General features: G+C 40.5%; 6 protein-coding genes and 1 pseudogene across 7 annotated transcripts; 3 read left to right on the forward strand and 4 right to left on the reverse strand.

Moving 5' to 3' along the window:
* The first annotated feature begins 8,165 nt into the window (after window positions 1–8,165).
* Window positions 8,166–11,076, forward strand: LOC124506228 (olfactory receptor 4D5). 2 transcript variants are annotated; one of them, XM_047072248.1, is made up of 2 exons: window positions 8,166–9,067; window positions 11,058–11,076. In XM_047072248.1, exons 1-2 carry the CDS (start codon window positions 8,166–8,168, stop codon window positions 11,074–11,076), a joined length of 921 nt encoding a protein of 306 aa, XP_046928204.1. The 2 variants fall into 2 exon arrangements, with proteins under 2 accessions (XP_046928204.1, XP_046928203.1); XM_047072247.1 differs by lacking the exon at window positions 11,058–11,076 and having other exon boundaries at window positions 8,166–9,110.
* A 911-nt stretch (window positions 11,077–11,987) lies between these two features.
* LOC124505875 (olfactory receptor 6T1) lies at window positions 11,988–13,083 on the reverse strand. Its single transcript, XM_047071940.1, is given in 2 exon segments — window positions 11,988–12,140; window positions 12,142–13,083. Coding segments are annotated over 2 exon segments (1,095 nt in total).
* A 13,427-nt stretch (window positions 13,084–26,510) lies between these two features.
* Window positions 26,511–27,443, forward strand: LOC124505702 (olfactory receptor 147-like). Its single transcript, XM_047071715.1, has one exon. The coding sequence runs from the start codon at window positions 26,511–26,513 to the stop codon at window positions 27,441–27,443; it is 933 nt and encodes a 310-aa protein (XP_046927671.1).
* A 9,334-nt stretch (window positions 27,444–36,777) lies between these two features.
* LOC124505876 (olfactory receptor 10S1) lies at window positions 36,778–37,983 on the reverse strand. Its single transcript, XM_047071942.1, is given in 3 exon segments — window positions 36,778–37,280; window positions 37,283–37,505; window positions 37,507–37,983. Coding segments are annotated over 3 exon segments (1,203 nt in total).
* A 12,082-nt stretch (window positions 37,984–50,065) lies between these two features.
* Window positions 50,066–51,055, reverse strand: LOC124506369 (olfactory receptor 10G6). The gene has a single exon (XM_047072415.1). The coding sequence runs from the start codon at window positions 50,999–51,001 to the stop codon at window positions 50,066–50,068; it is 936 nt and encodes a 311-aa protein (XP_046928371.1). The 5' UTR covers window positions 51,002–51,055.
* Window positions 51,056–64,167: 13,112 nt separating this feature from the next.
* On the reverse strand, window positions 64,168–64,328 carry LOC124506615 (uncharacterized; annotated as a pseudogene).
* A 1,944-nt stretch (window positions 64,329–66,272) lies between these two features.
* On the forward strand, window positions 66,273–67,193 carry LOC124506373 (olfactory receptor 10G9). The gene has a single exon (XM_047072420.1). The coding sequence runs from the start codon at window positions 66,273–66,275 to the stop codon at window positions 67,191–67,193; it is 921 nt and encodes a 306-aa protein (XP_046928376.1).
* Window positions 67,194–72,089: the final 4,896 nt, after the last annotated feature.

A 72,089-nucleotide genomic window follows, 5' to 3' on the forward strand; every position in this document is an offset into this window, starting at 1 on the left:
TGGGGCTTGAACTCATGAACTGTGTGATCATGACCAGAGCCAAAGCCGGCTCAACCAGGTGCCTCTCCCCTACAGTGATTTAAAAAAAACATTTGCATACATTAAAAAATATTCACATACATTAAGGTTCAATTTTTGTAATGTGAAAGTCTATGGGTTTTAACAAATGCAGAGTGTCCTGTATCCATCCTTACAGTATGAAACAGTGGTTTCACTGCCCTAAATACCCACCTTGTGTTTTACCTATTGAACATTCTTTTTCCATAAACATGATAACCACTGAGCATTTTATCATCTCTATTTACATTTCTACCTTTTCCAGAATATCATATAATTGGAATCATATTCTCTGGCTTTTTCAGACTAACTTTTTTCACTTAATAATACGCACTTAAGATTCATCCATGTTTTTTGTTTGTGTTTCATTTTTGTGTGTGTGGTTTGACAGCTCATTTCATTTTATCACTGAATAATATTCCATCACACAGATGTACCCCCGTGTGTTTATCTATTCATCTATTGAAGGACATCTCGTTTGCTTCCAGATTTTGGTGATGATGAATACATCTGCTATAGACATTTACGCAAAGGTTTTTGTGTGGGCGTAAGTTTTCTAACCAGTTTGATAAATACCTAAGAGTGCGACCCTTGAATTGAATGGCAAGACAATGTTTGGCTTGGGAAGAAAATGCCAAACCGTCTTCCAAAGTAGCTGTATCCTTTTTGCATTCCCACCAGCAATGAATGAGAGTTCCTGTGGCTGTCATAACCAGCAACTGATATTGTCAGCTTAAAAAAAAAAAATTGTAGTCATTTTAACAGGTGTATTAGGTATATTTTTTCATTGCTGTTTTAGTTTGTAATTTCCTAATGACAAATGATGTTTAGCATCTTTTAATATGCTTATTTGCCATCCAGAGATCTTCTTTGGTGAGATATCTGTTCAGATCTTTTACTCATGTAATTGGATTGTTTGCTTTCTTGCTGTTGAGGTGTGAGGTCTTTGTATATTTTGGGTTAGAATCTTTTACCAGATATATTTTGCAAATATTTTAACCCAGTTGGAGCTTACCTTTTGATTTTCTTCATAGTGTCTTTTGCAGAACAGAGCCTTTGTTTTTAATTTTGTATTAAAAATTTTTTTTCATGTTTGTTTGTTTGTTTATTTATTTATTTAGAGCATGAGCAAGGGAGGGGCAGAGAGAGAGGGAAAGAAAGAATCCTAAGCAGGCTCCATACTGTTGGTGCTGAGCCTGACGGGGGACTCGATCTCACAAACCTTGAGATGATGACCTGAGCCAAAATCAAGAGTCAGATGCTTAACCAACTGAGCCACCCATGTGCCCCAGAAGTCTTTAATTTTAAGAAAGTCCAGTTTATAATTTTTTTCTTTTCTGGATTATGCTTTTGCTGTTGCATATAAAAACTGATCACCACACCCCAAATTATATAAACTTTCTCCTATTTTTTTGTAGAAATATTATAGCTTGAAATTTACATTTAGGTCTAGGTTTCATTTTGAGTTAATTTTCATGAACGGTATAAAATCTATACAGTTTCTTTTTTGTATACGGATGTCCAATGGTTCCAGCACATTTGTGGAAGAGACAATCTTTTCCCCATTGAATTTCCTTTGCTTCTTTGGCAAATATCAGTTGTTCATATTTGTGCATGTTTTTTTTTTTTTTCTGGACTGTCTATTATATTCCATTGGTCTATGTTTCTATTTTTCTCTATTTAGTGTCATGCTGCTTTGATTATGGTAACTTTATAGCAAGTGATGAGATCACTTAGTGTGAGTCACCCAAGATTGTTTGTCTTCACTATTGTGTTAGCTGTTTTGGTTTTTTGCTTTTTCATATAAATTTTAGAATCAGCTTACTGACATCTACAATATAGCTTGCTGGGATGTTGATTGAGATTTTGTTACATTTATAGGTCAGAGTGATGTGGGGCTGCTGAGTGAACAGTCAATAAAGAATGTTCCTGAGACATTTTTGGTGCAAAAAGACGTTTTGATTAAACTACAGGGGCAGGACTCATGGGCAGAAAAAGCTGCACTGTGATCGTGGGCAGTGATTGTTTATACACTTTTAAGTTGGGGGGTGGTAGAGATAAAGGAAGTCTCTAAAGAGATTTTCCTACATTAAAGAACACTTACAGGATCCTGGAGGTCTGGCTCTCATTAAGCTAAGGTGGCCTTTTGCCTCTAGCAAATCATTAAGGTAGCTAGTGAGTTCCTTGAGAAATAGCCACTCTCTGCCTCAGGTATTTATCAGTGGGCTGCAAGTTGTAAGGAAATTTAATTGTATCTACATTTCCTTTGCCTTTGTTCTCCAGATCAAGAGTCTTCTCATTTCCTCCCTCTCTGACTGGATTGAATTTTGTACCCTCCCCCCATTCATATGTTAAAGTTCTACCCCTAGTGTCTCAGAATGTGACTCTATTTAAAAAAAATTTTTTTTCAACGTTTTTATTTATTTTTGGGACAGAGAGAGACAGAGCATGAACGGGGGAGGGGCAGAGAGAGAGGGAGACACAGAATTGGAAACAGGCTCCAGGCTCCGAGCCATCAGCCCAGAGCCTGACGCGGGGCTCGAACTCCCGGACCGCGAGATCGTGACCTGGCTGAAGTCGGACGCTCAACCGACTGCGCCACCCAGGCGCCCCAAAATGTGACTCTATTTTAAGACATCTCCTTTACAGTGGTAATTGAGCTAAAATGAGGTCCTTAGAATTGGCGTTAATGCAATGTGACTGGTGTCCTTACAAAAGGGAATATTTGAAGTCACAGGCCATGTGAAGATGAAGGCGCAGATGTAGGTGATGCTTTTACAAGCTAAGGAATGCCAAGCATTGCCAGCAAACCACCAGAAGGGGGCCCAGAAACAAGAAAGAGAGTCACTCACAGCTCCCAGAAAGAACCAGTTCTGACAACAACTTGAGCTTGAACCTTTACCCTCCAGAACTGGGACAATACATTTTTGCTGCTAGATCACTTAATTCGGGGTGCTTTGTTATGGCAGCCCTAGCAAACGAATGCACTCCCGTCCCTATGACATTGCTGTCATCCTTTCACTTACTCATAACTTATTTATTTATCCGTAACCTAATGTATTGTTAGTTTTCTTTTAAGAATAAGAAAAAGTTAAAAAGCTATCTTCTCTTCATTTATTCTTTCTCTGACACTCTTCTTTTCTTTATGTCCGTGAGGAATAAGCCCTCTGACCCGGATAAAGGAGGGACACAGAGCCTGGGAGCGCAGTGAAGTGAGGCTGTCGTCAAGGTTCTCACACAAGCGGGTGTCTGATGGACAGGCACACTCAGGGTGTTAGGCAGACAATTTATCTCCTAGCGTGCAAATCCCTCCCCCGATTCCTCATTGGCTGAGTGCTACAGAGGCTACAGCCTTACCCGGAAGTCTCCTATGCTCACGTAAGGCCAAAAATATTCTGATTGGATCAAAGGAACATTTCCTGGGGTGAGGTAGAGGCTTTCAGTCCCTCCTTTGTTCTTTGGCGCATGCTCATTGCAAAGCTTGGGATAATAAGCCTGAGAAACAGAGAGGGGAAGGAGAACCAGGAAGTGAAGTGTCCAAGGGCTTGGGACTCCGTAATGGGGAGCAGTTTCATATCTGTTTCCAATAGGCTGTAAACCTACTGTTAGTCAACACAGCTTTTCTTTGTTTTTTTTAAATTTTTAAATGTTTATTTATTTTTGCAAGAGAGAGTGTGTGCAAACTCGCACCTGCAGAAGAGGGGCAGAGGACGGGCAGAGAGAGGGTGACAGAGGTTCTAAACGGGCTTCACGCTGTGGGACAGCAGAGAGCCCAATGTAGGGACTGAACTCAGGAACAGTGGAATCATGACCTGAGCTGAAGTTGGAAGCTTTAACGGACTGAACCACCCAGGCGCCCTTGGTATGTCTGAAAATGAATCATCTCCCTTACTTCTCACAATGTAATCCAACTTTCTGATCTATATCATTTTCTTTCTGTCTATAATAACTCCTTTTTTTTTTAATTTTTTTTCAACGTTTTTATTTATTTTTGAGACAGAGAGAGACAGAGCATGGGGGAGGGGCAGAGAGAGAGGGGGACACAGAATCGGAAACAGGCTCCAGGCTCCGAGCCATCAGCCCAGAGCCTGACGCGGGGCTCGAACTCACAGACCGCGAGATCGTGACCTGGCTGAAGTCGGACGCTTAACCGACTGCGCCACCCAGGCGCCCCTATAATAACTCCTTTTTAACATTTCTTGCAGGGCAAGTCTGCTAGCGATGAATTCTTTCAGCTGTTATTTGCCTGAGAAATTCTTTATTTCCCTTTAATGCTTAGAAAATAATTTTGCTGGATTTAGACTTCTAGACTGGTGTTCTTTTTTTTTTTTTTTTAAGTTTATTTATTTATTTGAGAGAGATGGACACAGCATGAGCAGGATTGGGGCAGAGAGAGAATCTGAAGCGGGCTCTGTGCTCTCAGCACAGCCTCCAGGATGGGGGGCTCGAAGTCAGGAACTGTGAGATCATGACCTGAGCCAAAACCAAGAGTTGGACGTTTAACCAACTGAACTACCCAAGCGCCCCTAGGCTGGTGTTCTTTTTCTCTCTTTCAACACTTGAAATGTATCAGTCCACTTATTTCCTGTTTTCTTGGTTTCTGACAAGACTTGCCTTGTAATTCTTATTTTTGTTCCTCTATTGTTGACAGTTTTTTTCCTCTAACTTCTTTCAAGATTTTTCTCCTTGTCTTTGGTTTTCTGTTGTTGAATATGACATACCTAGGTGTATATTATATATATTTCTTTATTTTTGGTATTCTGTTTGGTGTGCTTTGGCCTTCCTGGATCTGTGGTTTCATGTATATCATTATTTTCGGAACATTGTCAGTGATTATTATTTCAGGTACTTCTTTTACTTCATTCTGTTGTTCCTTCTGGTCTTCCGATTACATTATGTTGCATCTTTTAAAACTATCCCAGGGGCGCCTGGGCGGCTCAGCTCAGTTGGTTCAGCTTAGGACTCTTGGTTTTGGTTCAGGTCATGATCTCTGAGGTTTTGTGAGTTACAACCCCACGTCGGTCTCCGTGCTCACAGCATGGAGTCTGCTTGGGATTTCCTCTCCTTTGCCCCTCCTTCACTCCCGCTGTCTCTGTCTCTCTCAAAATAAATAAATAAAAACTTAAAAAAAAAAACTATCCCCAAATTCTTGGATGCTTTATTCTGTTTTTCTTTTCCGTTTCTAGCCTTTGCATTTCAGTTTGGGAGTTTAAGCTTACTTATTCTTTCCTTGGCTGTGTCCAGCCTACTGAGGACCCCATCAAAGCATTCTTTATTTCTGTTACAGTGTTTTGGACTTCTAGTATTTCATTTTGATACGTTCATAAAATTTCCATCGCTCTCCTTACAGTACCAATGCAAGTTGCTCACTTTCTCTGTGGGAATCCTTAACACAGTAATGAAAGCTGTCTCAACTTCCTTGCTTGATAATCCTAACATCTGTATGATACAGGAGTTTAGTTCTCTTGTTTACTTTGTCTCTTCAGACTGTGTTTCTGCTTGCCTTTTAGCACGACTCGTGATGTTTTTGTTGAATAGCCCAACATAAAATAATAGGAACCGTCAGGTCACGGGAACTGAGGTGAAGAAACTTTAGCATGAGAATTGTTGTGAATCCGCCTGGGCCTGGTAGTTGCCGTAGTTGGAGAAGGCACCTCTTGCATTGCCTTCAGGCATCCTTAAGTACTTGTCCTTAGAGTCTGTGTCTTGTGGTTGTTTCAGCTGTAACCCACTGTTTGCACACTGGAGCCCTGCTGGTGTGGAGAGAAGGTCCCTGAAGGAGAGAAGCTTTCTACAGTCTTGTGATTAAACTTCAGTCTTTAGTCAGTCTGCCTCCCTACACTCACCCCCATAGGTGATACCACAAGGCTATAGGGCGCTGAAGGGGGGAAAATGTCCTTCTCCCAGGTGGGATACGGCTCTAGCAAAGCTTTTCGTTCTAGACAATAGATATTTTACTTCTCCTCACACTCTTCCAGTGCTAGGAGAGTATCTTTCGTCATTCTTCACTGTGGAGATCTAACCGTTGAAAGTGTAGGGTTTCCCTAAGATGGCAGCCCCCAGGAGTTTCCCACCGGCATGCTAGTCCACACTCAGCCTCCAGCAATTTGTCAGAATTGCTAGTTAGGTGCTCCTCTCTGTGTATGACTCCAGTGTTCTGTGCCAGGTAAGCGGATCTCCACTACGACTTCCTCTTGCCTCCCTTGTCCCTCCAGGGTTTGAGGTAGCGTTTTGCCCTGTAACCTTCAGTCTCTGATGGCTCCGAGAAAAGTCATTGCCTGTCACGCTGTTTAGCTTTTTCTTATTTCAAAGATGAAAGTCTTGACTTCCAAGTTCTTCCCACTGGAAACTGACTGGAAAGCCCAACGTTGTGTATTCGAAACATTTCCTTGAAATGAAGATGAAATAGGAGTGCCTGGGTGGCTCAGGTGGTTTAAGCGCCCAGCTCTTGACCTTGGCTCAGGTCATCTCACGGTTCATGGGATCAAGCCCCACATTGGGCTCTGAGCTGACAGGGCAGAGTCTGCTTGGGATTCTCTATCCCTCTCTCTCTCTCTTTCTCTGCCCCTCCCCTGTTCACTCTCTTTGTCTGTCTCTCTCTCAAAATAAATAAATAAAATTTTAAAATTAAGATGGAGGGTGCCTGGGTGGCTCAGTCAGTTGAGCGTCTGACTTCAGCTCAGGTCATGATCTCGTGGTCCATGAGTTTGAGCCCTGCGTTGGGCTCCGTGCTGACAGCTCAGAGCTGGAGCTTGCCTCGGATTCTGTCTCCCCTTTCTCCGCCCCTCCCCCGCCCACACTCTGTCTCTCTCTGTCTCAAAAATAAACATTAAAAAAATTAAAATAAAATAAAATAAAATTAAGATGAAATAAATACATAGAGATTAATAAAGAAAACCGGGGAAGCATGGGCTGAGCATGGCAAGTTCAAGGAACTTCGGGTAGCTCTGTATATATCATTGTGTATGTGTGAGGAGACTATGCATAAAATGATGAAGCTGGAGGGGTGGATAGGTGTCAGAAGGTGAAAGTTCTATGCAAAATGTGTCATGGGTCTTATTTTCGAAAATTTCTCAGTGTTTAATATAGTGCTTAGTAAATAGAAGATGCTTAGTACATGTTTATCGAATAAAGAAAGAACAAAGGCAGGAAAATATAATTGAAAAGTCATAATTAAAATTAAGGGCGGAATGACACGTCACACTTCCATTGAAGAGTATGAAGACATTAATTCTAGAAGTCTCACCAGTAGCCAGCTTTTGAACATACTTAAATATACAAAACACCCTTTTTATTTTTAAGGGTTTCAAATGTTGAGGCAGCTTTGCACGTAGATAGTGATTTTTTACCTTCAGATAATATTTGTGGCCTTCTCTTGCTGCTTCTCATATGAAAAAGCAATTAATTCTTTGGATGATGTCCCTGAAATTAACACTGACACACACATTTTTGGGGGGCAGTTCAGTATTCTAGTTGCTTTTCCCTGTGTTTCCCCGGGGACTATAGTTTCTCTGGGTTTCCCAGAGCCACTGGACAGGAAGCTTCTTCTTCCACATGTTTTCTTATCTAACTTTAAGAAGACAGCAGTTCACGACCTTTATAGGTCTAAATATTTGGCCTGGGGGAATTTTTCGGGTTTTCTAAATAAAGGCTATCTATAGCTATGAGATATTAGACTGCAGGAGAGCGTGCAGGTATTTTGGCTAATTGACATCATGGATGAGGGGAGTGAGACAGAATTTTGGCAGATCGTTCCTGTTTTAGACCGCTAGGTACTGGGAGAAGTGACATTTACTTCCGGGGTTGCGGTTTTTTCTCTGTGTATCACTTCTCAAGTTTTGAAGGCTGATTATTTTTGATTTTCATGAACTATAAATAGTAGCAGTGTTACCCTGAGTTTTACGCTCCTGTGCTTGATTATACCAATATGGGATGTTCCAATGCCTGGTTTCCTATAGAACTTCTTAGGATAGTCGTCTTACAGTAAATGAGACAGGGGAGGATTCCCCAGAGAGGGCAGAGGAAATGATCACAGAGAAGCTGGTGGATCCCGTGACGAGTACGTGCGTTTTCTTCAGCAGGTTCGCTTACCAGGTTATACCGAACGGATGAATCCAGCAAATCATTCCCAGGTGACAGGCTTTGTCCTCCTGGGGCTCTCTCAGGTATGGGGGCTTCGGTTCCTCTTCTTTATTATCTTCTCTGTTGTGTATCTTATGACCGTAGCTGGAAATCTCCTTATTGTGGCCATAGTGACCTGTGACTCACGCCTCCACACAACCATGTACTTTCTCTTAGGCAACCTTTCTTTCCTAGACCTTTGCTACTCTTCCATCACAGCACCTAGGATGCTGTTTGACTTGCTCTCAGACAACCCCATCATTTCCTTCGGCAGCTGCCTGACTCAGCTCTTCTTCTTCCACTTCATTGGAGGCATCAAGATCTTCCTGCTGACGGTGATGGCATATGACCGCTATGTTGCCATCTCCCAGCCATTGCGCTACATGCTTGTGATGAACCGCACAGTCTGTGGGCTCCTCATGGTAGCCTCCTGGGTGGGGGGCTTCATCCACTCCATTGTGCAGATTGGACTGACTATCCAGCTGCCATTCTGTGGGCCTGACAAGCTGGACAACTTTTACTGTGACGTGCCTCAGCTGATCAAATTAGCCTGCACGGATACCTTTGTCTTAGAGCTTCTGATGGTGTCTAACAATGGCCTGGTGACTTTGATGTGTTTTCTGGTGCTCCTGGGATCCTACACGGCACTGCTAGTCATGCTCCGAGGCCACTCATGGGAGGGCCGGAGCAAAGCCCTATCCACTTGTGCCTCTCACATTGCTGTGGTGACCTTAATTTTTGTGCCTTGTGTCTACATCTATGCGAGGCCATTTCAGACATTCCCTATGGACAAGGCGGTCTCTGTTCTGTACACAATGGTCACTCCCATGCTGAATCCTGCCATCTATACCCTGAGAAACAAGGAAGTGATCGTGGCCATGAAGAAACTGTGGAGGAGTCAGAAAGACCTTCTGGGTCCCCTGGAGCACTGACCACCCCCCCCCCCCCCCAGATTAGCAGAAGCAGAGACCTGAGAATCTGAGAGCTGTTTCTCTGGGGCAGCCTGTTCAAGAAGACCTACAGAGTAGCTAAAACCACTTGTCTACTCTATTACTTACCTGGATTACTACTTACTTCTGTGCTGTTCTCAACCTCAGTCAAGTTCTGGTGACCTGAACTTTTAACACAGCTAGAAAATGGAATGAGTACCCTAGAACTTCTCCCAAGTGCCTCCTAGAGAAAAAGTCTCAGCTGCTATGCAGGCTTGATGTTTGGGTCAGATGGCACTTGCTCCTATGATGATGTTGGCCCTGTTGAGAAAGTTCCAGCTGAAGTAGGCATGAAGGTCGTACATCTGGTGTTTCTTTTCTGGCATTTCTTCTTGGACACAAAATATATCCGAGGAGCTCAAAACAATTCTTTTTTAACAAGTTTTTATTTATTTATTTATTTATTTATTTATTTATTTATTTAGAGAGAAACAGAGAGAGAGAGAGAATGCATAAGCAGGGGAGGGGCCAAGAGAGAGGGAGAGAGAATCCCACTGCCTGTTGTAAAGTCATAACTAGCACATCTGTCTCCAAATCCATGCAATAGCTTCCTACTCAATTCTCTAAAATCCACTTTGTTTCTCTCTAACCTGTTGTCCCCACAGCAGCCAATTGATTTTTTAAAATATGATTTGATCACTTCCTTGCTTAAAACCCTTCAAAGGCTTTACATTGCTTTATGAAGGAAGAAAGATCCCCATAAACCTTATAGATAAGGTCCTATCTGAACGGACCTCAGCCCACCTCTCCTTCTCCAGTCCTCATGTGCATTTGTTTCTCTTATTCCCTCATCTGACTCTGGGTCCTTGCAAATACTACTCATTCTCTCCGGAATGCTGCTCCCCTACTTTCTCCCTGGATAATTGCTGCTCAGTCTGAGGCCTCAGTATAGAGCTCATTTCCTCGGAGGTATGTTCCCTGGTCTTTAATCCAGATTAATTTTCCTTACTAGTCCCTCTAACAAAACTCGGCTCTTTTCTCAAAAGCATTTGTCACAAATTGCAACTACATAGTAATGTGTGTATTTAGGTTTTCTTGTTTGTTTGTCTGTATGTTTTTTCTTTTCTTGCCAGCCATCCCAATTACACTCTAAATTGTATAAAAGTGAGGGCTTTGTCTCTCTTGTTTACTACTACATACTCAAGGTCTAGCGTTGCAGACTTTGAGTCTGGAGTTCTCTCTTGTCCAGCAAGAAAGTGGATGCAGAATTGAATATGAGAGAGGCTAATGTCTGGGAAGAGACAAGAACCCTGAGTAAAGATCCTTGCTCCGTATTTATTAGGATCAGAAGGCTTATAAATGTGATACACGTGCAGAAAGAGACAGTAAAACAGTGGCCATTAACTCATGTGTGTGAGAGAAAGGGGGTTTCGAAGGTATGCAGTGTTAGGGGTTAGGGTAAATACAAATCAAAGTCCTGGCGCTGAGCAGATGGCTGTTTACTGCAGGCACCAGGCACCAGGTCTGTTTATCTTAACTTTTCTAGGGGCTAAGACAGATAGAGCATGCTATCTCAGGGTTAAAAAGGCATTTTTCTTGCTAATTAGCTCTGGGCGTGTTGGCCCTGTAGCGGCTTTCCACTCTATGCTTGTTTTACTTAATGATAAATCCTGGGCGTTTTCACCCTGCTGTGGCGGCTTTCTGCCTCTACCTGTTCTTGGACGCTTTTGTCCTGTGGAAGCGGCTTTCTGCTCTATGCTTTGTTCTATGCTGGGTGCTTTCACCCTGTGGTGGCTTTCCGCCCTGAGTCTTGTTAACCCATTGGTGCAAGCTCAGGAAGCTCTTTTTATTTATTTCTTTATTTATTTTATTAAAAAAATTTCTTTTAATGTTATTTATTTTTGAGACAGAGAGAAACAGAGCATGAGCAAGGGAGGGGCAGAGAGAGAGAGGGAGACACAGAATCTGAAGCAGGCTCCAGGCTCTGAGCTGTCAGCACAGAGCCTGACGCGGGGCTCGAACTCATGGACTGTGAGATGATGACCTGAGCCGAAGTTGGACGCCCAAGCGACTGAGCCACCCAGGCGCCCCATGGAAGCTCTTAAACTTATTCCCTACAGTCTAGCTCCACAGCCCAGATTCAAGAGCAGCAACGGAGGGGCCTTGATGCAGCACCAAGGAAGCATATGCTCTCAGGATTGTGCACAACCACGTGGGTGTGTGTCTCTTTAAAATTTGTGCCCTAGACCTCTCCCTTGGCCCTAGACGTCACCCTAGTCCCAACCCTGCCTAGCTCAGTGCCTTAATCCTACTGGGTATTTAATAATATTTCTTAAATAAGTGATTGGATGATTGGCTTTGTGTTTAGAGTCTATCAGGTAGAAGTTGACTTGGGAATTTGGGATATCTAAATATTTCACTGGCCGCAGTGTTTTTCCTTCGGGAGATTCCTATAGGAGCTGCTAGTCACCTAAACAGAAATGGCAAGTGAAGATCAAAGTAACAGTTATTACCGCAGCCAAAATGGAATTTCCCAATGTTTGGGTTCTGGTTAATCTTGTTTGTAATAGTCTAGATGGAAGTCATCAGAACCCTTCTTCTTACTCCCCTCTAAGCTCCAGATCTGAGTCTCCGTATTTTTAGCATTCTCTGATTGGCTCTGCATTACAGGACCCTGAAGCAGTAGTAAGTATGCTTGAGCATACACCTACGGAAGAAGAGGAATGGCCTCCCTGAAGGAAGTCCACACGCTTACCTGCCCCAAGGGAAATGTGTCCTAACCAGAATTCTGAAGTGTGGCCAACTGGATCAGCCTTCTCTATGGGGAGGGGAGGGCATCAGGAAGAGAGGAGAGAGGAAAACGAAGGCTCTCTCTCTCTTTCATGATGCGTCATTCTGGAGGCTAGTTTTTAATTGTCTGAGAAAAGTGCAGGGTATTGTTGGACTGATTTGAACTTCAAATACATTTTTACAAATTGCATACATTTTTAACCTCTTAATCCAATATTTCCTTTTACTTGTGACCCTCATAGTCTCTCGAAGCCATGGTTCTGTGCCACATCAGGGCATCTCTTAGGGCCTGCTTCACCTTATCGTTGCGGAGACTGAAGATGAATGGGTTCAGGAGGGGTGTGATGATACAGCTCAGGACGGAGGCCCCTTTGTGGAGCAGCGTGGACTGAGCCTCTGACATACGGATGTAGAGAAAAATGGAGCCGCCATAGACAATGATGACCACTGTAAGGTGTGAGGCACAAGTGGAGAATGCTTTTTTTCGCTCCACAGGTGTGGGGGCCCTGAAAACAGTGGCAAGAATGCAGGCGTAGGAAACCGAGGTCAGTGCCAGCGAGCCCAGTAACACTGACGTGGAGAGCACGAAAGCCACCAGCTCCAGTAAGCGGGTGTCTCCGCAAGAGAGCCTCAGCAAGGGCCAACTGTCACAGAAAAAGTGGTCAATACCATTGGGGCCACAGAAAGGTAAGTTGGCCACGAGGATGGTGGGGCACAGGACCCAGAGGAATCCAGCTAACCAGGAGGCCAGAACCAGGTGGGAACAGACACGGCCATTCATTAGAGTCTCATAGTGGAGAGGTCGGCAGATTGCCAAGTAACGATCTAGAGACATGACAGCCAAGAGGAAGAAGTCGGTGGTGCCTAGGAGGAAGTAGAAGTAAGACTGGATGATACAGGTGGCGAATGAGATGGAGTGGTCCCCCGTAAGAATGATGACAAGCATCTTGGGAACCACAACAGACACGAGCAACAGCTCCAGGAAGGACAGATGCCTCAGGAAGAAGTACATCTGTGTGTGCAGGTGTCGATCCGTCCAACTGAGCCCAATGATGAGCAGGTTGCCTGTGGCCGTTACAGCGTAGGCTGCCATCAAAGCCAGGAACAGCAGGAACTGCAGGATGTGGCTTCTGGGGAAACCCAGAAGGACAAACCCTGTCACGTGAGTCCAGTTTTCAGGACTCATCTCTGGTCATCGGCAGGAGGAACGAAGCAGAACTTTATAACTGGATCTACAGCCACAAGTCATCAATTAATCAATCAGTAAAATAATAGGCACCTAGCACTTGATTACATTCTGAGAATATATTAATCTGTCTGCTTACTGGTGACTTACACAAAATTATGATAGCAAGAGCATACTAATAATAACACAGATGATATTGAACACTAAGTATGTATTGGGAAATTTTGGATGCAGTATCTCCTCTCATGGCAGCTCTCAGAGATAGATATAACTGTTCTCATCTTACAGATAAGGGAAGGAAGACTGAAGAAGTTTAGGGAAATTTTCTATGATCAAATAGCAGTAGAGGCAGAATTTCCTGCCAACTTTCTGTGTCTCTCACGCACATACTGCTTTCCCTGTTTCACTTAGGCTGGGTACCACTTGAGTAGTGTGAACTTAGAAGAATCCAGAAGAAGGAAGGGGTCAGAGAACAAATGTACTATGAAAAAATCTTACTGGGATCAAGAACTCTGAATGTTTGTGGTCCTTCTGTTTCCTGGCTTAGCATAAAACAACAATAAAAGTCAGGGCTTTCAGTGACTTTAGAGATCTTAGTTTCCTTAATCAGCCAGAGAGCCACAGGGCATGAAAACATGCAGAGCCCCAGTTCTGATTGTGTGTGTGTGTGTGTGTGTGTGTGTGTGTTTTACCAAGACTTCCTTCTGTAGGTTACAGGAAACCCCTCTTCCTGGGTTAACATTGACCAGTCTTCCCTCCTCCTCAGCTCTCCCAACATGTTCATGGCATAAGGTGAGAAGGGAGAGGGAACCTTACCAAAGGGCATAGTATGTATCAACTTGCCTTTTCAACTTTTGCTTTGCTTTGGAGACAACTTCATCTTGTCCTCGGAGCTTTGGGTGCCACGTGAAATTTATCCATAGATTTTGAAGGGTTGGGTTTCCCTAGAAATCTTGGTTCTAGGCTCCTTTTCTCACATCCAGCATCAAATACTCTGAACTTCACAGCTCCTGCCTGTGAGTTCAGGAAAATGTTGAAAACATTCTAAGACAGAAAGAATACAAGTTACCATCAAATTACTTTAGTTAATTGACAAGGAATGAAGCGTTGAGAGTTTTGGCATAGTTTAATCCCAGATCATCCATTAGTCTAGACTTCCAGCATTAAAGATGGGGAGCATAAGTATTTTCTGTATTCTGTCTGAAGCAGCCTTAAGAAAAATGGTCAGCCAAGGCAGGGAATCTTAGTTACAAGGCCGAAAGAGAAAGGCACTCAGGGCAAGTTCTGGTTGTGTCAATAAGGAATAGTCCTGGGGTTGAGTAGCTAGCTGATAATAAAGCTTTATTCTGTTAGCCTAGAGATTATATCTCCTAAATCAATGAAATACCTCAATACAACCCAGTGTAGCAGACTAGAGCACTATTTCAGGATGACATAGTCATTTCAGATAAGGAAAATGTGCTAACTGTGGCTTTTTCCAAAGGATCAGGTAAATATTATGATTAAAAATAGCTTATAAAGCCTAGCTGTCAAATGTTTAATATTATCTTTTATCTACTATTATAAAACACATACACTACATACACACATTTCCCATTTGCTCTGCACCATGACTTAACCCACACAATTACATAGCTACTCTTGCTGTCCACTTTACAACTGAGCAAACTGGAACAGAGCAGGTTTAAAAAACCTCAGAGGTAGAGCTAAGATGAACATTTAAGGTTATCCAACCCTGATGTCAGACGGTGGCACTAGTAAGTATGGCTATTTTGACTTGAAACTTGAACCTGCCAGAGGGAAAAAGGGCATTGATTTGGAATAGCACAATATAATAATGCCTCATAATATAACAACAGGTAGCATTTACTCAGTAGCTATTATGTGTCAGGAAAGGAACTTTTCATTCATTTCATTTTTAAATCTCTCAGAAACTGCAAGATAAGCATTACTTAAGCATTACTTCCACCCTACAGGCAAGGGAATTAGTTAGAAATTAAGGTCCCATATCTACTGAGTTAGGGATTGGAATTTTAGAAAGTCTGACTTTGGAGGCTTCACTTGTAACTGCTCAGCCATCATATCTTAGGTGAGAGAGAGTTTGTGACTATGAATTTGATTTGATGTCAGCTTCCAATTGTTATCCTGCTTCCTTTGTGGGCTAATGATAAGAATTCTACGTATAGAAATTAGTTAATGTAGTTTAAAGCTTTGATCTTGAAAAAATGAAAATACTCTTCAGAATGCGTGCTAGACTGAGCCTTATCTCAGAGGATTTCAGCTCCCCTTACAGAGCAATAACAGGTAGGTGTTTGGACCCCAATCACTCCTGAAGAAGATGGCCTCCCTTACCTGAGTACATTGCAGAAATTTGTGCTCCTTGTCTTTCAAGTTCTATCACAGGATATTCTAGATCTCTCTCATGTAGAAAGTGGAGCATTCTGCTTGGAGTTTATAGATCTAGAATCACACACAGGTACCTACCTACTTTATCATTCCCAATAGGTACTCCCTCATGGCATTACACATTGGGCTTCTTATCCTAAATCTGGTTGGAATCATCAAAGCCCTCCCATCTCCTTTTTGAAAGATAGGACCTTCCTGCCAGGACTTACCGTAAACCTATGCTTATGAGACTCCTCTCTCAGTGTCTTCACCCACATGGACCATTTGGTCTTGTAAATTTCCAGTTTCCATGATGTATGTCCACGTGTCCGTTTAGTCCTCCAAGCTCCTTATCTTCCACCCAGTGCTCCTCATGCTTCCCTTCTCCATTTTCTCTTTTCTCCTCTTTAGGTATGATCTTGGCATCTTGAAGTTTGAGTAATTTTTAAATTTTTATTTATTATTATTATTATTATTAAGAGAGAGCACACAAGCAGGAGAGGAGCAGAGGGAGGAGAGGATTTCAAGCAGGCTCCACACCCAGTGCAGAGCCCAATGTGGGGCTTGAGCGCACAACCGTGAGATCATGACCTGAGCCAAAATCAAGAGTCAGGTGCCTAATTGAGCCACCCAGGCACCCCTTGAACAAATTTTATGCCTTATTAACCAAGGGTGAATCTAGGTTTATTGAATATTTCCTAAGAGCATGGAGAACCTGCATCAGAAGTTTAGTTTGTCTATTAAAAAGACAGTTTGGGGGCGCCCGGGTGGCGCAGTCGGTTAAGCATCTGACTTCAGCCAAGTCACGATCTCATGGTCTGTGAGTTCGAGCCCCGCGTCAGGCTCTGGGCTGATGGCTCAGAGCCTGGAGCCTGTTTTCGATTCTGTGTCTCCCTCTCTCTCTGCCCCTCCCCCGTTCATGCTCTGTCTCTCTCTGTCCCAAAAAAAATAAATAAAACGTTGAAAAAAAAATTAAAAAAAAAAAGACAGTTTGTCTATTAAAAATGCTGACTTCTAGTCTCTACCTATAAAAATGCAATAATTCTCTGGGGTTAGGGCCCAAGAATACAAGTTTTTGACAATTTCTCTGGGTTAATCTTATTTACCTTAAAGTTTGAGAAATACTGGGTTTAGAGAGAAAGAAGACAGTGAGAGTCGGGCAGTTTGAATGTGATTAGGAAATAGGGACTGAGGTATAAGAGAAGGCTAAGTGGAAGGTTGGATACAGAAGAGTCCACAAATGGGAAGCCTAGTTTTCTAAACTAAAACCATCACCAACTTTGTAATGTGGTAGTACAGCTAACTTTACAGACGACCAGAGAAGCAATAAATCCACACTTGTAATTCTCACAACATTCCAGATGGCTGGCTCATGCCCCAGTGTGCCTGTGAATAGGGAATGGGCCAGCTAAGTACTCCCCATACATACAAGATCAGATACAATCTTGAACACTTCGTGCCAGGAGTTCTCCCCGATACTGGAGACACAAAGTTGTGTAAATTACTAAGGAGCCATAGTGTTGTAAGGGTTAGATATATTGATTGCAAGTGATAAGTTCCATTAGAATTCATTGAAGGCTCTGGTAAATGTAAAATCAAAGTCGTGTGGGGGCAGAGAAGAGAAAGGTACGTTTGTTTGGGGGCAGCATGGAATACTTCGTAAGGTTGATAGCATTTAACTGAGCCATTAAGGATGAATATTTGCAGATCAAGAAGGGATAGGAGACTTTCAGGTTTTAAGTAACCCAAAGTATCAAAACTTTTGAGCTTTTCAATAGGAAAATGAGATGATAAAGATTACTCGTTTCTTATTATCAAACTACTGCATAAAATACTCATAATTATTATGTAAGTATATTCCTCTTTAAAGATAGCCAAGACAAGCACATACTATTTGTTGGATGAAGAATGATTCAAACCTGATGGGGCTTAAAGGCTCGTAGGAACAAAAACTGGATTGGCTCTTGAGACAGATGGAACTTAATTTTTACTTTTGGATCCTTCCCATTTCTGCTAGCAGTGTCTTTGTATACCTATTACATGGATTTTTGCTTTTAGGTTTGTCGAATAATCATTCGAATTGTCGAATAATCATTAATGTGTTAATTTAAAAAGAGATGCGACTATTTTGACTTATTTACTTCTTATTAAAAATAATTTAGTTCTTAAAGGCTTGAAGTTGGGATGATTAACACAGTAACTGTAGAATAAAAATTTTCCCCGAAATTGTATTATCTGGGGCAGCGTACTTTGGGCTCTTTCAAATACAGTAGGTTACCAGTTACTTCTATACATGCAGCACATGATTCTCACATGAAACGTTAGTGAGAAGAATAAGGACAAAGTTTTCCAAAAGCTGGAGATGCGGTGCTTGAGCCCTTAATGAAAGAGAAATTTGTTAGTCTCATTATCTGGGTATTCAGAACATAAAAATCAGAGCTTCCTGTAGTGAGCACGATATTGGCTCAAGTATCGATCTATGTGTGTAGAACTCAACGGCCAAAAGTAGGAATGAAGAGTTCTCATTCCTATCTTCCTTTAGAAAAACAGAAATTGTATTACAATATGCAATGAAATATACCGTATTTTTAGTACTCTAAAACTAGAAGCCTTAATGAGACTTAATTCCACCAAGTTCCTTTCTAATTCAGGAGTAAGAATAAATTGTGAGCATACAAAGTTGTCTGAGATTGGAAGCTGATAGAAATTGGCTTGTACCTGTTCTAATACTGCATTCCTGAGGCTTCTTCCCCTGGCCAATTTGAAGAATGTGCAGTCAGAGGACTTATGACTCCTGTTTATGGTCAATGAAGCACACAGAAGGCTTCTTGTTATCAATACCTGTGTGCTTCAAGTGATACCAAGAAAAACCCCTCTGTGGTGTTGAAAGAAAAGTTCTTATAACTTGCATGATTATTTCTTCCTATACCCAATCAATTAACATTTACCTTAACTTGCTTTGAACTTGCTTTGAAATCCCAAAAGGGAACAACTATGGCCCAACTTTATTGAAAATAAACAATGTAATTAGTCCTTTGAGGTTATAGGAAGTACAGTATTTGAGATTTGTCATAGACTGGCAGCCATACTCTTTTAATAAAAAAAAAAAATAGAGCTATTTCTTGAGTAGAGGGTAGAAGAAAATTTGCTACTATATCCAACCTTTGGGAAATTCTTCTAAACTTGGTAGTGACTCAGTGAGACTTTGGGGATCTTGATAGTGTAATAAAATTACACAAATTAAATCTATATATTCACAGCACTAATAAGAAAATAAATCCTATTTTAAAAATACTGGATATTGAATTACATACTAGTTATGACACAACTAGCTGCATGAACTTGAATATATTACTTAAATTCTCTGAGCTTCAGAGAATATACTTACATCGGCAAAATGTGTTTCATAGGGCTTTTAAGAGAATGGGTTGTGTATAGTTTGCACTAAGATAATCAATAAAGATTAGAAAAATCATTTAAGGGGTGCCTGGGTGGCATCAGTTAAGCATCCGACTCTTGATTTTGGCTCAGGTCATGAGCTCCTGGTTTGTGGGATGGAGCCCCGCCCATGGGGGGGGGGGAATCCTGCTTGGGATTCTCTCTTGCCTTCTCTCTCTGCCCCTCCCCCCGCACACTCTCTCTGTCTCAAAATAAGTAAATATACTTAAAAAAAAAGAAAAATTATTTAAATGTTCATTGTCAAGCAGAATAAAAATTCTCTTCTCACATACATGAATTCCACAAGCTCAGAGTGTCCATTTTTTTTCTCTGTTTCCTCCACCTCCCATCCCCTGAATAAATATTGAACTTACAGTCCTTTAAGGCAACACTGTGAACTGTTAGGAGCCTGAACTTTGTTAGATGCCACTCTACTAAAAAATTCTGCACACTCTGGAGCATGAAGTGGATTGTGAATGCTATTGGCTTAGCAGAGATACAATAAAATCAAAAGAACAATTTTAAAAGTTCCATTGATGGTTGTCCAAACTTAGAATTAGGAAATACAGTCATGTCAGACCGTGTATTGGCGATTTTTATTTGTAGCTAATTATGTCTTTTCCCCCTCCTCGAAAATGAGAAGATAGTCTATGATATACTCTTAGGGCTCATAGGCTAAATAAATTACGGTTTGAAATACACAATAGTTAAAAGATAATTTTGCACTGATTAGAATTATTGGTCTAGTGAAAAGTTACTGAGGGTGAGTTCTGCCCACTTTGATTCTCACCTCTCCAGTGGGTCAGATTTGCAGAGGACGAGGAGTCAATCCTGGAGTTCCAGTCTAGAATCCATTTCCTAAGTGCAGCTGGTGATTTTCTAAGCACTTAATTCCCTGTAATCCTCTTTGCTTAAAATTCCTAGAATAGTTTGTTTCCTTCACTGAAATCTAACTGATATAAATTCCAATTAGAGTGAGACTTCTATAAAGTGTGCCAGATAATCACCTTACCCTGAGGATGTTTTGGTGCTATACTTGACCCCAAAGCTTTCTCTCATAGGAACAGGCCAAGAAACAAGAAATGAGTCTAAATGGGTTGTTCAATACGCACCTTGTGATATCTACATTCATTCTCCTATCCAAGTACTAAGCAGGCCTGCCCCTACTTAGCTTCCAAGATCAGATGAGATGGGGTGCATTCAGGGTGGTATGGCCATAGACAATTCTGAGAAAATTTCACCTTAGACTAAAGAAGGAATGTCAGTCTGAGGGGAGATTGGTATTATTGTTATCTTTTCCAAGACATTTCCCCCCTTCTCTTTTCTTCTTTTTTCTTTATGCCTGTTTGCTTTGGATAATCAATGAAAATGTTAGGGAAAATGGAACTCTCTACTGGCTGAGTTAGCTCAGAAAGTACTCTATAATAACATTAAATTATCATATGGGATGCTGTCCAGGTTGAGAATATGTGTTGAAGTATGTGAACGTTGTCCTCGATGCCTTCTAGATCCTTTTCTGGAATCTGATCATCTTCTTCCTAAACAAGATCATTTATTGGCTATTTAAATACTCATGGCAAGTACTTCTTATTCTTTGTCCCTCGCCATCAAAATTTACCCTCACTTGTCATCCAAGTTGGGTATATACAAGAAAGGGGTGGATTACTGACTGTGCCATAACACTCCCAAAGGCACTAGCATAAAAAAATTCATAGTTTAGCAAAGAAGAGTACCAGATTGGTAAAATTTCAGGCAGGCAGTTCCAAAAATGAATGAAAAAATATCTTTCAGTGTGGGGACATCTTTGTGATGGTAGGGTTCTCCCTCAACACCAACAACTCAGGTAATATGTATTTTATCTGAAGTTATTAACAAAACTTCAGTTTGATTCCAAGTAGAAACTGAGAGAGACTGAATTTGAATTATGGTAGAACATGTCATCTAGAGATGAATTATTGAATTGAGCTTTTATATTTTGAGGAAAACATGAAGGTGATGCATAGAATAGTAATTTAGTAACCACGATAACATTGGGAACATTGGTATTATTAATATAATAGTAATAACATTATTATTACACCAGTGCATATTTATTTGGCTATTTCAGTTAATATGCTACATTCTTTACATTCATTAGCATACTCAGATCTCACAACAGCTCAATATGGTGATAATGACACTTGACAATGAGTGCTTTCTTTGTATACCAAGTACTTTGCAAGCAGAATCTTATTTAATCTTCAACAATGCTATGAAGCAGGAACCATTTTGTCCCTATTCTAAAGATTAGGAAATTGAGTTTTAGAGAAAACAGCTTGCCTAAGATCAGGCAGCTAACAAGAAGATGATGTAAAATTTAAAAACAGCCATTTTAAAGAATATGTGGTATATACACACACACACACACACACACACACACACAGACACACTGGAATATTACTCAGCCGTCAAAAAGAATGAAATCTTGCCATTTGCAATGATACGGATGCAGCTAGAGTGTATTATGCTAAGCAAAAGAAAGCAGTCAGAAAAAAGACAAATACCATACGATTTCACTCACGTGGAATTTAGGAAACAATAGAGATGAATATATGGGAAGGGAAAAAGAGAGAGGGAAACAAACCATAAGAGACTCCTAACAATAGAGAACTAACTGAGGGTTGATGGAGGGAGGTGGGTGGGGGGATGGGCTAGATGGGGGATGGGCATTAAGGAGGGCACTTGTTATGATGAGCACTGGGTGTTGTGTGTAAGTGATGAATGAACCACTGAATTCTACTCCTGAGACCAATATTGCATGGTATGATAACTAACTAGAATTTAAATAAAAATTTGAAAAAAAAATGGTCATTTGCCTTAGGAGCTAGGCTATTACCCACTTCCCATTTTATTACACTGTTTTCCTCATATGTGTGATTATTTCACAAATATAATCTGATGGCAGCATCTATTCTTTGTCCCTCGCCATCATTGACATCATTTGCCATCAAATGACAAACATTTATTGAGCACCTGGTCTGTGCCAGATCCTGTTTCCTAGCATTTCAGAAATATTTATTCTTTCCTCTCACATTTCCATGGAGGAAAGGACTTCCTTTCTTCTCCACATACTGGAAATTTGGGCTTTTTCTACCTTTTACCCGATTTCGTAAGAGAAGAGAAATAGCTAATATGAAGGGTCTAAAATTCTTTGAGCCATACCTTTACCACTAGGTGGAGCTATTGTGCTTCAAAAGCAAGAAGACCGCGCCCTCCTCCTCTTTGGACCAGTTCATTTATAAACAGAAAAATGACACTTTTTGGCACTATCTCACCACCCTTACTCCTGCAACGTAATTGATACATGGAATCCCTTTTCTGTCTGTAGGGAATGTCCACAATTTCCTTTTGTTTACAGTGGATCAGACAAGAGGGAATAGGCAAGAGGCTTCATTTGGCTTTAAGATGAAGGTGTAGTTTTCCAGTCCAATATTTACTAGAGAGTTCTGCTTTCTACAGATAATGGTCCACCTGCCCATTGCTTCAGCTGATTCATTTATCTTATTTGACTACAGGCCTTCGTGTATTTCTTTACTGATTAGATTTTAGAGAAGAATTAATCTTAGGATGAGCTAACTTAAAAAAATGCTTATGATTTATTCATCCTTAAAAAAAAAGAAAGAAATTCTGTATCCATTCATCAGTTGATGAACATTAGGGCTCTTTCCATAATTTGGCCATTGTTGATAGCACTGCTATAAACATTGGGGTGCATGTGCCCCTTCGAATCAGCATTTTTGCCTCCTTTGGATAAATACCTAGTAGTGCAATTGCTGGGTCATAAGGTAGTTGTAATTTTAACTCTTTGAAAAACCTCCATACTGTTTTTCCAGACTGGCTGCTTTTGAAACAATATAGATGGACCTGGAGGACATTATGCTCCGTGAAGTAAGGCAGCTATGAAAAGACAAATATTGCATGATTTCACATATATATGTAGTCTAAACATGTCAAACTTATGAAAGCAGAGAGTAGAATGATGGTTGTCAGGGGCTGGGGAGTGGCCAAAAGGGGTCGCTTCTCTTCAAAGGGGACAAAGTTTCAGTTACGCTGATTATGGAGATCTAATGTACAACCTTGCAACTATAGTTAACAATACTGTATTATATACTTGAAATTTGCTAAGAGAGTTGACCTTAAGTGTTCTCACTGCAAAAAATTCGTAATTACATGAGGTAATGAATATGTTACATGGCTTGGTTGTGATTATCATTTTATAATGTATACATATATCAAAACATCATGCTCAATGTTAAGATACATGGTTTCATATTCTGCATCCTTAGAAAATATAGCATCACATAAAGGTTTAATTGCCCCTGACTTTGACAGGTTAGAACATATCGGGCTTGCGTTACTTAAAAAGGAGTCAGGCAAGGGCAAGAGGTGCTATGATACATTTCAGGGAAAAGATGACCATTTAGCATTGTTATAACTGAATTAGGCTAAGGTGACCATTATGCAGGTGGGAGAAAGGAAGGGAGGAAATGAGAGTTTTGTGACATAAGGCTAAGCCCAGAATCTTCTATAATCACTCCACACTTGCCCAGAATCTCCTATAATCACTCCACACTTGCCCATATTTACATGGTGTGTATTAAACATGAAAAAATACTTTCAGCTCTAGCTTAGAACCTTAGCCCTAGATTTTTCTTATTAATGTGATTTGATAGAGTTTGGAGGGAGCATTTCTGGTTATTGTATCAGTTAAAAAAGAGTTTGTAACTTTCCATAGAAAATGCATTTTTACCAGGTGCCTGGGTGGCTCAGTCAATTAAGCGTCTGATTCTTGGTTTCCGCTCAGGTCATAATCTCATGGTTCATGAGTTCAAGTCCTGGCAGCGCGGAGCCTGCTCGACATTCTCTCTCTCTCCCCTTCTCTCTGCCCCTCCCCTGCTTGCACACTCTCTCTCTCAAGATAAAAAAAAAAAAAAACTTTAAAAAACAACTTAAAAAAAAAAAAGAAGAAGTTTTTCTTCATCACTGCTGCAGTCCAAGGTATGTCTGTCCAGTGAGACACTGTTCAAGTTTGGTCTGAGGAATATTTAGTCCCCTAGTAATTTTGAGGGGTCTGAGAATGATAATTGGGACTCATTTCAGTCACTGTTTGGTTTTAAATTATCCTAAGCATAAAACCCACAATTGGAGGATTTCTCAAATTTTCTTCTTGCCCGGGGCGCCTGGGTGGCGCAGTCGGTTAAGCGTCCGACTTCAGCCAGGTCACGATCTCGCGGTCCGTGAGTTCGAGCCCCGCGTCGGGCTCTGGGCTGATGGCTCAGAGCCTGGAGCCTGTTTCCGATTCTGTGTCTCCCTCTCTCTCTGCCCCTCCCCCGTTCATGCTCTGTCTCTCTCTGTCCCAAAAATGAATAAACGTTGAAAAAAAAAAATTAAAAAAAAAAAAAAGAAAAAAAAATTTTCTTCTTGCCCTTCTAATCTTTTTCTCTTTATTTTCTCTCACTGGGTTTACCTGATCCCATGGCGTTAGCCTCCAGGGAAACCATCCCCAAATCTTCTTCTCATGTACCAACCTTCCTCCTTTTCCTTCTTACATTTATTTGACCTTAGTTGGGCATTTTCCTAACATGCGCTTATGTTTGGATGTCCTGTTAGCAGCTGGCACTCATCATGTTCAACACTGAATGTATGATTGTTATAAATATCTCCAATATTTTTGAGTTATTTTTGTTTGCAGGATAATAGCATAGTTTATCCAAACACCTAAGCTAGTATCTTTTGGAATTTTTTTTTTTGTCTATTTCTACTTTCTTTGTAAGAAGTCCTAATGGATCTTCCTTTGCAACATCTCTAAGAGTATGTTTGTTTCTTGGAATTACTCACAGTAGCACTATTAACTCAGGGCACTTAAAAATCATTCACTGGTTATTGTGATTGCCCCCCAAAGCTGACCCTGCCTCTTGCTTTCCTTATACCAGTCCCTCTTGCTGGTGCACACTGTGTTAATCTTCTCGAGTCTGCATTTTGATTATTTCAATCCTGTGCCAAAAAAGAAATAAAAATCCTAATGCCCTCCCATCATGAGCTGACCTGGATTTTGGCATTTTAGAGCTTCGTATACTAATCCAAATCTGTCTTTTGATCTGAGTGTATGCTGTAGTCCCTGGGGAGAGACATCGGGACCTCTCTGAGAGCCTGTGGAAGTCCTCTATGTGACATTCAGAGAGGAGGAAGATTATATTCTTTCTTTGAGTTCAATACTTTTGATCTGAAGTGCTCCTACATGACCACTAAGAGTTCCGCAGTGGCCTTCACTTACCATACTAGTGTTTTTCCTGTTCTACACTTGGGTGTGCAAAGAAAAGGGTTGACACCACATTAGCCTTTGCCTGTGGGGCAAGAATTCTGTTGTAGTGTCCAGGAAGGATGGAAAAAAGGGATTCTCATTCATTCATTTAATTAAACAAATATTTATTCAGTACCTACTATATATGCTTGGTAATACTTTAAGTTGCTACGGAAAGAGTACTGAAGAAAACAGACAAAAGCCTGCCCCCTTTGAAACTTAAATTGACGTGGATGTGAGTATATGAAGGTATGTGTGTATCGATTGTGAAAAGACACAACAAACCAACAAATAATGTATAGTATTTCATGTAGCAAGAGGTGCTGTGGATGCAGGAAAGATCATCTGCTTTTCTACTTGGGGATATGCCCTATTTGGCAACAGACCAAAATGTATGTAAAAGGGTAAATTCCAATAATGTAGTGTTATTATAATGAACTAGGCTACAAATGCAGAGTAGGTAATTTTGCTACAAAGCCTGATCTCTGGGGAAAACACTGGGAGAAATGTCTTCCAATATTTAATCAGGTCTCTAGGATTTCCTATCTCATGAAAACCCTTGAGGTCATATTAGCAGGGGGCTCTCTGGGCATGAGTAGATACTATTTACTACCCGCTAGCCTGGAGAAAAATACTCTGGGCAAAGCCACCATTAGATATCATGATCTATAACTCACGGCTTCTCAGAAGTCTGTGCTCTGGTTCCTTTCATACAAAATTCGCTCAGAACAAACCCAGTAACAAAGAAGAATTTCCGTTTTGGGCTGCTTGCCTGGAAAATTCATCAGAGCCACTTGTGCCCCCTTGAAAATAAGGGAGAAGGGTTAGCACAGCCCAACAGTGAAATTCCGATGCAGAAGGGTGAGTGATGAATTTTATGTATCCCCTTATTTTTCCAAACCTCAGCTATGAGGCTGAAGATCTGAAATGCCATGATCTCCTGTCTGCTAAGACAGCCATTGAGCATTAGGTGGGGCTGAGGGACTGTGAAAGCTGAAGTAGAGCAGAGATGATGGAGTCCTGAACCCTCACAGGGGTACTCAGTCTTACCCCTACAGCACTTGCCTGCTGGTGTTTTTGATAGACATCTTTAAACACTCTCAGCCTTTATCCAATCGAGACAGCAAAGGCACACAGGAGGGTGGGTGTGAGTTAATTCTAATTCTGGGACTCTGTCTCATTATGGAGGGATTGGGGGAAGAGGGCTGGGTGCTCATTTTAATGTTACCCTCTGTCCTGTTCTCACAGATACGCCCTAGGGAACATGGCAGCAGGCAATGACTCTTCAGTGACCCAGTTTATCCTGCTGGGTTTAACACAACAGCCAGAACTCCAGCTGCCTCTCTTCTTCATTTTCTTAGGAATCTACGTGGTCGCCGTGATGGGGAACATGGGCTTGATTATTCTGATTGGTCTGAAGCCTCACCTGCACACTCCCATGTACTACTTTCTCTTCAACCTTTCCTTCATTGATCTCTGCTACTCGTCTGTCATAATGCCTAGAATACTGATAGGTTTTGTAAAGCAAAACACCATCTCTTACGCAGAGTGCGTGGCTCAGCTCTGTTTCTTCTCCTTCTTTGTCATTGATGAGTGCTATATTTTGACATCGATGGCCTATGACCGGTATGTGGCCATCTGTAAGCCCCTGCTTTACAAGGCCATCATGTCCCACCAGGTCTGCCTCATGCTGATGGCAGGAACATATGCAATGGGGTTTGTGGGTGCCATGGCGCACACCGGGTGCATGCTGAGGCTCACGTTCTGTGATGGCAACATCATTCATCATTACATGTGTGACATACCTCCTCTCCTTCAGCTCTCCTGCACAAGCACCTACGTCAACGAGCTGGTGGTTTTCATTGTGGTGGGAATCAATGTAATAATGCCCAGTCTCACCATCACCATTTCTTACACCTTGATAGTCTCCAACATCCTCCGTATCCGTTCTACAGGGGGCAGGTCCAAAGCCTTCAGTACCTGCACCTCCCACATAGTTACTGTTTCTCTCTTCTTTGGAGCATCGGCATTCATGTATCTAAGGCCTTTTTCTACTGGGTATTTGGATCAAGATAAGGTATCCACACTTTTTTATACCATTGTGGGGCCAATGATGAATCCTTTTATCTATAGTCTGAGGAACAAAGATGTCAAAATTGCACTGAGTAAGACTTTTAAGAAAAGGGTGTTCTCTTGAATAGAAACGGTGTTAGTTACAGATGCCAACTCCTAGTAAAGGCAGACCGTGTATGAAGCTATGGAGAAGAACAGTAAGAAATCAAAGTAGAAATGCAAATGATTCAAATATAGGGTAAATTAAGCTAATTATTTATAAGTTATTTCACAAAGACAATATAAGGAGGAGGAGGATCAGTCCTTTATCTTTTCATAGGAAGTAAAAAAACAGTTCATTTGCCATTCTCCAGCTTATTTTTAGAAGTTATAAAGTTTTAAGTATAAAAGGTTGAATGATGGTAAATCCAAAAATGGTAACATTTGGATTTTTGACTGAGGCATGTCTGGAATTCCTGTGAAGCTTTGTCTTGGATATGTGGACTTTGGTGGACTTTAGATTTGGCCTTGTATTCATTTGTTCAATAAACCTGTATGGAAAGATTATGGTGGCCATGAGAGTCGTCTATTTGAGTGCTGTAGGGCATTTTGTTCGGGGAGACTCCTTCATTTCCCAAATGAAGATAAAAATAGGAAGATGTTCTTCTGCATCTGGTCTCTGGTCTCAAAGGACTGTGGTAAATGGAGATTTCCTCCTGATGCTGGATCCTAAGGACAAGAAACTGAGGTAACTTTATAGAGCCATCAGGAATAAAGGGAACCTATACTGGGTTTTACCTCTTGGGACTTCAGGGCAGGAAATATAGGTACTAGGAGAGGCTATATTAATTTTACTAGAAACATTTACCAATTATTGGTAGTAGAATGTTTGTCCTTTTCTCAAATAGACCTAATAATCTCTAATCCCATAGCAATCAGCATTTTCCCTTTATTATTTTCACTCCGCCTGTTTTTTTACTACCTGTGCCAGAGGTTTACTGGCACAAACGATGTAGTTATTTAATGAGTAAACAGAGGGGCGCCTGGGTGGCGCAGTCGGTTAGGCGTCCGACTTCAGCCAGGTCACGATCTCGCGGTCCGTGAGTTCGAGCCCCGCGTCAGGCTCTGGGCTGATGGCTCAGAGCCTGGAGCCTGTTTCCGATTCTGTGTCTCCCTCTCTCTCTGCCCCTTCCCCGTTCATGCTCTGTCTCTCTCTGTCCCAAAAATAAATAAATGTTGAAAAAAAAAAAAAAATTTATAATGAGTAAACAGATACTGAGCACCTATCCTATACCACCCTCTGTTTTTAAACATCGCAGACACAGAAGTAAAAGACACACAGTGTCTGTGCTCTCATAGGGCACATAGGGTTGTTTTCGTAGTCTTGAGACTTGGGATTTTTTATGTCTTCTGAATGCAAATTGTATCAGACATATGATTCATAAATATTTTCCACTAATCCACCTTCTCTTTTCATTCTCTTGATAGTGTCTCTCAAAGAGCAGAAAATATTAATTTTAATGAATTCTAATGTCTCAAGTTTTTAATAATGGATTGAACTTTTGGTGTCATATTTGCTTATCCCAAAGTCCCAAGGATTTTTTGCTTATGTTTTCTTTTCTATGTATCATGATGTTTAAACCCATGATCATTTTGAACTACTTTTTCTATATGGTGTGGGCTGTTGATCTGAGTAAATGTTTTTGCATATGGATATCTAATTATTCCGCAACCCTTTGTTGAAAAGTAGTTCAGACTCAAGATAGGTCAGCAAAGATATCCGGACCCAGAGGTAGTCGTCGAGGAGGAGGGGAGATGTGTGGATCTGGCAGTGCTGGTCACTGATGAATGCCCCTGTGCTTCTCAGGGGGTTATATGAAAGTGTGGGGAGGAGAATTGCTGGGTAAATTGAAAGTCTATGTTTAGCTTTTTATGAACCTGCCCTACTGCTTTCAAAAGAGGCTCTACTGGGTGGATCAGTCAGTTAAGCCTCTGACTTCAGCTCAGGTCATGATCTCGCAGTTCACAGGTTCGAGTCACATGTCGGGCTCTGTGCTGACAGTTCAGAGTCTGGAGCCTGCTTCAGATTCTGTTTCTCCCTCTCTCTGTCTGCCCCTCCCCTACTCATGCTGTCTCTCTCTGTCTCAAAAATAAATAAACGTTAAAAAAATTCAAAACAAAACAAAAACAAAGAGGCCTTACTATTATTATATTCCCACCGGCAATACATGACAATTTTTCCTGCATGTTTTTGCCAACACTTAGTAATGTCTTTCTTTTTAATCATAGCCATTCTGGTGGGTGTGCAGTGGTATCTCATTTTGGTTTTAATTTGCACATTCTTTTTTTTTTTTTTTCAACGTTTATTTATTTTTGGGACAGAGAGAGACAGAGCATGAACGGGGGAGGGGCAGAGAGAGAGGGAGACACAGAATCGGAAGCAAGCTCCAGGCTCTGAGTCATCAGCCCAGAGCCTGACGCGAGGCTCGAACTCACGGACCGCGAGATCGTGACCTGGCTGAAGTCGGACGCTTAACCGACTGCGCCACCCAGGCGCCCCTTAATTTGCACATTCTTAATGCATACTGATACTGAACATTTTTTCATATGCTTATTAGCCAATTGTATATCTTCTTTGAAATACCTGTTTGAAAAGTGTACCTACTTTCTTTTTTCTAATTGAAGTATAGGGGACATACATTATTATATTAGTTTTAGGTGTACATCATAGTGAATTGACAATTCTATGCATGATGCGATGATCATCATGATAAATGTAATTACCATCTGCAAGCATACAATGCTGTTACAATATTATTGACTATATTCCCTATGCTGTACTTTTCATGTCCATGACTTTTTCGGATTTGGTTATTTCTCTACTCAATATTAAATTGTAAGATGCAATTAAGGAAATGAAAAGTCAAATCATATACCAAGAAAATATATATCTGATAATGGACTTGTGTTAAGAAAATATAAACAACCTTTACAACTTATTATGTTTGTATGGTTTATTATTTTCCATTCTTTTACTTTCAACCTACCTATGTTATATTTGAAGCAAGCTTCTTGCAGGTAGCCTGTGGTTGGGTCATTTTTAAATGGACCTTTAAAATCTTTGCTTTTTAATTGGCCTCTCCATTTACGTTATTTAGACCATTATTGATCTTTTGATGTCTGAGGGGCTTACCCTACCATTGTGTTACTAGTTTTCTATTTCTTTCCACTGTTTCTTATTCCTCTGTTTCCCCTTTTCTTGCCTTCTTATTGATTACTTGATCTTTCTTAGAATTCAGCTTTGATTTATACTTGGTAATTTGAAGTATATCTGTCTGTATACTGTAGGTATCACAACATACATATGTAACTTACATTGTTGGCATTGACATTTTATGACTTGCCGTAAAGTGGAGAACACTTGCTTCTACTTACTTCCTTTTATGCCATTCCATTAAAAAGAACTGTCTTCCATCCAAGTACTAACCAGGCCCGACCCTGCTTAGCTTCCGAGATCAGATGAGATCGGGCGCGTTCAGGGTGGTATGGCCGTAGACAAAAAGAACTGTCTTTAGTATTTCCTCTACAAGCATTGAGTGTCATATCAGATGGTGTACTTTTGCTTCAAATGTCAAAAAATAGTTTTAAAAAATCTTCAAGATAGTCTGTTATATTTACCTCTATTTTTACACAGTCACAAGGTCTTCCTTCCTGGAGTTCCAAGCTTCCTCCTGTGATCATTTCCTTTCTGTTTGGTATACTTTTTAAAGACATTCTGTAAGGATCAGTATATTGAGGACAAATAATCTTAGGTTTCCTTCCTCTGAAAATGTATTTATTTCCCTTTCATTCCTGAAGGATATTGCCAGTGGATATAGAAGTCAAAATTGGCAGTTCTTTCCTTTCACTGGAAGCCCCTTTCCTTCATTATTTTATACGGGGAATCCACTGTCCTCTTAGTCATTGTATCTCTGTGGGTAATTTGTCACTTCTCTCTACCTTCATGGAAGATTTTGTTTGGCTTTGGTTTCCAAAGGTTTGATTATGATGAGCCATGACATGGCTTTCTTTGGATTTATTCTGTCTGAGGTTTGCACAGCTCTTGAATCTGTCTTCCACTGATTTCAAGAACATTTTAGCTGCTATGTCTTTGCATGTTGTTTTTAGCATTACTCACCTTCCCTTTGCTTTCTGTGACTCCAAAGACGTAAATTTTAGGGGTTTTGTTACTGTTCCATAGGTCTCTGAGGCCCTGTTTACTTTTATCTAGTCTATTTTTTTTTCTGTTATTCACATTATATAGTTTCTCTTGATTTACTTCTGAGTCCACTGTTTCTTTCCTCTGTTGTCTTTAATCTACTCTGAAGCCCATTCTGTGAGTTTATTTCATTTATTGTAAATTTTAGCTGTAAAATTTCTTTTTGGTACTTTTTTAAGAAAAATTAAAATATAATTTGTTTTTAATTTTTTATTAAGTTTATTTATTTATTTATTTATTGAGAGACAGAGAGAGAGAGAGAGAGAGAGAGAGAATCCCAACCCAAGAAGGTTCCACACTGTCAGTGCAGAGCCAGATGCAGGGCTTGAACTCACAAACCATGAGACCATGACCTGAGCTGAAGTCAAGAGTCGGACACGTAACTGACTGAGCACCCCAGGAGCGCCTAATTTGTTTTTAAAGAAAAAATTTTCATGTCAAGTTCAAAACGTTAGTGACACTAGCTAAAGTTTATTATGTTAACATATTTAATCAATTGTTTTAAATATGATATTGGTACATTATTGGAGTTACGTTATCCTGTTTTCTGTTTTCTTTTTTTCTTCCTTTTTTTTTTTGCTTAGTATTTTTTGATTAAGGTTTTTATTTTGATATAATTGTAGATACATATGCAACTGTAAGAAGTAATAAAGAGAGGTCCTGTGTATCATCTACCCGATTTCCTCCCCATGTGACATCTTGCAAAACAATAGTATCAAACAACCAGGATCTTGACATTACCCTTTTATAGCCAAACTCACTTCTCGCTCAATCCCACCCCCTCCTTGACACCTAGCAGCCACTAATTTGCTCATCATTTCTACAATTTTGCCATTTCCAGAATGTTCCACACATGGAATCATACAGTACATAACGTTTTGACATTTTTTCACTCCGTTTAATTCTCTGAATATTTATTCAGATTGTTGCATGTATTAATAGTTGTCTTTTTATTACTGGGTTGTATTTTATGATATGGAAGTATGATAATTTAACCACTCACACTTGGAAGGAAACCCCAGTTCTTTCCAGGTTTTGGCTGTTATGGATAAAGCTGCTAAAACATTTATGCGTATGTTTTTTGTGTAAATATTTCTAGGATCAATGCCCTGGAGTGCAATTGCTGGGTTGAGTGGTAGTTGCATGTTTAAGTGTTTTGAGAAAGAAGAAAATTCTGCTATTTTGACAATATGGATGGACCCTGAGGGCATTATGTTAAGTGAAATAAATAAGAAGAAGAAAGACAAATACCATATGACACGATTTACATGTAGAATCTTAAAAAAAAAAAAATAAGCTTGGAAAAACAGTAAAATGGTGGTTACCAGGGGCTGGGGAGACATTGTTTAGGGGTACGAACTTGCAACTAGTAGATAAATCTTTGAGATCTAACACACAGCATAGTGATTATAGTCAGCAACATGATTATAAACTTCAAGTTTGCTAAGAGACTAGCTTTTAATTGTTCTCACCGCAAAAAAAGAACTACATGATGTGATAGAGGTATTAGCTAATGCTATGGTGGCAATCATATTGCAGTATATAAATATATCAAATAAACACATTATACACCATAAATTTTCACAGTATTATATGTCAGCTATATCTCAGTAAAAAAAAGAAAAAGAAAGTGAATTTAGATTGAGGGAAAAAAAGAGAGAGACAGAGAGAAAAAGAAACAGCCAAAATCTTTCCAGAGTTGCTATGGTACAACTTTCCATTCCTTCCAGCAATATACAAAGGATCCAGTTCTTCTACATCTATGCCATCATTTGGTATTGCGACTATATTTCATTTTGGTCATTCTGATGGGTGTGAACTGATATGTCATTGTGGTTTTAATTTTTATTACCTTAAATCCCCGATGATATTGAACATATTTTCATGTGATTATTTGGTAGGCATATGTCCTCTCCAGTGACTGGTCTCTTCATATCTTTTGCACATTTTCTATTTTGGCATTGCTGTTGTTGTTTTTACTATTGAGTTTTGAGAGTTTTTCTTTTTCTTTTTTCCTTTTTTTAAAATGTTTATTTATTTTTGAGAGAGAAAGGCAGAGCATGCACAAGTGGGGGGGGGGCAGGGAGAGAGGGAGACACAGAATCCGAAGCAGGCTCCAGGCTCTGAGCTGTCAGCACAGAGCCTGACATGGGGCTTGAACTCATGAGCAGTGAGATCATGACCTGAGCCAAAGTTGGACGCTCAACCGACTGAGCTACCCAGGCGCCCCTCTTTTTTTCTTCTTAAATACATTCTAGATTTGTTCCAGGAAGTCATTTGTTGGGCATGTGGATTATAGACATTGTCTCTGGCTTATATAATTTTGCTCTTATCATTTTTATTTCTTTTCTTCTGTGTTCTTTGGGCTTCTGCAGTGGGGATTTGTCTGTGCTCCTTATTTATTTATTTACTTATTCATTCATTCAGTCAGTCAGTCAGTCATTTATATCACAGAGGACTGAGACATTTATTTTTTATTTTATATTTAAATTTCTATTATTTTTTAAGTTTATTTATTTTCAGAGACTGTGAATACAAGTGGGGGAGGGGCAGAGAGAGAGGGAGAGAGAGAATCCCGAGCAGGTTGTCAGTGAAAAGCTCATTGAAGGGCTCAAACTCAGGAACCCCAAGACCATGACCTGAGCCAAATCAAGAGTCAGAGGCTTAACCAACTGAGCCACCCAGGAGCCCCTATTTCACATTTAAATTATAATCCATTACTGCTATATTTATTCTGTTGCTCACATTATTCAAATTTTGGCCATTGAGAACCCTTTCAATTGGTTCTTGTGTCTCTGACATAACCCTATCTGTGTGTGTGTGTGTGTGTGTGTGTGTGTGTGTATAGTTTAGTACTTTTTTGCTTTGTGCCACTACAAAATGCTCCAGGCTGATCTTTTCTGCCCAAGTTCCTTTCCTGGTTTCTTTTTCATCTTGTTCTTTTTTTTTTTTTTTTTTTTTTTTTGGAGAACACCATTAGAAACCAATGTCTGGGCATTAGATTTACTTGCTGTTACTAGGGTATCATTGCTTCTAGGCCCTCTAAGCTGACAGAACAAGGGTGTATATGTGTGTGTGTGTGTGTGTGTGTGTGTGTACATTTCTAGAAATATGTCCATATGTAATCATCTGTAGCTATGTTACGTTAAACATGAGTTCATACTGGTGACTCCAAATCTAATCCCTTATCACCTTTCTCTCCTTGCTTGTTTGTAAGCTGCCATTCTCACAGTAAGATACTTGTCTCCCACCATCTGCCATTGATTTACCCAAGAGTTTAAGGAGCTATTTAAAGGTCAAGGAATAATTATCTCAAAGAAGACTTCCCTTAGTTAAAGGTCTAGCATGACATTGAGACCTCTAAGGTAATTGGGGGTTTATTAACAGCAAAGGCTAGATTCAACTGTCTAAGATATTATGGTATAATCGGAATGTGAGGGCTCTGAAGCCACAGAGATGTGAGTCGAAATCCTGGCTCCAATTATTACTGGCTGCATGACCTTGGAAAAATTACATCACCTCCCTCAGTCTCAGTTTCCTTGTCTGTATAATGTGATCAATAACATTGTCTCAAATATAGTTCTAAGGAGAAATAATATAAAGTAATAGGTACAGTCCCTTGCACATGTGTGTGCCCAAAATGATTATGATTACTGTTCCAGTTCCGACACTCTTTCAATCTGTTCCCTTTAAAACACCTGTAACACAATTCTGTAAAATGCCTCTCCATCTCCAATGTTATCACGCAAGTTAGACAATGTTTTTCTCTCATGTCTAGGATGTTATAATAGTCTATTAACTGGTCATTCCACCATTTGTCTTTTCCTCTCTTCCACGTATCCCATGTTTTAGCATTTATGAATGTGACTTCTTCTTCTTCCTAAAGGACAGGAGCAATAAAGAGGCAGATTGCCTGGTGCATAATCCAAACTCTTTAGCCTGACATTCAAAGCCCTTTTTCAGTCCATAGAGTAGTTCAGGGTCATTCACACCCTTTTTTGAATACAGCACGGCTCCACCCATTCATATGGCAAGCTGCTCTAACTAGAGCCTTGAGTTATTATTTGTCACCTCAAAGTCTAGAAGTACATATATTTTTGTAGTTGCTTCCTCCATGTTCGACAAAGATATCAAAACCCTGCCAGTTCTTCAGAGATACTTTGAACCTTAGCTAGTATAATAAGTTCTCTTTGACATCTTTAGCCTGCTTGGTAAGAAATGGGAACATTTATTTTGCACAGGCACTTAACATAATTATATCATTTACTCATTATAAAAGCCTACAAAGTAGTTATTTTTAACATTACTATTTTTTTAAACATTTTCAAAATTCATTTTTGAGAGACAGAGAGAGACAGAACACTAGTGAGGTAAGGGCAGAGAGACAGGGAGACACAGAATCCAAAGCAGGCTCCAGGCTCTGAGCTGTCAGCACAGAGCCCGACATGGGGCTCAAACTCACCAGCTGTGAGATCATGACCTGAGCCGAAGTGGGAGGCTTAACCGACTGAGCCACCCATGCACCCCAACATTACTATTAATAGAAGACATTGCATATTATTAAAAAGTTTGCATAAGATTCTACATCTACTACTGGTGGGATCAGGATTAGAATACTGGTAGGTCTAACTGACTTCAAAATCCACGTTATTTCTACTATTTCATTATACATCCTGAGTGGGAAAATAAAGATGATGACACTTTCTAGGTGACCTTGAGAAGTCACTTTTCTCTTTGTAATTGTATTTTATTATCTTAAAAGTGTGGTTTGTTCTCTTAAGCTAGGTGATATACAGGTAAATTTTCATTTATTATTTGTTGGTTACATCTTCATTATCAGTATTCTTTCAACAAATTTTTTTCAACGTTTATTTATTTTTGAGAGACAGCGGCAGAGCATGAGCAGGGGAGGGGCAGAGAGAGAGGGAGACACAGAATCCGAAGCAGGCTCCAGGCTCTGAGCTGTCAGCACAGAGCCTGACGCAGGACTCGAACCCATGAGCAGTGAGATCATGACCTGAGCCGAAGTCAGATACTTAACAGATTGAGCCACCCAGGTGCCCCATTATCAGTATTCTTTAATATGTGCTACTAATTTAATCAAATTGTTGCATATGAAATAAAAAAGAATCACTGACTAAAACAAATGAACATTCCACATACCTCTGAGCCATGGAACCTAGATCTTGAAGGTTAGACATCACCTAAGCAATCTTTCCATCTATAGATGAAGAGTTTGTGACTGAGACATTGATAAATGTCGCTTGGCCAAAGGGAAGGGGGAAAGTTCATGGCTGAGCTGAAACTCAGTGGTGCTGATTTTCACTTGAATGATTTCCCCTCCCCATTTTGCTCCGGGGCTAGTCGTTTCCTTGGCAGGCGCATTAAGAGTCACAACGCAGGTCAGGGGGTGGGCTGGAGACTCTCGGCAGCCTCTGCGCAGAAGTCTTTGCAGAGCTCGCTTGACCTCCTTGTTCTGCAGAGTATAAATGAAAGGGTTGAGCGTGGGGGTGACGATCGTGTAGAAGACAGCAGGGGTTCCAGCCCCTGCCCCCGCGGAGCGAGGCTGCAGGTAGATGCATACAGGTGGCATGTAGTTCAGCAGCACCACGGTGAGGTGGGAGGTGCAGGTGGAGAAGGCACGCTGCCGGCCCTGGGCAGGGCGGACCCGCAGCACGGCCGCCACAATGAAGACGTCCGGTATGATGATGAAGGGAAGACACCTGCCGCCACAAGGCCGATGTTGGCAAGCGTGACGAGCTCACTGATGGTGGTGTCTGCGCAGGCCAGCTTCAGCACGGGGGGCATGTCACAGAAGAAGCGGGCGATGTGGTGAGGACCACAGTAGAGCAGGCGAAAGGTGAGGGCTGTGTGGACGGCAGAGTGCCCAGCACCTATGGCCCAAGTGATCCCAGCCAGCCCTGCACACATCCGTCTGTTCATGGCCCCCTGGGTAGTGTAGGGGTTGGCAGATAGCTAGGGAGCGGTCGTAGGCCGTGAGGGCGTATAGAAAGCACTCAGTGCTGGCCAGGAAATGGAAGCAGTAAAGCTGAACCGCACAGCCCTCAGAGGAGATCACCTTCCCATGCACCGTCAGGAGGAGGCCTGCCATGACCTTGGGCACTGTCACTGTGGACAGACAGGCATCCAGGGAGGAGAGATGCCCCAGGAAGTGGTACATAGGGGAGCGGAGGTGAGGCTCAGAGCTCACAGTTATGAGAATGAGGAGATTCCCAGTCAAGGCGATGCTGTAGATGAGGAGGAAGAGAAGGAAGAAGAGGCCAGGATGTTCAGCTGTGTACATGAGACCCTCCAGCAAGAAGTGGCTCAGCACAGCCTGGTTCGGGGCCTCTGTCTCCATGGCATTCTCCTCACACACGGAGTGGCTACTTATCCCCTTTGCGACACAACTGTCACCAACAGACATAATCAACAGCCATTCCTCCTTCCTGAAATGTCATTAGCCCCTGGGCTATGTCAGCTTGGTCTTGCCCCATAAATGAGAGACAGACAGGCTCATTTTGTCCTTTGGACCTGTTCTAGTGTTTTCTGGCTGCTGCATATTTCAGTAGGGGACCCCCAATATTTTTGAGGCACATAAAGGACTGTAACAATTATTTGGCGAAGTGCATTCCCTAAATAACACCAATATAAATATGGATTCGCAAATCTTACTCTCGTGGACCATATCTTTTTCGCGAATATTCCGGAACTGAGATGCCCTCACTCTCCTCATTTTCTCCGCCATATTGTGGAAGTAGATAAGCAGGATCTTACTGCCGTTGCCATCAGGGAGTTGTGTCCCATCTTCTGGGGATACTTGCTCAGAGTTTAGGTGCTGTTATGTCAGATGCGGGCCTAGTGGTTCAATCCGTTCCTCACCTAAAGAGAGCTCTTTGAATTATAGGTACCCACGGCCAATTCTCAAGTGTGTGGCAACGAAGCCTTACAGAATTGGCTGAATAATTATAAGGACAAATTGTTAAGTACATTTCTTGTTATTCCTGTAAGTCGTTTCAGCCTTTTGGGAAATGTTTTCCTGTGACTTTATTGTTGAGTCTGGATTGAAATCTAAGAGTTTTCTTCGATTCTTTCCATCCTTTAACCTCCTAAACCTAATTAAGTGTTACTTTCTATGAAGATTTTCTTTATTTAAAAAGAAATGTTTTATATTTATTTTTCAGAGTGAGAGAGAGCATGCATGTGCGAGTGGGGGAGGGGCAGAGAGAGAGGGGACATAAGATCCAAGGTGAGCTCTGCAGTGACAGCAGTGAGCCCCGATGAGGGGCTTGAACTCACGAACTGTGAGATCATGACCTGAGCTGAAGTCAGACGCTCAATCACCTGAGCCACTCAGGCGCCCCTGATGATTTTTTCTGAACTTCTGATTTCTATTGTATCTTCAATTCCCATGGATCTAACCCTGCATATGCCTATTTTACACCTAGATGTTCCCAATGATTTTCTGCCCCATCTCTCTCAGGTCTGGAATGTACCAAATGGTCTGTAGTCAGCTTCTTTGTCAGTCTTCTTACAGCAACATTGTTTAATTTATCTCTCCTCCCCGCTGCCTCAGGCATAAAATATATCTGTCTGATATTCAAAATTATCTATACATTGCTTCCACTAGTATCAGAAAATCTTTATCTCCTGCAATCCCCTGAAGAAACCTCTCTTATCTAGGGATGCTGTTTGCCTCATCTTCTCTGCAATTTGCTCTAATCTCTCCCTGATCTCCTCACTGCCTTCCATTTTTGAACATGAATGAAATTCCTTTAATCTCTCACAAATTTACTCTCTGTAGTGAAGTTGGGACATTAATTCCTCTACAAGCCCTTTATGAATATTTTATCTCACACTGATTTATTCATACCTGAAATCTCTAGTGTTCATGGTAATTATGCATAAACACCCAAGCATGTGGTGCCTTGGACTACTTGGATGTTCCACGAGCATATGTCATGCCTTCCTAAGAGAAACACGCCTTCTCCAGTTTCCCATGAGCATTTTGGGGATTAAGCAGTGGAAATGTTAAGGAGCCAACTTTAGTTTGATTTTTATAAACTTAAGTTTAACTCCCTGGTCAGGCAGTTATTAGCTGAGAGAGAGGGATCATGGTACTTAATTTCTCTGTTCTTCCAGTTGTCAAATTAACAATGGGGATATCATTATTATTTTACTTAAATAAATTATTATTTAACAATAGCGATATCATTATTATTTACTTAGGTAATTATTATTTTACTTAGAATGCAGTAGGACACATAACATATGACCTATGTTTCTTTGTACTCACTAGTTTATTCAATGTGGTAATATTTCCCATTATGCTCCTAACTACCCCCCCCCCCGCAATTATATAGTTTCTGTTTGAATGAATTCGGTGATGAAGCAATCATTATTTTGCAAGAAAGTCCATTCCAATGTTGGGTAGATCAATGTATATAATGTCCTTTATATCAGTGGTAGATAAGGATCCCTGATATTTCAACCAATTTAGTTTAGATTTTCTCTCTCCATATTCATTGAAATGGATATGATTTAAAAAAAAGAGTAAGAGGTAACAAGTGTTACTGAATGTAGAGAAACTAAAACTTCTATATATTGCTTGTGAAAATGCAAAATGGTATAGCCACTCTGGAAAACAAAATGGTATAGCCACTTTGGAAAAGCTTGGCAGTTTCTTAAAAAGTTAAACATGACCCTAGGACCCAGCAATTGCACTACTAATTATTTATCTAAGGGATACAGGTGTGCTGTTTTGAAGGGACATACGCACCTCAATGTTTATAGCAGCACTATTGACAAGTGTGGAAAGAGCCCAAATGTCCATCGATGGATGAATAGATAAAGAAGATGTGATATATATATATATATATATATATATATATATATATACAATGGAGTACTACTCAGCAATCAAAAAGAATGAAATCTTGCCATTTGCAACTATGTGGATGGAACTGGAGGGTATTACACTAAGCAAAATTAGCCAGTCAGAGAAAAACAAATGTCATATGACTTCACTCGTATGAGGACTTTAAGAGACAAAACAGGTGAACATAAGGGAAGGGAAACAAAAATAATATAAAAACAGGGAGGGGGACAAAACATGAGACTCTTAAATATGGAGAACAAACAGAGGGGTTACTGGAGGGGTTGTGGGAAGGGGGGATGGGCTAAATGGGTAAGGGACATTAAGGAATCTACTCCTGAAATCACTGTTGCACTATATGCTAACTAATTTGGATGTAAATTTAAAAAATATTAAAAAAAAAGTTAAACATGAATTTACCTAATGATCTAGCATTTCCATTTTTAGGAATCTACAGAAGAGAGAGGACTTATGTCCAAATAACCTTGAATGTTTATAGAATTACTCGTAATAGCCAAAGCCTGGAAACAATCATGTTTATTGTTCATTGTTGAATGGATTTAAGAAAAAAGAGTATAGTCATGCAATGAACTATCACTTAGCAACAAAAAGGAACAAAGTACTAATGCACAAAAATGGATAGAAATCAAAAACAGTGCGCTAAGTGAGAGAAGCCAGACACAAAGGTCACATATTGTATGCTTCCATTCTGATGAAATGTCCCGTAAAGACAAGTCTATAAAGAGAGAAAGAAGATTAGTGGTTGTCTAGGACCAGGCTGAGACAGGGAATGACCACAAATGGTCGGACAGATTTTTCTGAAGTGATGGAAATGTTCTAAAATTGGATTGTGGTAATAGTTGTACCACTTTGTAAATTTAATAATCACCACTGAATCGTATATTTAACCAGGTTAATTTAATGGTTGCAATGTACATTTTAATGAGCTGTTAAAAAGAAAGAAACCTAAAGAAGGAAAATGTGCTGATTGACACAAAACATGACTTAAATGGAAAGAAAGATACTGTTTGCTCAATATGAGTATAAAAAATATTTAAATTCCTTCTAAAATTTAAAACAGTTTATTTTGAAATATTACACTTACAGGAAAGTTAAAAAATGAATAAGGCACAGAAATAAAAGGCATAGCATAGAGAATATAGTCAACGGTGCCGTAATGGTGTTGTATGGTGACAGATGGTAGCCATACTTGGGAGCACAGCATAATGGCTAAACTTATTGAATCACTATGTTGTACACCTGAAACTAATGTGATGTTATGTATAAACTATACTCAAATAAAAACTAGAATAAAGTTAACATATGCTTTGAGCCACCTTCTCCTAACGTTAACAATTTATAAGCTGTAGTAAAATTATAAAAGTCAGGAAATCGACAGTATCATACTATAAACTCAACTACAGACTATATTAAAATGGCACCGGTGTTTCATCAATTTCCTTTTCCTACTCAGGATCCAGCACAGGATCTTAGTCTTCTCCAACCTGTGTTAGTCCTTCTTCTTTTTTTTTTTTAAGTTTAGTTATTTATTTTCAGAGAGAGAGAGAGGGAGAAAGAGAATCCCAAGCAGGTTCCATGCAGTTAAGTGCAGAGGCCCACATGGGGCTCGATTCCATGAACCCTGAGATCATGACCTGAGCTGAAATCAAGAATCAGATGTTTAACTGCCATCAAGATGCCCCAGTCCTTATTCTGTCATTGTGGTTAATGACCTTTACTCTTTGGGTGAGTAATGGTCAATTATTTCATACAATGTCTCTCAATTTGGGTAGGGATGATGCTTTCTCCTGAGTAGGTAGAGCTTATGCATTTTTGACAATAATACCACAGAAATGATGTTATATCCTTTTCCGGGCATCATTTCAGAGTTATACATGGTGCCACTATATCTTGTTATTGGTTATGTTAACTGTCTTGTGGAGGAGATACTTTTACACTATGCTTAAATTCTGTATCTCGTCAAACTGTCACTCACTGATTTTAGCATACATTTGTGTATTTTGCCTGAAAATATTATTACTCTGTTGTTTGCCTATGGTGATTTTTTTTCAGTAGTTATAGATTTTTGAGAGACAGACATAGAGCACGAGTGGGGTTGGGGCAGAGAGAGAGGAAGACGCAGAATCTGAAGCAGGCTCCAGGCTCTGAGCTGTCAGCACAGAGTCCGACGCAGGGCTCAACTCATGAGCTGTGAGATCATGACCTGAGCCAAAGTCGGAAGCTTAACTGCTGAGCCACCCAGGCACCCTGCCTAATGGTGATTTTTTAAAAAAATTCCCTCGATCTTCTACATTATTAATTGGAATTTCTGTAAGGAAGAGCTGTTTCTTCTTCCCCATTATTTATTTATTCAATTATTTACATCAGTAGGGACTCACGGATATATATTTTTTTATTGTGAGATTAAATATAATCCAATATGATAACTATTTATTTTGTTATTCAAATTATGCTAGCTTTGGCCATTTGGAGCTCCTTCAATATGTCACCTTGTCTTATTGACAGGTTCCATCTATTTCATATACTTCTTCATTTCCTGGCACAACAAGATGTTCCAAGGTCCTCTTGTATTAAGAAAGAGAGAAAGAAAGAAAGAAAGAAAGAAAGAAAGAAAGAAAGAAAGAACAAATATTGGCAAAAATGGTAGACAAATTAGAACATGCTGATGGGAATGCAAAGTGGTACAGCCATTATGGAAAACAGTTTGGAATTTCTTCAAAAAGTTGTACCTGGGTTATCATATGACACAATAATTCCACTCCTATTTATACACATGAGAGAATTGAAGACATGTTCTCATGAGAACGTGTATACAAATACACTATTCATAATAGCTGAAATATAGACACAATTCAAATGTCCAACTGGTGCATGGATAAAGAAAACATGATATATGCATATTACGCAATACTTTCCAGCTATAGAAAAGAATTAAGTACTGATATGCTACACATGTGAATAGTGAGTATGATTAAAATAATGAACTTCAAAAAAGAGCATGACTGTGAATATCATGTGACTGTAAATAAACCTCAAAAGCATGCTAAATGAAAGAAGTCAAACACAAAAGATCACATATATGATTACCTACATGCGTGTGAAATGGACAGAGGCAGAAAGTAGATTAGTGCATACCCGAGGCTCGGGGTGAGGACAGGGACTCACTGCAAATAGGCATAAAGTGATAGAAATGCTATAAAATTAGAATATGCACACCTTGTGTAAACTTAAAAAAATGGAACTGTATGCTTTAAATGAGTAAATTTTCCTTCAATAAATCTGGTTTTAAAAAAGCCAAACACAACTTGGAATATTCTGTATGAGGTGGTATCCCGTGTAACCAAGGGACTGTGGGTGATGGTCTCAAGGCACTAAGATACAGTGAAAGAAGTAAATGAATATGGGTTCTTTTTAAAAAAAAAATTATTCATTTATTTTTTGAGAGAGAGAGAGAGAACAAGCAGGGGAGGGTCAGAGAAAGAAGACAGAGAGAGAATCTCAAGCAGGCTCTGAGCTGTCACCACAGAGCCCGACACGGGGCTCAAACCCACAAACCGTGAGATCATGACCTGAGCCAAAGACAGACGCTTAACTGACTGAGCCACCCAGGCGCCCCAGTGTGGGCTCTGGAAAGAGGTAGACTTCTATTCCAATCCAGGCTCCATGAAAGTGGAGTCCCTTGAAATTTCTGAGCCTTACTTTCCTCACATATGTAAGTGGATAAAAAAATACTTAAGCCTTAAGGTTTTGCGAGGATTCCAGGTGTGCTATAGAAACTTCTGAGTCATCTGCTCGCTAACTGGTCACTTTTTATAATTCCACGTCTAATATTCTATGACTTCGTGCCCATCTTTGAAGTAGCTCCACCATACACCTTTGTATTTTCTCTGCAATCACTATAGTTAATAACCTAGACATTCACAGTTGATACATTTTGATTGCTGTTAATTGGTCACGCTAATGTCTGTCACACGTCTCTCAATTTTTCCATATGATGCTTTCGCATTGACCGTTCTTCATTCTCCACTTAGCAAATAGAGATTCCACCATCTGAGGCACAATCAAAACTTTTCAAGGCAGGTTGGTTTCCTCTCTGTTACCTGAACACTCTCCTTCCGTGTAAATAGCCAGTTCCTCTTAGTAGTGCTTGATGCTTCATTGGGTTATATGCGTATCTCCTGAAGGGCCTAGATATGTCTTTTATATTTTAGATACTCAATAAAAATAGGTGGGCAAAGACTAACAGATGTTGTCCCTACAGCAGTGATACAAGAAGAGATTCAGAGGGGAGAGGTGAGTTCTGGATCCCATAGTCGTTAGGATGAGAGATTCTCAAGGGGATACTGGATGTGCTACTCAGGAGGAAGTGATTTACCTGCTTGTAGTTGGACCATTTGTCCCCATGACCATCTTTTCACTTAGAGTAGCTGAATAGTGCCCTTTTTTTTTTTTTTACTTACCTGAGTCCAATCTTTACATTTTAATGGTTTCTTTTTCTACGTGGTCACCTCCAAGTGCGATTTGCCTCATGGAACATTTAAAGACATATAAGATTACTCTGCAGGTCCTCAAAAGTCACTACTTTTATCATTGCCTACTTCCTTTCTCAATGAATCTCTCAGTAGAGAGATTGCTCACTGCATTAGGCGCATGGGGCATACGTAATGTCCTGTCCGAGTAAATACATTATCTCCAAGAGAGCCTGGAAAATCCCACTGAAGGTCTTGCAAAGCTTGATTTCTCCCAGACTTTTCCTATCCTGCTTTTTAAAGGGTTTCTAGAGCTGCAGATGTTGATGGGCAAGGCCTTATTTCTAGGGGGTGTGGAAAAGTTTATCAAACCTGTATAAACTATTGCCTGGAGTCCCTATTTCATTACATTGGTAGGAACACAGTAGTCCCATCCTCCACATCCAGAGCGAGCTTTTTGTAGTCCGAGCTTTATAGATTCTTCCAAAGCTTCGGATTGTGTATTCACTGAATAGTCAGAAAGGGAATTCCTGTGGTTTACGGCATGATCTTCCACAGATTTTGTCTCCTTGAATTTTTAGGAAATGTCTTCAGCACACACCCTTTCCAATCTTTTCGATGGATCAAGTTCAACACCAAAGTTCTGTTTGAATTTTTCTTTTCCATTTCGATCCAACTAGACTTCAGTTCTGAAATGCAGCTCCATTTGTATCTGCTTCTTTTTTTAAATTAAAAGAACTTTTTTCAAATGTTTATTTTTGAGAAAGAGAGAGAGACAGAGTGTGAGCAGGGGAAGGGCAGAGAGAGAGAGAGAGAGAGAGAGAGAGAGGGAGACCGAATCTGAAGCAGGCTCCAGGCTCTGAGCTGTCAGCACAGAGTCCAATGTGGGACTCGAATCCACAAACCATGAGATCATGACTTGAACTGAAGTTGGATGCTTCACCCACTGAGTCACCCAGGCGCCCTCCCACCCCCCGTATCTGCATCTTGATTTTTATAACCGTTACCATTATTCTCTTATTTCATCACAGTTGGATGATTAGAAAAATAGCCTCCTATAAGGTTTCCTCAGTTCTCATCTCTCTCCTTTAATGATTCACTCCATCCTGCACATCACTGCCTGATTCAATCCCCACTGGGTTATCTCAAACGGCCCCCCTCCCAGAAATGCTAACCACCCAACCTCACACGCTTCCTTACTATGCTGCATAACATTTTCACTTTATAATTCAAGACTATCTAAAACCTGACTACTTGTTATCTATTTATTCTTCTTTCCTACACCCTTCCTCTATTCAGTACGTTTCTCTATTCAAGTAGATTTTCTCACCCTCTCTTAAATTTACCATAACTTCCTCCCATTCTTCTCACTCTCCTCTATTTTGCCTCGAAGAAATCAACTCTCATTTTTTTTTTTTTTTTAAGTAGGCTCAACACCCAGCACGGAGCCCAACATGGGGCTTGAACTCACAACGCTGAGATCAAGATCTGGGTGGAGATCAAGAGTCAGACGCTTCACTGACTGAGCCACGTAGGCGCCTCTCAATCTTCATTTTTTATCTACTAATGTCTTCATTAGCTTCATAAAGCTTCTTAGACGCTGTTGTGCATATGAGAATCTTCAGATACAAGTCTTAAGTCGGCAGGTCTGGAGGAGGGCCTGGGGTTCCGCCTTTCTGAACAGCTCCCTGTGATGCCCATGCTGCTATTTCATAGGTTGCACTTTGAGACGCAAGAATCTAAGCCACTATTTGAAATTAAGATCAAGCTTTTCTCCTCTAGGAGGTCTTTCTACTCTAAGAGTGTTTTAGCTCTTCTGGAAATCCAGTGGTATTTACAGTGTATTCTGTTAGGTGTCCCATTCCTAAACTGTCAAATGTACTACGTCATTCTTCTCCGTGTATGTATCATAGCCCCCAGGAAGAAGGACTGTGCTACCTATTTTTGTGCTTTCCAGAAGCATCTTTGAAAGAGCACAGAGAAAAGGGCATGAACTTTGGAGTCAGATGGACGTGGGCTGATATCTTATCATCACTTATTGGCAGGAAGGCTCAACTCCTCACCTCATGCTCAGTATGTCAACTCCACATTAAAAAATGGTTTTTTTTTTAAAGTAGGCTTCACACCTGGTGCGGAGCCCAATGCGGGGCTTGAACTCATGACCCTGAGATCAAGACCTGAGCTGACATCAAGAGTCAGAAGCTTAATCGACTGAGCCACCCAGGCGCCCTGCAACTCCACATTTTTAAAATGGAAATAACGATACATGATGAGTGATCTGTTAACAGTGGCCATTAACCCTGGGACATGGGACAGAGTACAACATCCTCACTTTTTCTCAACCAGTTACCCAACCCACCAATTTCCCCATGACTCTTTCAGTGTGACAATACTACTATTTTGCAGAAAAGACTATTACACTATTGGACAGTTCATCTATATTAGAATATTCTTTACATGCAGTTTAAATAATGATATCTAACTTCTATCACTTAGTTCTATCCTGGCCCTTGGAATATAATGGAATTGTCAAACTAGGCAACAAGTGCAAATAGAAAACAAATTTTTGATAAAATTGTCCATACTATATTTTATCACTTCTGGCACGTAAGTGACGGATGAAAAAATCTGGCTACTGACTATCGATCTTTGATATTTTTCTGTGACTCCTCTTTTCCTATTTCTCTCTTAAGAACTTTGCCTGCACACACCAATTTTAAGAAAATTTCATGGAAGCAGTGGGAATAGTACAATTATAGAGCTTTTGAATATTAAAATAAGAGGTAGCTTAGAGATCATCTTGCTTAACTTTATTTTACAGGTAAAGAAAATGGGTCCTAGGGGCGCCTGGGTGGCGCAGTCGGTTAAGCGTCCGACTTCAGCCAGGTCACGATCTCGCGGTCCGGGAGTTCGAGCCCCGCGTCAGGCTCTGGGCTGATGGCTCGGAGCCTGGAGCCTGTTTCCGATTCTGTGTCTCCCTCTCTCTCTGCCCCTCCCCTGTTCATGCTCTGTCTCTCTCTGTCCCAAAAATAAATAAACGTTGAAAAAAAATTAAAAAAAAAAAAAAAAAAAAGAAAATGGGTCCTAGAGATGTTAAGTGAAGGAGAGGTAAATTGAAATGTTCTCTAAGAATTTAGAAATAAGGATAATCAGATTTTTTGCTGAATAATAAAATTTTAAAAATAACACATAGTAATCTGAGCAGATATATAAAAACATTAACTTAGAATGACTATTAGGTCATGACAGCAAAACATATAAATCAAGACATTTATAATAACATAATATATGATACACTATGATATACAGCATAGAAATAACCTATAAAATATAATAATACAGAGTATTTGTATATGCACCTAAATATATATAATAGCTGGAAATAATCTAAATATGAATAGAAAAGATGGGAGAGTAGCCCTACTGGGTATTTAAAAGTATATTTTTAATGCAGCTATTCAAAAAATTTGTGCTAGCAGACATATATTAATGGAACCTATATTTTATATATGTGTATATACATATATATGTGTATATATGTTTATATATGTGTATATACATATATATACACACATATAGTGTGTATATAGATATATGTATATCGTATACATATATATATGATATTCTGAAATAAGATCAAGTACATGTAAGAATTTAATATATTTAAAAGGTAGAGGGGGCGCCTGGGTGGCTCAGTTGGTTACGTGTCTGACTTCGGCTCAGGTCATGATCTCGTGGTCTGTGAGTTCGAGCCCCGTGTTGGGCTCTGTGCTGTCATAACAGCCCAGAGCCTGGAGCCTGCTTCAGGTTCTATGTCTCCCTCTTTCTCTGCCCCTCCCCCACTGGCACTCTGGCTCTTTCTGTCAAAAAATAAATAAACATTAAAAAAATTTTTTTAAAGTAGCATATTTTTTAGAGATTTTTTAAAACATTTATTCATTTTTGAGAGAAAGAGAACACACAACCAGGGGAGGGGCAGAGAGAGAGGGAGACACAGAATCCGAAGCAGGCTCCAGGCTCCCGGCTGTTATGACAGCACAGAGCCTGATGAGGGGCTCGAACCCAGTAACCATGAGATCATGACCTGAGCCGAAGTCGGTTACTTAACCAACTGAGTCACCCAGGTGCCCCTAAAGTGTAGCATATTAAGCAAGCCTGTGTGACAAATATTTAATAAGGGTAATGTGACAATTAGTCATTTGGGAAATAACGTTAACCAAATTTTACAATTTGCTTCTTTTTCTAATATAAAATTCTAGTTGTATCAATTGTTTAAGTTTTAAAATATGAAACCAATGGAGTGTCTGGCTGGCTCAGTTGGTAGAGCATGTGACTCTTGATCTCAGGGTCATGAGCTTAAGCCCCACACTGGGCATGGAACCTACTTAAAAAACATGAAGCCAGAGAGCTGTTTCAATTTTTAAAATATGAAGCCAAATTTAGAAGGAAGCCAAAGCATACTCAATATTCAAACTCTAAACAGTAGTGTGTCCTTAGTTACTATTTAAAAAAATTTTTTTTAATGTTTATTTATTTTTGAGAGACAGAGAGAGAGCACAAGCAGGAAGGGGACACAGAGAGAGAGGGAGACACAGAATCTGAAGCAGGCTCCAGGATCTGAGCCGTCCGCCCAGAGCCCGACGTGGGGATTGAACCCATGAACTGTGAGATCATGACCTGGGCCAAAGGTGGAAGCTTAACTGACTAAACCACCCAGGTGCCCCCTTAGTTTCTATTTTTAACATTGGAGAAACTTGAATTCAAGTTTTGCATGAAGGTTATTTGTAACATGTAAAAAGCAATATGGGTATCAGCTCAAGGCTTAGAAGCAATAATAAACATATAGGTTGATGCCACAGAGAAACAGCCTTTTTATGTGGATACTTTACTTATCTTGGATCTTTTCCACAAGCTGCCATCCTTGCTGAGTTGCTTTGCCCGATCTCCGTTGGAATTGAAAGAAGAAATATGGAAAAATCATGTCTGAAAGCAGGAAACTTTCTTGAGTTTCCACCTCTGCACCTAGGAGTTTCTACTCTCTGCATGGATCCTTCTTTCCTCTCTGTCTTAAAAACTCCCTGGTTACGGATGTCCCATCTGGTGCCCTAAATTCTAGTGTCTTCTGCATGTCTGCAATGCCTGAGTCAGTGAGGCAGCACATCCTTGCGACTTCCCAGCCTCCACAATGCTGCCTTCATCTCTTTGTTGCGGAGCGTGTAGACGATGGGGTTAAGCAAGGGGGTGATGACAGTGTAGAAGACGGCAACCACTCCATCCAGGGGTTCCTGAGAGCCAGGGCGAAGGTAAATGAAGGTGCAGGGCACATAGTAAACGATGACAACAGTGAGGTGGGCAGCACAGGTGGAGAAGGCATTGCGGCGCCCATCAGTGGACTGGATTCGCAGGATGGCAGCCACTATATACCCATAGGAAGTGAGGATGAGCATGAAGCAGGTGAGGGCCAAGAACCCAATGTCCACAAAGGTGACCAGCTCATTGACGGTGATGTCAGCACAGGCTAGACGCAGCATGGCGGGAATGTCACAGAAGAAGTAGTCTACCTGGTTTGGGCCACAGAAGGGCAGCCGGAATATGAAGCTTGTTTGGAAAAGTGAGTGGAGGGTACCTCCCAGCCAGGTGCCCAAAGCCAGGTAATTACAGACGTTCCGGGTCATGATGGTGGCATAATGTAAAGGCTTACAGATGGCCAAGAAGCGATCATAAGCCATGAGCGTGTAAAGGAAGCATTCAGTACAGCCCAGGAAATGGAAAGAAAAGAGTTGGATTACACAGCCTCCAAAGGAGATGACCCTGCTATCCAAGACAAAGCCAGCTAGCATCTTGGGGACAATGGCAGAGGAAACTGTCATGTCCAAGAAGGAGAGATGACACAGGAACCAGTACATGGGGCGGTGAAGCCGGGTGTCCACCAAGACGGTGAAGATGATGAGTCCGTTGCCAGAGACAGTGAGGGCATAGATGACCAGGAAAGCCAGGAAGAGCGGCACCCCTAGCTGCGGTGGGTGGTGCAGGCCCACCAAAATGAAGTGAGACACAGAAGTCTGGTTTCCACTGTGCATTTCCTTGCTGTTCACATCTGCTAGAAGAAGTAGCAGAAAGGAGAGCTCAAGACCCTTTAGATTCTCTAGGCATGGAACACATATCCTGTGCTGTTCCCAAACACAGACAGAGAAGGGTCTCAGAAAGACATCTCAGAAAGAGAGATTATGCCCTAGCTCTTGTTCTCAATCATTCTGTAATCCCACCCCCAACCACACTTCACGCCCACCTACCTGCCCAACCCTTGATTTTGGGATTCTGCTGGGTTCCATGGAGTAAGCTGTTTTGTCCAAGTTTAAAACCTATGTAACAGATTATCTGTATGTAATTCGGGAGAGTGAAGGAAGGAAAGACCATACACAGAGCCTTTCGTGCAAAGAAGTAGTACAGTCACATAAACCCTAAATCAATTCATGAAGAAATGGCTATTCCATGGTGTTCCTTAACTTTGATCTCTGCTCTGTATACCAGAGAGGTAAGTAACAGCTTATTTATTTATTTATGTATTTAATTTTATTTTTTAATGTTTATTTATTTTTGAGAGAGAGAGAGAGAGTGAGCACGAGTGGGGGAGGAACAGAGAGAGAGGGAGACACAGAATCCCAAACAGGCTTCAGACTCCAGGCTCTGAGCTGTCAGCACAAAGCCCAATGCGGGGCTAGAACTCACAAACCTTGAGATCATGACCTGAGCCGAAGCCGGACGCTCAACCGGCTGAGCCACCCAGGCGCCCCACAGCTTATTTATTTTTTAACAACAGCTCCTAATGTAGGCGTGTGCAATAAAAATCAGCATAGATTTTTAAACATGCATTGTATGGGCTACACATCGAATGGCATGGGAGCTATAAATAACTATGTTCATAAACTGTACCTCAAAAATACACCTGCCATTTAAAAATCTTTCAGGATAGTGAAGAAATACAAAATCTCAACCAAAGGGGACCTGTTGTCATCTCTTCTCTCTGCTTCTGGATAAGTGCAGCCCATCTGTCAATCCACCCATCCATCCATCCGTCTATCTGTTCATTCACTAAGGAAGCATGCATTATTTCCTAAGAGCATGGCCTCAGAGGTCAGACCAGAATTAAAAATCCTAGCTCTTCCATTTATACTCATTGGCAAACTTGGAAAACCATTTCCCCTTTCCTTGCCTAATTGTATAAGTGGGGACAATCATAGTGTCCACTTCATGGAATCATTGTAAGGATTAAATAAATTCACATAATCCACAGCAGCACTCAGTCAACATTAGCTATTATTTTCCATCCACTATGTGGTGTGGTTCTCCTTATGAGGCAAATTCAGTCATTGCATTTGTGCCTCAGGTCTGAAGTGAATCTATGTAGTTTCTTGTAAGTTGTCCCACAGCACATCTAAGTCCCCAAATTTGAAGCAACAATATAAAGAGCCTTTTGTCCCAGGACTACAGGTGACTGGCATCAGCCACGTGAAAGGGAGAAATCAGGGACATGGCCAGAGCTCTTCCAGACACTGAGGGCCCATGTGAGGAGATCTTTCCTAATGTCACCTTCCTGCCACCCAGTTTTGCTTTTATGGTCTGTTTACCAAGTGGAGTCAATTATCCAAAATGGCGTGTCACCTTCCTGAGGACGCAGGGTCCTCCCAGAATCACTCAGAAGGCTTCAGGGATGTGGCATGAAATTTGATTTCTAGTTGGACCTTCTGCAGGGCAAAAGATGAAACACTACCATCTGGCTCTTCCTGTCTCCTTCTACACCATGAATCTGTAAACTTATCCCTTCCAATATTCTTCAGTGCCACAGAGACTACTCTTATCAGTGAAAACAAGCTTTCTGGGGACGAAACAATTTCCTGGTCATGAGACTTTCCTTGTTAAACCTAGGAGAGTTCAGGGTGAGACAGGTGGTCACCCCAAGGAAGGGTCTAAACCACATAGAAACTGGATAATCGCTCACCATAGAAGTACAGAATCTATTCTGGAAGAATTTTGGAGAAAATTCTGAGAGATTTCCTAGATGCTTTCTTGATTACCAACCTTTATTAGCACCACAGTAGCCAAGGGGAAAGTGCAAATTACTGGCATGGCCTCTAGAACAAGGAATTTTATTTTTTTATTAAATTATTTTTTTAACATCTATTCGTTTTTGAGACAGAAACAGAGCATGAGTGGGGGAGGAGCAGAGAGAGAGGGAGACACAGAATTGGAAGCAGGCTCCAGGCTCCAAGCTGTCAGCACAGAGCCTGACGCAGGGCTCGAACCCACCAACCGTGGTATCATGATCTGAGCCGAAGTCGGATGCTCAACCGACTGAGCCACCCAGGCGCCCCTAGAACAAGGAATTTTATAATACGTGTTTACTCATCTCCTTCCTTAGCCTCCTCTCTCTGTGCTCCATCCCACAAATGTGTGCTGTCCCCAGATATTCTTTCCTATTTCTTTATACATCAGTCCCTTCACTCTAGAATGACCTTGTTCTTCTGATGCCTGAAAAATTTCCACTAATCTTTCAAGATCTCATTCATTTGTGATCCACTGAGTAAAGCCTTTTCTCAATTTCTCCCAAATGGTCACACCTTCTTTGTAGCCTCCACAGTCCTTGATGTGTCTATAGGCTCACAAAGCATGCTGCAATTTACCCTTCTGAGTACCTGATTTCCCCCATTAGACTGTGAGCTCCTAATGGACTTAGTCTCATTTGTTTTTCATCCCATGTTTGTGGCATATCTAGCACTGGAAGACTCTTAAATCTTTTTTTTTTTTTTTATGAAATTTATGGTCAAATTGCTTTCCATACAACACCCAGTGCTCCTCCCAACAGGTGCCCTCCTCAGTGCTTAAATCTTATTGAATAAATGCATTGCCTTCTGTCTGGATGTTCCTGTTAGCTCGGCACTGAATCCAGGATAATATCAGTTAGGTGTTAAATCTAGCTCCTGAAATCATAAGAATTCCATTACTGAGACTGTCACTACTTATGAGTTACAGTGTTTTGAACAAGTCTTTTAATATTCTTAGTTTCAGTTTCTCCTTTGGGGAGAGAGGGAGAGAGAGAGAGAGAGAGGGAGAGAGAAAGAGAGAGAGATTGAGAGCTGGCTTAGATTCCCATCCCAAACGAGGAATTACAGTCTCTCCTGCATCCATATCAACTCACCTTTTAAATTTAGTTTTTAAATTTGGTTCTTACACGGAGAAGATGAACTTTCCTGCTAGCTTCAACTCTCTTTTGTACTCTACTTTTTTTTATTGTCTCCCTGCTTCCCTGCCATCTCTATCCTCTTTCATTTTTATAGTTTCTTGTTCTCTCTACACAGAAATAATTTCTCCCCTGGGAAAACAAAAAAATGCCCGCCTTTACCTATTAGAAACGAAAACTGCCGCAGTTACGTGGTGTAGACTATTTAGTCAGGATCACATGATATTATCAATATATGATATATTCATCTATGTGATGGGGAAAAAAAAGTAGTCTTCATAAGCAGTCTTGGGGAAAAGGACATTAGAACCCATATACTAGCTTTCTCTGGCCATTTCAAACCCTGTATGAACTGAACTAGGCTTAAGGTAGACCCTGAAGCTCATCTGGGTCAGAAAACTCTGAGAGGTGAACTGGTCTTTGGTGAGTAGAGTATAAAGGTCCTTCCCTCCCCACCATGTATGTGTAAAGCACATGCCGTTAGGAGATCTTGGCTGTCTTCTGTTTTCCCAAAACCTCTCACATACTTTTAATAAATATGTATGTCAGAAGAATTTCCATTACTACACCTCTGCCTCCCTTCTGGAGTCTTCTCTTCTGAAGGCCACCACCTGGCTGTGAATCTGCTATGAGGTCATGGTCTGTCGCTTGCTTCAGCTCCTTCTTGCTCTTTGCTGTTTCCTGTGGAAGCACCTTTTTGAGCTGGACAGATTCCCTGGGCTCCTCTGACATGCCCCTACTTGGTTTTGCCACTGTGTTTTTTTCTGTGCCGTTCTCTGGGCTCATCCCTCCTCTGCGTAGCCTTTTTGAAAGTGCTGGCAGCGATGTCCCTGGGCTTTGATCTCTGGAGTCTCAACTTTCTGTCAAGCAGCTTCTTCCTTCCTTCCTGTAGTCCCCATGGGGTAGGGGTTGGGCTGACATCACTTCTGCTTCACCCTTCAGGGGCAATTAACTTACATGAAAACAAGTTGCAGTGAGCTTTGTTAACAGCAAAATGTTTGCTAAGTCTATTCCAGGAAGTTGACCTAGTTGCTAGTAGTGTCTCTGTAGCTTGGGATTCTGCTATGAGCACACACTTGATTAGGAGTCAGGAAGGATCACTCCTTCTATTTCTCACCTGTAAATTGGAGATAATGTTGCCTTATCTGTTTATCCCATAAAGATGTGGGGATGGAATCTGAAAGAACTTTAAAGCCAAAGATGTTACATGAATGCCATATGTTAATTACTTACAAGTGCCCTTTGAATTTCACTCAAATTGAAAAAGTACATCTCTAGGAGAGGCAACACTGTTTTAGGCAGAAATGTCTTGATCACCCAATATGCAAATAAGCTAGATGGAGTATAAAATTTTGGCAATCCCTTAAAAGTCAAACACACTTAGATTAGACCAGGAAGGACTTTTAGAGAAATGATCTAGAGCACACCCCCGTATACACTTAAAAAAAAAACTGAATTCTAAAGAGAATAAGGACTCTTTCCAAGGTGAGATTGTACTGTGTAGGTAGTAGATAAAAATCCCCTACAAGTCTAGGTAGATCTATGATAAAGAATCCCCCATGTATGAGAATAAAGGAGCTTTAGTTCTGGAATAGTGCTGGGCAAACTATAGATCAATAAATATCTGTTGTAAAAGTTTTTATTTTTTTAGTATGTTTTAATTATTTACTTTGAACCACTGTTGGTGTGCAAATTTAAGTAATGTGTTGTGAGACACCACTTTGCACTTGGTCTATTTTTTGCACGAGCCATTCTCCATTTTAAAAATTACATAAACTCAGGGGCGCCTGGGTGGCTCAGTTGGTTGGGTGTCTGACTTCAGCTCAGGTCATGATCTCACGGTTCATGGGTTCGAGACCCGCCTTGGGCTCTGTGCTGACAGCTCAGAGCCTGAAGCCTGCTTCAGATTCTGTGTCTCCCTCTCTCTCTGTTCCTCCCCCACTCATGCTCTGTCTCTCTCTTAAAAAATAAATAAACATTAAAAAAAATTTAAAAATTACATAAAATCAGCATCAGGTATTTCAGCTTGTACTTATTAGTACCTTTTCCTATTATAAGGATACAATTTCCTACTTTTCCTATACTTCTTCATGATACAGATTTTAAGTCAGATTTGGGGTTCTGCTAAGAGAGAATTCTACATATAGAAAGAAGGTGGAAGGAATTTAGGACTCCAAACACTTCTTCGTCCCCCTGTCAAAGGGGACTTTTTAAGTTCTGTGATATTCCTGATAGGAATAAATAGTTACATAGAATAACACGAGGCAAAAGAATACTTGATCGCAAATTGGGGCTTTGGTTCTAAATTCTGGTGTGGATCCTTGGCCTTGGAACGTCAGGAAAGATATTTTATGTATATTAGGGAGCCTACGTGGTGGTTTTCGCACTCCACAACTCCTTTTCTTCACAACTGATTTTCTTTATGGATGGGGTCATGGAAGATCTCTGCAGGGGAGAGGGGGGTGGTGGCAAATTCTAATATAAGTAACAACTTATGGGGAGGGTCTAAGAAGTTGGAATCTGCATATTTTCTTTGTTTTAATAATTGGTTTAAAGTTTATTTTTATTTATTTGGAAAAAGAGATAGAAAGCGAGCAGGGGAGGGGCAGAGAGAGAGGGAGACAGAATCCCAAATAGGCTCCACACCATCAGCGCACGTCCTGATGTGGGGCTTGAACTCAGGAACCATGAGGTCATGACCCGAGCCGAAATTAAGAGTTGGACGCTTAACCCACTGAGCCACCCAGGCGCCTCTCTCCTGAAATTTCTGGGATTCCTTTCCTTGATTTTCTTTTGTAAGCTTACCAAATATGTGTTCATTCCTGTTTTGAACTTTGTATCAGTGGAATCATCCAGCAGTATTCTTACCTAAAAATGATGCTTTTGAGACTCACTGGTTTTCATGACTTGCTTTATTTGCCTTTTTTTTCTTACTTCTGTGGTATTTCTTTTATGAACAAAGCACATTTTTCTTCTGTCTCTCCGTTCACACTCTTCTCTTTCCAAACAGCACTTGAGTTGTGAATATTTTTTTTCTACACGTAAGCAGAGCTGTATATGTGATAGGAAACACATATGTACAAATCTATGTAGGTCCCTGGAGAGGCACTGCTGGGCCACACAGTATACAGATTTGTAGCTGTATTTTAAATCTAGCATTCATACCAATATTCACGTTAACTAGGAGAGTAAGAGGGCTCTTGCGGTCCACATTCTTGCTAGTACTTGGTATATACACAGTTGTCACATTAAAAAAAATCCTTATTTAATTTTGGGGGGGGGAAGGGTCGGCGGGGGACAGGGGGGTCTGAAGCAGGCTCTGTGCTGACAGCGGTGAGCCCGATGTGGGACTCGAACTCATGAACCGTGAGATCATGACCTGAGCAGAAGCCAGAGGCTTAACTGACTGATCCACCCAGGTGCCCCACCGTTGACACATTTTAAAATCTAATCTTGAAAGTATGAAATTATATGTTATCGTAGCTTTAACATGCATTTCCCTGATTACTAAGGAGGTTGAGCATGCTTTCCTTGGTTTTTTTTCAACCTTTGTAATTTTCCATTTTTCTGGAAAGCCTATGTGCCTTTTGTCTATTATATTTATTTGTATTTATTTTTACTTCTTGCTGTATATATTTTTCTGTATTACAACTACTAATACTTTTTATTTTCTCTTTAGTTTATGTATAGTATTTTCTCTTAAGATGTAATTTACCCCTTCTCTGTTTTTAGGATGTTTTCGATAATTCAACCATAACAAAATTAAGAATTTTTACTTAGTTCTTGTGTCTTTTTTTAAGTGTTTATCTAAATTCCAGTTAGTTAATAAACAGTGTAATGTTGGTTACTAAACAGTGTAATGTTGGTTTCAGATGTACAATTTAGTGATTCATCACTTATGTACAACACACGGCACTTATCACAAGTGCCCTTCTTATTCCCCATCACCTTACTATCCAGCAGTTTCATTACTAGGTATTTACCCAAAGAATACAAAAAAATACTAATCCGAGGGGAAACATGCACGTTGATGTTTATGGTAGCATTATCTATAATAGCTAACTTATGGAAAGAGCCCTAATGTCCGTCGACTGGTGAGTGGAAAAAAGAAGAGGTGGAATAAATATATACAAAATTTATACTTATATAAATTTATAGATAAATTTATAAATAAATAAATAAATATATTCAGCCATAAAAAAGAATGATATTTTTGTGTCTTTTAAAAAGAATTTTTTCTACACCATGAATTTATTTATTCCAAGTTAACTTTTATCAGGGGACAGGTACTGTTTTGGATCATGGTTATTGGGTAACAATTTAACTTTAGTGGCTGTGCACCCATAGACTCAGAGGCTACTTTGTCGGTTTTCTATATGGGTAACATCGTGCCAATAGGAGCTGGTGAGTGAGAAATAGAAGATAAAATCCAGATGCCCTGCAAATTTATATGTGTACCACACCGTGAGAGGAAAACCTATGGAAACAAACTGCCACGTCAGTGACATTTCTGGCCATCTAGTTGCCTTGGGGTGAGTTAGGCTAGTCTGCAAAATCTGTTCCAGTTTTGACAACGTTCCGGAATGTCAGCTTGTACTGTGCTCACTTTTTTATTTCATGTTACTCCGGAAGTACCGAATAGGTAGTTCAAAGCCTCTGTATGATGTACTGACATAGGATGAAGGATATGAGTTCCCTGGTGTTCTTATTTCCACCTGGAGGGTTTCATTTTCTTGACACATTGCATGATGAATAATATTTGGCGTGTCATACAATACAAAATTGTGGAATTACTGGCTTTTCCCCCCCTGCTGAAAAAATATTTGCACTAACGCATAGGGCAGTAAGTTTCTACTTTGCCTTCTTCCTCAGACAGTGAATCTCGATAATTCTAAGGAATGCCTCTGCATATAACAACAGTCAGAGGTAAAAATTAATCATAAACGACTGCTGCATTAATTGGCAAGATCAATACCTGTTCGTGTCTTGCAGAAATAATGGTGTGATTCACCCCATTGGCAGCATTGACATTCTGAATTTCCTGATAAGAAAATGTGTTGAAGAAGACAGAAGTCCTAATGTTAGCTACTACCTCACAGTCAGTTGCAAAGTAAGTCTGGTACCTTCTACATGTATTTCTACAATGCTTTTGTGTGTGTTTATTTCCATGTTTTACTTTCCTCCCCTCTATTTTTATATTATATTATTACTCCATTATTATATTTAAGACATATTTGTGGTGATTTTACCATTTTGCCCATAGGGCACACCACGTTGAGTTAGGATTGCCTCAGACCAGAGTTGGAACTGACATCACTCAGAGATTTCAGATTTGGACTTGGATGAAATAAACGGTGATATATCAAAATGGCTCCCTCTGTGAAGGGAGTGACCTTAGGAATACAGTTGCACTGTATTAAGTGCTGACATTGTGTGTGTGTAAAATAGGAAGGGAAGGAGGTACACAAATGGCGTGCGGTCAGTGTGGTGGACAGTCATGGATCTTTTCTGGAATAACTTACTTGTTCATATATTTTGGCTGTGTGTCATTTAAACTCTCTTCCTGGAAGTGGGCCTGCATTTTGCTATAGAAACAGAAATACCAGAGGCTTTCCCATTCCTTCTAGCAGATATGGAACATGGACATGGGATGTAGACTTGGCCAATGAGATATATCAACCTAGAGTTGGGTCAGAAGCAAGGACAACAAAAGGCACATACAAGAGAGGATGATTCAGATGATGGGCGTGACAGGATTAGCAACGTAGAATTTTGAAAGGCAGGGCGACAGCATCCCACAGTGTGTCAAGGGGTTTACGTCTATGGTGATGGTAAGGTCCTGTGGACGAACCCCCCATGGAAATGTCAGTGGACTGTCATCACATATTTATTAGGTATGAATTTGAAATAATTCTGCCTGGCCTTCCTGTCTCTTGTTCCACTTTCAAGTTTGATTCTTTGGCTTTCTAGGCATTTGTTACATGAGTGTGGGTGGGGAGGAGAATGTGTTTTAATGTAAAATATTATTATAAATTCATAAATTTATATAAATATAAATTTTTGTTTAGCTTGCCTTTTTTACTTAAAATATATAATGTTGACATCCCTACAGGTCAGTAGATTAAGATCCAATTCTTTTATTTTCTGTTTTTTTTTAATGTTTATTCATTTTTGAGAGAGAGAGAGAGAGAGAGCACACACAAAAGTAGGGGAGGGGCAGAGAGAGACGGAGACAGAGGATCCAAAGCAGTCTCTGTGCTGACAGCAGAGAGCCCAATGTGGGGCTTGAACCTTTGAACTGGGACATCATGACTGGAGCAGAAGTCGGACGCTCCACTGACTGAGCTGCCCAGGTGCCCCTATTTTCTGTTTTTTATGAAGATAATAATGAATATAACTTTAAAGTAATTAGATTACATCAGATATGCCATATTATTATTCTTATTTTTAATTTTTTTGTGTGTTTTTCAACAAACTCTCAACTTCTCAACTCCAGATTGATAACCTCACTTATATCCTTCCACTCCCTTCTGCATGTCCCTGTATTATACAATGTGATTATTTGCTTTACCAAAGCGGCATGATGCTAACCACACTCTGTGCCTCATGTTCCCCCTCCGCATTGAAAATGTCCCTTGCAAGTTCCTCAGAGTTAACTGGTGTGGTTGAAATTCAGTCTTTTAGTAGCTGCTTAATGTTTCATGATGCAGCATTATCATGATTTATTCTCTTTAGGGATATTTTGGTTTTCAATTGTGTCACCACTACAAACCATGTATCAACACACATGTTTGAATAAAGACCCTTATATATGGTGCTTTTATAATCATGAATAGACTCCTGGAGTGGAATTACTAGAATTAAGAGTATATATAATCTTAAATTCAGTAACTACTGTCGGAATGCTTTCCTAAGGAAGGTACTATAATTATACAGATTTGTGTCAACTCTATGTGTAATGAAGCTTTTTCTTTTGTCTGAGCCAGCAGTAGATGTTAATGTTAGTAATTTGAATTCGCTATCTTAATTTGTAAAAGTTCAGACAAACCAATAAGAAAAAGACTATTACCTTAAAAGAAAGAAATCAATAAAGTTCAAGAAAAGCTAATTTACAAAAGAAGATACACTTCAATATACCGTGTGTTTACACATGCTTATAGAGACAATAAAAGTTATGATAGCAATGCAATCTATTAGTTACACAAGTGGGAAATAGTTACATATCCTTAGGTATTTCCTTGGCAAAGTCACTCTAAAACTTGAAACAATAAAAAAAGTTTAGAAATTGATATATTTTAAACACACCTCAAAAAGATAGTGGAAGAGAGAGTTGCATTCAGATGGAGAGTGTAGGGACAGGTGGTGACCATTTATGGATTCTGGACAATTTTAAGTTGAGAGTCGGCAATTGTGTGTTTATCTGCATCACTATTGAGGGAAAAAGTTAATTGGGTCCTCTTCCCTTCCTCTTAAGTATAAATGCTAGTTTCAGAGAGACGTGAACTCATCTCAGGAGGGTTCAAAAAGCAAACACAGTGGGAAATATATTAAAAACAATTGTTAAAAACCTTTGATTAGTTTCTTGTTTTTCTGCTCATCAAGGGAACCTGAAGACCCAAGAGGAGTCCCCGCCCCGGAGATCTTGAATCCAGTTAAGTCCCTACTCATCTAGCCTTGTTAGTTTCCATTCCCTGTGCTTGAACCAGTTGGGTCCTTGAATAGAAACGAGCCACTCTTTCTCACCAAGGAATCACAGGTACCTCTGTTCTTTGAGTAATGGCTTGCAAACTACTTCCTTGACACAGATAGTGAAAAACTTGAAGAAAAAGCACAGGTGACTTTTGTACTGAAATGAATCACATACTGTAAGGTGAGTTCTTAAAAAAGCAGATTTCTCTTAGTCTCCCTGCCTTCCCTCGTGAACTTCTGCTGAGAGATAAGATGCTTGGGGATGGTTAGACAACCTTCTACATTGGATTATCAAGTCTCACTTTGTCACAATCTCTCTCTATGTCTCTCTGTCTCTCTGTTTCCCCTTTCCCTGTCTGTCTCTCTCTACACACACAAACAATTACTAATTAAAGGCCTACAAATAGGAACCAAATTGCTGCAGCATGGACGAAGAAGTCAATATTGACACCTCTAATCGATAGTCATGCCTTAAATCTCAGGCTACTCTGCAATTCACCTGATGAAAAGGTTCATATTTCATCTAATCTGAATGTGGAGTTACCCAGGTTACGTGATCCCACCGGTAAAGTAGAAGTGTCAGATCTATTAGTACCATTTTTTGAATTCTGATATCCATATAGATGATTATGATAATTCTGTCACTGTTATTTATTCTTTTTTTTTAATGTTTATTTATTTTTGAGACAATGTGAGAGACAGAGTGCAAGCAGTGGAGGGGCAGAGGGAGACACAGAATCTGAAGCGGGCTCCAGGCTCCGAGCTGTCAGCCCAGAGCCTGATGCGGGGCTCCAACTCACGAACCGAGAGATCATGACCTGAGCCAAAGTCGGACGCTTCACCGACTGAGCCACTCAGGCGCCCTATTATTTATTCTTTTATTTGAAAAATATGTTTCCAAGTTTGTTTTGTGTGTATGGTTGACACACAGTGTCACAGTGTTTTCAGGTGGACAACATCAGGATTCAGCTTCTCTATACTTTGTGCTATGTTCACAAGTGCGGCTACCACCTGTCACCATACAACACTATTACAATACCATCGACTGCATTTTATTTTATTCCCATGATTTATTCATTCCATACCTGGAAGCTTGAACCTCCTTCCCACTCCCACTCCCGTTCATCCACGAAAATTATAGCTTTGATGTAGCTTAAGCCACGTTGTCTAGACACAGGATACGTTTTGTCTAAGCTTTGCTGAGAACAGAGATCCTGGCTTCTTTCATATGGTAAAGCCAGTTTCCTAGTCTTTTAAAAAATGTTTATTTATTTATTTTTATTTTTAAATGTTTATTTATTTTTGAGAGAGAGAGAGAGAGAGAGAGAAAGAGAGAGAAGCAGAGTGCGAGTGGGAGAGGGGCAGGGAGACAGGGAGACACAGAATTCGAAGCAGGCTCCAGACTTCGAGCTATCAGCACAGAGCCCAACATGGGGCTTGAACCCACAACTGTGAGATCATGATCTCAGCCAAAGTTGGACGCTTAACCAACTGAGCCACCCAGGTGCCCCTAGTTATTTATTTTTGGGAGAGGGAGAGAAAGCAAGAGAGAGAGTGAGTGAGCAGGGGATGGGCAGAGAGAGAGAGGAGACAGAGAATCTGAATCAGGTTCCAGGCCATCAGCACAGAGCCTAATGTGAGGCTCAAACTCACCAACCATGAGATCATGACCTGAGCTGAAGTCAGACGCGTAGCTGACTAAGCCACCCAGGTGTCCCTCCTAGTCTTTTCTGAAGAATGATTGAAAATAATCCTGAACTCAACACTAATTTGGGCTAAATAAAAAACATCATTCATGCCTCACTTTTCATTGTACGGAATCCCAACTTTTCTTGACATCAAGCTGACATATCATTTCCTCTGGTGTTGGTTCTGTTCTTCCTCTTTCAGGTAGTAGTTCTTAAGTAAGAATCATATACTTGATGGAGATGTCTTCTCTTATAAGGGTGTTGCCTGAATTTATGGGTATGAGGAGTGGAAGATGGAGGGAGGGATATTATCTCTAACAAAACCAAATTAGAAAATATCTGGATATTTAGGATGAAAGGATATACGTTAGAAAACTGCCAGTGGCAAAAGACATGAACAGACACTTTTCCAAAGAAGACATCCAGATAGCTAAGAGACACATGAAAAAATGCTCAACATCACTCATCATCAGGGAAATACAAATCAAAACCACAGTGAGATACCACCTCACACTTGTCAGGATGGCTAAAATGAAAACTCAGGAAACAACAGATGTTGGCGAGGATGCAGAAAGAGGGGAATATTTTTGAACTGTTTGTGGGAATGCAAACTAGTACAGCCACTCTGGAGGACAGTCTGGAGGTTCCTCAAAAAATTGAAAATAGAGCTACCCTATGACCCAACAATTGCACTACCAGGTATTTATCCAAAAGATACAAAAATGATGATTTGAAGGAGGGTGTGTATCCCAAAGTTTACACTTGATCTTAGCCAAAAGGCCAAGAAGCGATTGTGTATCCCAAAGTTTAAAGCAGTACCATCAACAATAACCAAATTATGGGAAAAGCCCACATGTCCATCGACTGATGAATGAATTAAGAAGATGTGGTATATACATACAGTGGAATATTACTCAGTGGTCAAAAAGAATGAAATCTGGCCATTTGCAACAACGTGGGTGGAACTAGAGTGTATAATGCTAAGAGAAATAAGTCGGTCAGAGAAAGACAAATATCCTATGATTTCACTCATATGTGGAATTTAAGAAACAAAACAGATGAACATAGGGGAAAGGAAGGAAAAATAAGATAAAAATAGAGAGGGAGGCAAACCATAAGAAACGTTTGAATACAGAGAACAAACTGAGGGTTGATGGAGAGAAGTGGGGTGGAGGATGGACTAAATGGGTGATGAGCATTAAGGAGGACACTTGTTGGGATGAGCACTGGGAGTTATATGTAAGTGATGAATCACTAAATTCTACTCCTGAAACCATTATTGCACTACATGTTAACTAACTTGGATTTAAATTAAAAAAGAAAAAAGAAAAAGAAAAAGAAAATTGCCAGTGGATTCTGTTTGGGAGAAAACATATGAATTTTATCTTCTTAGAGCCTCATAAAGGATCGTCTAGTGTAAGAGAAGTGTTGAGCCAGCAGTGTACAAGGCTTGGTGCCTTCTGGATCGTATGGAAGATTGTAGGGATGTCCATGTCATGGAGTTGAGTTTCTCAGTCTCCTCTGAGGAAAGTCCCTTTACAAGCAGGTGATGGTGGTAGTGAGACACCAGTCCCAATACCAGCGATGAAATGTTCCTCAAAGATCTAGTTTTGAAATTGAGAAATCTCTACAGTAGAAAGAGAATTTATTCTCCCTCCTATTCCTCCCTCTCGATAGATAGGTAGATGATAGATAGAGATAGGTAATTCTGCATTACAAGGCAACAATTTTGTATGATTCATTATCATTTTTTGAGCAGGTATCAAGTGTCAGACACTTTATTAATGACTTCGCATCTATTGTCTTATTTAATAGTTGTAATTTCTCAGCCGGGATTACTATTGCCAGATTACCTATAAGGATCCCAGAGATTTGTTCGGCCGTACCGAACGTAGATTTTGAAGCGTGCGCTGCTATCAATGTTAAATTCTTGGTTCTTTAAGTTTCCCCATGGACTCTGGGGAGAAAACAGTATTCCGAAAGGCTCCCCAGATTGCTGTCCCCTGTGTACATTCCCTGCTAAATTGCCTCCCTTTGAGTGTGGGTGAGACCCAAGGCTGTGATGGCATATCACTCTTGATGCATTCTGTTACCTCACACTTTTGTCACAGCAAACTCAAGAGAACTTCTCCTACTGGCTTTGAAGAAGTAAGCTGCCAGGTGGTTATCAGATGGCCAGGTGGTTAGGACTTGAGGTTGGACTCGAAGGCTGAGAGTAATGATCCCTGCTAACGGGCAGCAGGAAAGACAGAGACCTCAGTCCTAAATGTGCAAGGAAGAGAATTCTGCCAACAACCTCCATAAGCTTGGAAGCGGATCCCAAGCCTCTCATGAGATTCCAGACTCAGCTGACATCTCGATTTCAACCTTGAGCAGAACACCCCACTCACCTGACTGAAACACTGTAAGAATGGACATTTGCATTGTTTTGTGCTACTAAATGGGTGGTCATTTATGAAACATAAATAGAGATTGATACAATGGGTTTCTCTGACTTTCTACTGCATACATCTGTGTGCACCTTCCTTTGTGTGCATGTGGGGGGGAGAGAGGATGATGATGGATCATTCTATCATTTTTACCAAAGAAGTTTTGTAACAGGCAAAGTTGAGGTTAACTTTAGGATGATCTACTATGGATGATGCAGTTGCCACATGAAAATGGGTTTTCAGTTTTCAATGAAATGCTGGGTGCTCTCTCTCTATTCTTTAGGGAGAGGTGCCAAAGGCGTGGAAAATGAGAAACATGAGCGTAGTGACAACGTTCATCCTCACGGGTCTTCCCCATGCACCAGCACTGGACATCCCCCTCTTCGGAATCTTCTTGGCGATTTATGTACTCACTGTGATGGGGAACCTCCTCATCCTGCTGGTGATCACGGTGGATTCCCACCTCCACACTCCCATGTACTATTTCCTGACCAACTTGTCCTTCATCGACATGTGGTTCTCCACCGTCACTGTGCCCAAAATGCTGATGACCTTGGTCTCCCCGGGAGGCGGGGCCATCTCCTTTCACGGCTGTGTGGCCCAGCTCTACTCCTTTCACTTCCTGGGGAGCACCGAGTGTTTCCTCTACACAGTCATGTCCTACGACCGCTACCTGGCCATCAGTCAGCCGCTCAGGTATGCCAGCCTGATGGGTGGGAGAGCGTGTGCCCTCCTGGCCACCACCACGTGGCTCAGCGGCTCTCTGCACTCTGCTGTCCAGACCACACTGACCTTCCGCTTGCCCTACTGTGGGCCCAGCCAGATCCAGCATTATTTCTGTGACGGACCACCCATCCTCAGACTGGCCTGTGCAGACACGTCCATGAACGAGAGGGTGATCTTTGTCAACATCGGGGTAGTGGCTTCGGGCTGCTTTCTCCTGATAGTGCTGTCCTATGTGTCCATCGTCTGTTCCATCCTGAAGATCCGCACCTCCGAGGGGAGATGCAGAGCCTTTCAGACCTGTACCTCCCACTGCATTGTGGTCCTTTGTTTCTTTGTTCCCTGTGTTTTTGTTTACCTGAGGCCAGGCTCCAAGGATGCTGTGGACGGGATTGTGGCAGTTTTCTACACTGTGCTGACTCCCCTTCTCAACCCTGTGGTGTACACCCTGAGGAACAAGGAAGTGAAGAAAGCTCTATTGAAGCTTAAAGACAAAGTAACATAGTCTCAGAGAAAATAAACACTGGAAAGTAGATGTGCCTGTTGAAAAAAGTAGTAGTATAATTTAGTCATCACCATGAAATTTATTACATGTGTAGCTCAGTGTTAAATGTTGTCCAAAACCATCTACTCAGCAATATTTGTTTCATGGATTTGTCTGAGGAATTTTCAAAAATCACAATTAAATTTTTGTTTGTGATGAACTTGCTTAAATTTTGATCTATCAATGCATGTCTCTGTAAAAGGTTTATCTTTTTTTCCATTTCATTGAGATACAATCCATATACCATTGTTTTTGCCTTAAAAAAAGTTAAGTATTCTGGTTGGATGTTGGACACACAGGGTTGGACACACAGGTTAGGTCACATGCCTAAGTCTATAATATGCTTTTTTTTTTTTTTTTGGCTGAAGTCTTCTGTACACAACAATTTACAATCCTGGGCATACCATTCAAGGACAGCAACAAATATCAGCATCGCTTACTCATGGTTGCAAGGGTGCAACTAACTGCTTTCTCAGTCTTGTTAGTGGCTGTGTGTGTGTGTGTGTGTGTGTGTGGTGTGAGGGTGTCCCAGTGTGACCACCCCTCTTCCTGGTACATCACAACCGTGCTAACCATGCCCATACTACAAGAGTTCTAAGCTCAGAGCAGCTCATTATCTCCCTAGGTGGGTCTGCCAGGACAGGCTGTGGTGCTGACGTGCTCTTCTCAGTGACTTCAAACAGTCTTCACCTTGTGAGAGCCCTGCAGTTTCCCTGGTTGGGTGAGGCAGATGAGGATGAAGTTAAGGGCAGAAACCACTCGTCTCCGTCACATACTCTGACCTTGAATTCCTGTGCTAGCTGACCAGATAGTATTGGATAGCAGATAGATCAAACCATTTGATGCTGGATTCTTTTACTGCAGCTGGTGGCTACTGGTCATCTGCCCAGGTAGCTGCCTCTCCTACCATCCTAGGGTCTTGGAAATTTAGCTGCACCAAACTACAAACTGCTTTAGGACAGGAGCACCCCACATTGCAGGCTGGGGCCAGTGATGTTTCCGGTGTAAAAGGTAGAAAAGTGAAAATATATTTAAGGAACGTGTCATCATGGGGTTTCAACATATTTCTTTTCCAAATCAGGAAAAAAGTCTAGGGAGGACAAAACACTGTAAAAGTACTTAATGTCGAGCTACATAGTTCATACTTGTGGGCTTCCACATATAATGGATGAAATGCTGTGTTTGCATCCAAACAAAAACAAATATTGGCTCACATGAGTTTGGAAATAATTTTATGTTCTGTACCTCAATTTTCTATCTCAAAAAAAAAAAAGACTCTCTCTCGGGGAACCTGGGTGGCTCAGTTGGTTAAGCGTCTGACTCTTGATTTCAGCTCAGGTCATAATCTCATGGCTCATGGGATCATCGAGCACAGAGCTGAGCTCTGTGCTGATAACGTGGAGCCTGTTTGGGATTCTCTCTCCCTCTCTCTCTCTGAGCCTTCCCATGGGTGCTCTCTCTCTCTCTCTCTCAAATGAAATTAACATAATAATAATAAAGACTTCAAAATACTGTTATGAGGATTAAATGAGATTAAATAGAAGTGGCTTGAGTGACACTGATTCATAATAAATTCTTTTTTTAAGTGTTTATTTATTTTGAAAGAGAGAGGGCGGGGGAAGGGAATTGAGAGAGAGAGAGAGAGAGAGAGAGAGAGAGGGAATCCCAAGCAGGCTCCATGCTGTCAGCGCAGAGGCTGATGTGGGCTCAATCTCACGAACCGTGAAATCATGACCTGAGCCAAAATCAAGAGTGGGACACTTAACCAACTGAGCCACCCAGGTACTCCTGATTCATTACAGAATCTTAACTAAAGTCCTCAAATTCAATCCTGAGGCCACCAGCCAGATAGCCGGATTCTCAGAATTATTCTCTACACAAATTGTTTTCATGATTCCCAGCCACTGAAATAGTATTTTTGAAGACGCATGAATGTTGCTTTCTTTAAATCACCTTAAATTATACATAATAAATTACTGTAGCTAATTGTGGAAATTTAATCATTCTGATTAATTAACTATTTTGATAAATGTGGTACTCCTATGTTTACCATTTTCAAGGAATTTAACTGTAGGAAAATACTTAAAGGGTTAAAATTATAATAAATGAAAAAATATATATAATAAATGAAATTATTCTAGAATAATTCAGAGGCAGAAGCAGTAAACAATATTGAGCTTGGGATATACTAGATACTTCATAAATTAATCATTTAATTTATTAAATGAACTCTATTGATGTGGGAAACAAAGGCAGAAATTGCAGATAAAATTAAATTTCTGTATAACCTGCAGCCCATTGACAAATACTTGAGGCAGACAGAGTAAAACATTTCTCCAGAACTCCCTACTGTCTTGATGCTAATTCTTTGCTAGAGGGACAAACAGCCTTAGCTTGACAATATCTGGGCCTCCAGGATCCTGTGAGCCTTCTTTAGCATATGCAAATCTCACTGGAAACTTCCCCTGTACTTTACTTCCCCCAACTCCATAGTATATAACCAGTGTCTCCTGATGGTCCCTGGGCAGCTCTTTCTGACCACGGGTCCTGTCCCTGTGCTTTAATAAAATCACCTTTTTGCACCAAAGACATCTTCAAGAATTCCTTCTTGGCAATTGGCTCCGGACCCCACGAACCCCACTGTCACCCCAAAATATTCTCAGCATCTGTGAGATAGGTTCCGTTATTATATACATTGAGAAAATAAAGAAGGTTAAATTACTTGGTAAAATTCACACCCTAGTAAGGAATATGGTGAAGGCATATGGTTTGATTTCAGACTATCTGGCACTAAAGCCCATTGATGTTAAATTCTACTATACATTATGATCGCTAATTTCAGGAACTTTCCATTTTGTGAGGAGCAGAGCAATGTCAATGAACATCAATAATTACTGGAATAACAAAACAGATTTTTAAATAGTTATGTACCTTTTCTATATCCAATGTAGGATTTTTTAAGAAGCTACATTTTCCCTCATAGACTATGAAAAGTGCATTATCTACCCTACCTCCACCTAACTGAGGTTGTAAGTGCTTCATCGCTTGATATCATTCCATCTGTTTATTTATGTATTCCACATTAAGCTGTGGATTCCTCTAGGAAAAATACTGTCATAGCTCTGTAGTAATCTGCTGACATAAATCTTGGTCTGTTTTCTTTAGAATGTTCTCCCTGCTACAGACCTGTTCTATTTCCAAATATTTACTTTTTGAGGGACCCAGCTTCTGATCCGCACTCATAATATTAGACATCATTCTTAAACAGATGCCTTCTTTCCCTCCATGCAGTTCTACCTTCTTTGTTCAAGTCCCTGATAACTTTAGTTCATTTGATCTTTCCATTTGGAGTTAAAGCTATTACATCAAACTTCGCATATCCAAACCAAAACTTTTTTTTGCCTCTTCTTCAACATTTGTCTCTCTGTGGTATGATTGGCAACATAAAAGCTACTCCGAAACTCGAAGGTTTTCCTATAGTCTCTGCTCATATATTTATTCATGAAATTGAAAAAGGGGTAAGAGAAGAAATGGAGAAAGATGATGGAGGAAAGATGGCATGAGAAAGCTCTGAAAAATAAAGAAAAAATGTTGGATAATTTTAATATTCAATAATGAATCATTTACATTATCAAATAATAACTGGGACAACCTTATTTTGTAAATATTTCATTGTTTTGTGATTATGCCCCAAGAGCTATTAGGACTGTTTTTAAAAGGGGGGAAATAAAAAAAAGAATAAAATACTGAAAAATTGGTGTTTGCATTCCACATAATGAATAATGAAATCTGAGCAAATTTCTCATCACATTGACCCACATTCTGATGTATCCTCTTAGGTTTTTCCTCAAAATAGCAGCTCTGCAGTATTGAACTTGTGTATTGAGGCTCGTTCTTAGTGATGTCATTGCACTGCTAACCTGAATTTTTAAAATATTGTTTGGTAATAGCATGATGTGTCTGATTGATTCCTTGAAGCTATATTTTCTGAGTTTACTGGTAGTTGAACATGGTCTCTATTATAGAAGTGGCAGCTCAGTTGGAAGAAGTAAATAACTAATATAGAAAGAATCTTGCTCAAATCTGGAATAACAGGGTGACTTTTTAATCAATCAATCAATTAATTAATTTTGAGAGAGAAAGAGAGAGAGAGAGAGAGAGAGAAGCACGAGTGGGGGAGGGGCAGAGAGAGAGAGGCTCCACACTGTCAGTGTGGAACCCGATGTGGGGCTCAAACTCATGAAACACAAGATTTTGACCTGAGCAGAAGTCAGATGCTTAACCAACTGAGCCAGCCGGGTGCCCCAGGTGACTTTTTAAAATTATTCCTATGCTGATACTTGTTCATTCAGTCATGCTTTTTCAAATAATTAATCAATGCCATAAGTCCTTCGACAATTTAATTTAAGTGACTTCTATATTTAAGGCGCAGGGAATACAGTGTTAAGACAGAATCTGTGCTCCAGAACTCCAGAGTCCAATGGGAAACACATAAGTAAACAAATGAATCTTACAGTGTCCTAAAGTATATATGAGGTGCTACAGTAAACTACATGGCATCTAACACAGATTAGGTAGTAGATTGAATTACCAGGTGAAAATAAAGAAAATTACGTGTACAGGTAACAAAAGCTTGCTTCAACCACACAACTCATAATAATTACTACATACAGTGTATGAATAATACAAGCTTTCTATTCCTTCCTATCTCTCACATAGTCCTTTCAGGATAAGTTATTATTGTGTTGTATATTTTTAAGTTACTTATGGTTCTAGTAGTGGTAAAAACTTTCCATTTCTTAATGTCTCCAAATATCATTATTTCACACTCATTCTTTTTTTTTTCAATGTATGAAA

The sequence above is a fragment of the Lynx rufus genome, unplaced genomic scaffold (assembly GCF_022079265.1).
Source record: "Lynx rufus isolate CCGP_SWC_20201006 ecotype Redwood Valley unplaced genomic scaffold, mLynRuf1.p SCAF_9, whole genome shotgun sequence".
NCBI classification, from domain to species: domain Eukaryota; kingdom Metazoa; phylum Chordata; class Mammalia; order Carnivora; family Felidae; genus Lynx; species Lynx rufus.

Coding starts and splice junctions, on each gene's coding strand:
- LOC124506228 (XM_047072247.1), top strand. CDS start 8,166: ATGAATCCAGCAAATCATTCCCAGGTGACAGGCTTTGTCCTCCTGGGG.
- LOC124505702 (XM_047071715.1), top strand. CDS start 26,511: ATGGCAGCAGGCAATGACTCTTCAGTGACCCAGTTTATCCTGCTGGGT.
- LOC124506369 (XM_047072415.1), bottom strand. CDS start 51,001: ATGCACAGTGGAAACCAGACTTCTGTGTCTCACTTCATTTTGGTGGGC.
- LOC124506373 (XM_047072420.1), top strand. CDS start 66,273: ATGAGAAACATGAGCGTAGTGACAACGTTCATCCTCACGGGTCTTCCC.